Source organism: Oncorhynchus keta, chromosome 15 (genome assembly GCF_023373465.1).
Source record: "Oncorhynchus keta strain PuntledgeMale-10-30-2019 chromosome 15, Oket_V2, whole genome shotgun sequence".
NCBI classification, from domain to species: Eukaryota; Metazoa; Chordata; class Actinopteri; order Salmoniformes; family Salmonidae; genus Oncorhynchus; species Oncorhynchus keta.
In genome coordinates, this window is record NC_068435.1 from 16,815,956 (window position 1) to 16,885,729 (window position 69,774).

General features: G+C 41.8%; 6 protein-coding genes across 24 annotated transcripts; 3 read left to right on the forward strand and 3 right to left on the reverse strand.

Moving 5' to 3' along the window:
- Positions 1-1,584: 1,584 nt before the first annotated feature.
- LOC118394520 (AP-2 complex subunit mu-A) lies at positions 1,585-13,332 on the forward strand. Its single transcript, XM_035787760.2, has 12 exons — positions 1,585-1,786; positions 2,646-2,767; positions 9,132-9,397; positions 9,497-9,579; positions 9,732-9,737; positions 9,863-9,998; positions 10,291-10,435; positions 11,354-11,479; positions 11,667-11,802; positions 12,013-12,110; positions 12,233-12,344; positions 12,462-13,332. Exons 2-12 carry the CDS (start codon positions 2,694-2,696, stop codon positions 12,594-12,596), a joined length of 1,317 nt encoding a protein of 438 aa, XP_035643653.1. The 5' UTR covers positions 1,585-1,786; positions 2,646-2,693; the 3' UTR covers positions 12,597-13,332.
- Positions 13,333-14,078: 746 nt separating this feature from the next.
- LOC118394518 (choline-phosphate cytidylyltransferase A-like) lies at positions 14,079-20,941 on the reverse strand. Of its 7 annotated transcripts, none has more exons than XM_035787757.2 (10): positions 20,594-20,941; positions 18,659-18,701; positions 17,830-17,950; positions 17,590-17,689; positions 17,285-17,401; positions 16,919-17,070; positions 16,732-16,810; positions 16,507-16,649; positions 15,640-15,828; positions 14,079-15,429 (listed from the first exon to the last, which is right to left on the reverse strand). In XM_035787757.2, exons 3-10 carry the CDS (start codon positions 17,941-17,943, stop codon positions 15,250-15,252), a joined length of 1,074 nt encoding a protein of 357 aa, XP_035643650.1. In that variant the 5' UTR covers positions 17,944-17,950; positions 18,659-18,701; positions 20,594-20,941; the 3' UTR covers positions 14,079-15,249. The 7 variants fall into 7 exon arrangements, with proteins under 7 accessions (XP_035643650.1, XP_035643647.1, XP_035643645.1 ...); XM_035787754.2 differs by having other exon boundaries at positions 18,603-18,701; XM_035787752.2 differs by having other exon boundaries at positions 18,210-18,701.
- Positions 20,942-22,906: 1,965 nt separating this feature from the next.
- On the reverse strand, positions 22,907-26,587 carry LOC118394521 (stress-associated endoplasmic reticulum protein 1). Its single transcript, XM_035787761.2, has 3 exons — positions 26,322-26,587; positions 25,893-25,968; positions 22,907-24,166 (listed from the first exon to the last, which is right to left on the reverse strand). The coding sequence occupies exons 1-3, from the start codon at positions 26,403-26,405 to the stop codon at positions 24,126-24,128; spliced, it is 201 nt and encodes a 66-aa protein (XP_035643654.1). The 5' UTR covers positions 26,406-26,587; the 3' UTR covers positions 22,907-24,125.
- A 1,568-nt stretch (positions 26,588-28,155) lies between these two features.
- On the forward strand, positions 28,156-32,393 carry LOC118394522 (thioredoxin reductase-like selenoprotein T1a). 2 transcript variants are annotated; one of them, XM_035787762.2, is made up of 6 exons: positions 28,181-28,452; positions 29,307-29,417; positions 30,108-30,234; positions 31,499-31,586; positions 31,716-31,882; positions 32,161-32,393. In XM_035787762.2, the coding sequence occupies exons 1-5, from the start codon at positions 28,313-28,315 to the stop codon at positions 31,838-31,840; spliced, it is 591 nt and encodes a 196-aa protein (XP_035643655.1). In that variant the 5' UTR covers positions 28,181-28,312; the 3' UTR covers positions 31,841-31,882; positions 32,161-32,393. The 2 variants fall into 2 exon arrangements, with proteins under 2 accessions (XP_035643656.1, XP_035643655.1); XM_035787763.2 differs by lacking the exon at positions 32,161-32,393 and having other exon boundaries at positions 28,156-28,452; positions 31,673-31,818.
- A 7,406-nt stretch (positions 32,394-39,799) lies between these two features.
- Positions 39,800-52,650, reverse strand: LOC118394523 (glutamate-rich protein 6). 8 transcript variants are annotated; one of them, XM_035787768.2, is made up of 12 exons: positions 52,257-52,650; positions 50,346-50,484; positions 50,073-50,131; positions 49,851-49,979; positions 47,273-47,359; positions 46,892-47,049; positions 46,496-46,563; positions 46,139-46,305; positions 43,848-43,930; positions 43,599-43,751; positions 43,279-43,501; positions 39,800-42,230 (listed from the first exon to the last, which is right to left on the reverse strand). In XM_035787768.2, the coding sequence occupies exons 2-12, from the start codon at positions 50,476-50,478 to the stop codon at positions 41,964-41,966; spliced, it is 1,527 nt and encodes a 508-aa protein (XP_035643661.1). In that variant the 5' UTR covers positions 50,479-50,484; positions 52,257-52,650; the 3' UTR covers positions 39,800-41,963. The 8 variants fall into 8 exon arrangements, with proteins under 8 accessions (XP_035643661.1, XP_035643663.1, XP_035643659.1 ...); XM_035787770.2 differs by having other exon boundaries at positions 50,373-50,484; positions 52,257-52,649; XM_035787766.2 differs by lacking the exon at positions 52,257-52,650 and adding an exon at positions 51,033-51,143 and having other exon boundaries at positions 46,892-47,031.
- Positions 52,651-59,937: 7,287 nt separating this feature from the next.
- On the forward strand, positions 59,938-66,061 carry LOC118394525 (class I histocompatibility antigen, F10 alpha chain-like). Of its 5 annotated transcripts, none has more exons than XM_035787774.2 (8): positions 59,938-60,096; positions 60,750-61,007; positions 61,136-61,429; positions 61,655-61,945; positions 62,169-62,291; positions 62,552-62,617; positions 64,033-64,062; positions 65,178-66,061. In XM_035787774.2, the coding sequence occupies exons 1-8, from the start codon at positions 60,018-60,020 to the stop codon at positions 65,207-65,209; spliced, it is 1,173 nt and encodes a 390-aa protein (XP_035643667.1). In that variant the 5' UTR covers positions 59,938-60,017; the 3' UTR covers positions 65,210-66,061. The 5 variants fall into 5 exon arrangements, with proteins under 5 accessions (XP_035643667.1, XP_035643668.1, XP_052319468.1 ...); XM_035787775.2 differs by having other exon boundaries at positions 62,564-62,617; XM_052463508.1 differs by lacking the exon at positions 65,178-66,061 and adding an exon at positions 64,324-65,165.
- Positions 66,062-69,774: the final 3,713 nt, after the last annotated feature.

Consider the following 69,774-nt stretch of genomic DNA (forward strand, 5'->3'; position numbering starts at 1 on the left):
TCCAGATCAGGAATACTACATTTGTACCTTTGTTCCCTGCACAGTGTGTTTACCTGTTGCTGCTGACCAAGATGACCAATGAAGAGGAATGAAAGGCAGACTCCAAGTTAGGCTGAAAAGACGGCATACACAACCTCTTCCTGGTATCCTGATGGTTAATGTCCAGTTGCTGGAAAATAAACTTTGAACTCAGAGCGAGGCTTCAATCGTGGAGGGACATCAGGGAGTGCTGTGTGTGTTTTTACAGAAACATGGCTTATGGATGATACAGTCTACTCAGCTATTCAACCAGACAGCTATCCCATTTTCCAAATGGATCGAACGGCGGCTTCTGGTAACAGTAAGCAGGGAGGGTTATGTTTCCTCCTTAACAATTGCCCCCTATATATAGCCTCATTATTCTTATTCTTGTTGTTACTTTTTATTATTACTTTTTACTTTTTATTTTTATCCTTACTTTTTATTTTATTCTAGTTGGTAAATATTTTCTTCTTTAACTGCACTGATTCTTAAGGGCTTGTAAGTAAGCATTTCACAGTAAAGTCTACACTTGTTGTATTCGGCGCATGTGACAAATAAAGTTTGATTTTATTTGAAAGTAAGAATCTTCTCACCCGGAAGCAGTCTTTTATTGCAGCGTGTGATTTAAACCAAGCACGTTTAAAACACATTTTTCCAAAATTTCACCAACATGTGTCCTGACCATCTACAGTATATTTTTTAGAATCCCATCCTCCCAGGCCATCAGCTTGGTGTAGGATCAATTAGGGTCAAAGTAGTGGAATGGGGTAGGGATTGTTATTTTATGAAATAGTGGTATAGGTGTTGGCTTGTTGGTGGTGCAATTCTTTTCCTTATTCCACTTTCTATTTTCATATCACAAAATGTAACGCGATTGACCACACACTACCTGACTGTAGGTAGGAACACCATGATACCAACAAAGAAGAAGAAGGAGTATCAATGGTCAGCTAGTGGGATGCTGGTACATGAGCAGAATTGAGCAGTCGGAAATCCCGCTCAGTGGTGCGCTGGGGCCTCCACCTCCTTGCCTCCTTGCTCAAAGAAAATAAAATGCCTCTCCAAATTCATTCAATTCATAAAAATCACAATTTAACCAACAGCCATCTATTTGTGTGACTACCTGGACCTACCATTTGGTTTTAAAGTATTGAAACCAAACCATATGACATGAATGAAAAGTACTTTAATAAACATGAAAAGGTGAATGTAATTGTATCTTTATTTAACCAGGCAAGTCAGTTAAGAACAAATTCTTATTTTCAATGACGGCCTAGGAACAGTGGGTTAACTGCCTGTTCAGGGGCTAAAGTAGCTAAATTTGTTGCTAGGTACTGTTTGAAAAAAAAGTTGCCAGGGTAGTCTGAAAAGTTGCTAAATCTAACAACAACATTGCTAAATTGGCATCACTGGTTCGAGAGGCTTTGACAGGTTTTTTAATATTTTTTTATTTTTTTTATTTAACCTTTATTTAACCAGGTAGGAAAGGGGCGTGGGAGGAAAGGGGCGTGGCCCTCAGGGCTCTATTTCTTAGAGGACTCATGAAGTTAGTTTAATGTAACTGGGTCGTGACTGGCCTCACACTCCAGTACAGTTGGTGGCGGTGTACTCACCAAGAAGAAGAAGACGACGCTGGTCAACTGACTTCTAAAGAGGAGAGGAAAGCAGTAGGAGCGTAATTAGTGAGTGTGTGTTGTAGAACTTTTGCTAACGAACCCTGAAATATATCGGAGTAAAAAGGGACGTGGTGTGTGAGAAGACTGAGGTAAGATTGTAGTTATATCGAAGACAAACTAGTCTTAACATATTCAACAGTAAACACAGTCTAGCTAGCTACCGGCGTTTATACCAGAAAGGCGCTAGCTAACGTTCATTTTAGGCTGGCTGGCAGCTAGATAACTATAGTATCTGTCTTGCTAACTCTCCATCCTGTTTATCCCAAACCGAAGGTCAACTATCCACTAAAGTTGTATGTGTAGCTAGCAAGACATGGTGGAGTATACGTTTTCAGTTGTGCGTTAAAGTGAAGGGAGAATATAAACAATTTATGAAATTGTCGAGATGGCGAGCTATCTTTTCCGGTCAGGCCGACATCTTGGTGGGGCAATAAAACAGCGAGTAAACCGCTTAACGTTAGTGGCTTCATGCCATGCACACCGTGTCCGCGAAGTCAAACAACATCCTCCTTTCGTGGAAGGGAAATTATCTTGCTAATCCAGCTATATGTGTGTCCAGCTAAGTAAAAGCATGTGTTGGCACGGGAAACTGTCTCGCCTTCTGTTACCGTACCTGGTCACAGCTAGAATTCCAGGAATGTCTTTCATTTAATGCATATTATTCGTACGCCTCATTATATTATAAACTACAGCAAATGATTAACGTTAATACGTTCTGTCCCCCACCGCAATGGGCATAATAAAGACATTCTGTATTCTTCAATCCAATACCAGCAACCCTCCATATGAACTTGAAACCACTCCCATACTATTCATAGGTTATTCATAGGGAATTTTGCAAAACATTAAGACTAACTAAAATGGCCCTCATTATCATATCTAAGCTACTACTGCATGTAACAGGAATTTGACTTGGTGAAATGTCATCACCCATTCACTCTTCGTTAGGTGGGTGTTGTTTTCACCATGGCCAGTTTGGACTAAGGAGCAGCCACGATGATTGGAGGACTGTTTATCTACAACCACAAAGGGGAGGTCCTTATCTCTCGTGTCTACCGCGATGACATAGGGTAAGTAAGGTGGTAATTGGTTCTGGGGATTATAGAAGTGGGTTCTGTTATGAGGGGAGAAGGAGATAAGAAATGGTGTCCACCTGGTTGGCCTGAGGTAAGTTAGGGAGACGAATAAGATCACTTTTTTAAAAATTGTACACAAGGTCCAACAGGAATTTGACTTCTACTTTATCCCAACCCCTCTGAAAGACGCACATGCAGGTTGGAGAAGTGGGCTGACACACAGGGACCCGTGGAATAGTTGTTGGGGGGATGGTTAGGTGTCTTGCTCAAGGGCATAACGGCTGGCAATAGAATCTAGGATTTGATAGACCCAACCCCTAGCTTGCCAGCTCACTTCCCGACTGCTCTGCCTTGAAGTGATCACTGAGGTTCAATGTGAACTGATCAGTGTAAGTAATCACACAGCTTTCACCTGTCAAGCCCTGTCTGATCAGGTTTGCTTCAGGGGAGGGATCAGGGAAGGATGCATTTGTATGAGAGGGAGAACACCCTAAAATTTTGGTCGACCAAGAGTCTGTTCTTTCGACCCACCGATTGGTCGAAATTTTAAAAAAGTGTATTTTTCCATGTAGACATCCTGTGTTTTAGTCAAGTAATGTAAACTTACCCCATTCCGTACTAATGTGCGCAACCGCAACATTCACATCCCCCAATTTTGACGTCAGTCGCTACAGTCCCATTCGTTTTCTTTGTTTGAACTAGGTTTCTATTCAAGCGTTGATCGACAGGGTAATGGCTCTATAGAATTGGAGAAATTTAAAACTGACCCTCCGTTACATCTTGACGTGTCATGTCGAAATGTACAGCACACATAAAGCAACTATTTCTGTCTTAAAATCTCTCTCCACCAGGTGTAGCACTTCTCTCATTATTTAAAAACAAGAAATGGACAGTAAGGGGGTAAGGGGGATACCTCGTCACTTTTTTAGTCGTCATTGCATGCGATCATTCTCAAAGCCGCTGTTTACTTCGAAGATCACTGTAGCACTGCCCTAAAAACCCAATTAACATTCGACACAAACTTTCAAATAGGTATGTAATGACACATTATATAAAATCTTTAGTGTTTTATTTACATTTTAGAGGTGATACGTTGGACCGATCGAGTGGGGAAAAAAGCAATTTTCCCACAACTGTCCTTCTCACTGTCACGCATTACATTTACATTTACATTTAAGTCATTTAGCAGACGCTCTTATCCAGAGCGACTTACAAATTGGTGCATACACCTTATGACATCCAGTGGAACAGCCACTTTACAATAGTGCATCTAAATCTTTTTAGGGGGGGGGTGAGAAGGATTACTTACCCTATCCTAGGTATTCCTTGAAGAGGTGGGGTTTCAGGTGTCTCCGGAAGGTGGTGATTGACTCCGCTGGCGTCGTGAGGGAGTTTGTTCCACCATTGGGGGGCCAGAGCAGCGAACAGTTTTGACTGGGCTGAGCGGGAACTGTACTTCCTCAGTGGTAGGGAGGCGAGCAGGCATTAGTTTCGCTTCCCCACACGCCATTTTTAAAAAGACCCGACGGGTCATTGCCTGCTTGAATTATGCGGAAATGGGCAGCGTTTAGGTCATGTAATTGATTCTGTTGGAAAGGGGAGCAATTGTGCTTTACAATGGTATTGACATTACAGTTGATCTGGAAGTATTATGTTTTTGGGGCGCTAAAATAAGGGCAATTGTACAGACCAAGGCGATGTACGAGTTTACGTTATAGTGTATTCAACGTATTCAGTCCCCTTCACGGTTTTCTCATTTTGTCACGTTATAGCATTATTCTAGAATTGATCAAATTGCTTTTCCCCTCATCTATACACAATACCCCATAATGACAAAGCAAAAACAGGTTTAGATTTTTTCTCCAAATGTAATTAAAATAAAAAATCTATTTACATGAGTATTCAGACCCTTTCCTATGGGACTCAAAATTGAGCTCAAGTGAATCCTGTTTTCGTTGATCATCCTTCAGATGTTTCTACAACTTGATTGGAGACCACCTGTGGTAAATTAAATTGATTGGACATGATTTGGAAAGGCACACACCTCTCTATAAGTTCCCACAGTTGACAGTGCATGTCAGCAAAAACCAAGCCGTGAGGTCAAAGGAATTGTCCGTGGAGCTCCGAGACAGTATTGTCGAGGCACAGATCTGGGGAAGGGTACCAAAACATTTCTGCAGCATTGAAGGTCCCCAAGAACAGTGGTCTTCATAATTCTTAAATGGAAGAAGTTTGGAACCACCAATACTCCTAGAGCTGGCCTACTGGAACAATCGGGAGAGAAGGGCCTTGGTCAGGGAGATGACCAAGAGCCCCATGGTCACTTTGACACAGCTCCAGAGTTCCTCTGTGGAGATGATGTCCTTCTGGAAGGTTCTCCCATCTCTGCAGCACTCCACCAATCAGGCCTTTATGGTAGAGTGGCCAGACGGAAGCCACTCCTCAGTAAAAGGCACATGACAGTCTGCTTGGAGTTTGCCAAAAGGCATCTAAGGACTCAATCTTGTTTCTCATGGTCTATCTGGTCTGATGAAATCAAGATTGAACTTTTTGGCCTGAATGCCAAGTGTCATGTCTGGAGGAAACCTGGCACCATCCCTATGGTGAAGCATGGTGGTGGCAGCATCATGCTGTGGGGACTGGGAGAATAGTCCAAACCGAGGGGAAAGATAAAAAGAGCAAAGTACAGAGATCCTTGATGAAAACCTGCTCCAACGCGCTTTGAACCTTCGCCCCAGGCTGAGGATCTTTCTCCGAATGTCCTTGAGCTGCCCAACCAGAGCCTGGACTTGAACCCGATCGAACATCTCTGGAGAAACCTGAAAATAGCTGTGCAGAGACGCTCCCCATCCAACCTGACAGGGCTTGAGAGGGTCTGCAGAGAAGAATGGGAGAAACTCCCAAAATACAGGTGTGCCAAGCTTGTAGCGTCATACCTGAGAAGACTAAGCTGTAATCGCTGCCAAAAGTGCTTCAACAAAGTACTGAGTAAGGGTCAGAAATACTTATGTAAATGTGAGAGATCCATCTTTTTTTTTTTTTTGTGCCGGGCTCAAACTTACCGCGCGGTCTGTGTTGCTTAAGCTGCAAACTTAATTACAGCTATTTCTGATTGATAAGTTCTGTTACTGAAATCCCTCATGTTTTTTTGGAAAAACATTCCCTATTCCCTCAAGCCTGTCTCTCTACAAAATACATGTATGCATCGTGTGCACGTGACCAATAGGGCCTGACCTATAGCATATCATAATCACGTCAATAAATAGCTTACAACAAACTCTGAACGTTCGTTCATTCGTGAATGCAATTTCCGAAATGGAACGGTTTATATATTGTTTAAGCAATTTTTTTAAAAATAACTAAAATGCTTGATTGCATTTCAAATCACGAATGACTCGTATGCTGTGTGACGATTTATTGATACAGTAGCCTATAAGTATTGAAATATAGGCCTAAGTAAGTTACGGTATTAAGACAAAACAGAATGTACTCTTATGCCTACAGCTTGACCGTGGTAATACAAGACTACTATGCTAAGCCTACTAATGATAATGACGTTACCTATTATTATAATGATCATAATATTAACAATAAGGAGATCAAGAAAAAGGAGCATACTTAAATGATATTTATAGTAATGTAATTATTCTGACTATTTGGAACAATGTAAACAACACTAAATATATGATAAATAATACCAGAAGCTGTTCTAATGAAAATAAGTAACGCTTTTATAGCAAAGATTAAAAACCACTACATTTGTGTAATTGTTTACTTGACATGTCGTTGTGTGAGGCTTCGTGCTCACGGATTCAGTAGGCTATTAAACACACAAACAGGCAACAGAAGCAGGATCTTGCTTATTTCTGTAGATATACATGGATGATTTGTAATGCCAGGCACATTTAACAGTTAGGCTATTGATTATAGACATTAGTTGGGGTTTCCTCACTTTTCTTAGTCAATAAGCCTGTTTTCTGATCTCCTCATTCTGCTGCTGCCTCCACTGCACTGTTCTCAACACCAATATACTGGTTAACTTTGCTATTATGCACATAGCAACATGGTCTAGGAAAAGATGCCAATTCAACAGCGCATTGATGTGTTTCAGAACCACGGAGAGCAACCGCTATCCAACGCGGGAGAAAGAGCATTTGTTATAAAATATTATTTGTATTATTGTTGCACCATTGTTCTTATGTAATATAACTATATACAATTTCCTTAGACTAATGTACTGTGCCATCCCCATGGCCTCCACAATGGATTGGTACTCAGACGCCAATCAGAGGTGAATTTTACACCATGATATTTAGAAGGAAACATTTTTTTGCTACTGCTCGACTACAGAAATCTGTCGACCAACAGACTATTGACCAAAAAATCGACCAGTCAACTAAATGGGGTCAGCCTAATAAATAAATATATAATTGTAATTACTTATGTTAACTTTGGTCTTAAAACAAGTGTTTGTTCTGTTCCTCCAAATGGTGTGTACATGGAGTGTGTACATTTTTTTTACAGGCATCACCTCAATGCACTGTGTATCAATCATTCTAGCTCTTTGTCAAACCTAACCTCTAATTTGCAAGATCATAGCTGCTTTCATTAGTTTCATGTCCTTCCTCTTTATCTAGTGGTTAGGAAAGTGAGGTGGAAGGCAGTTTTTACATGTAGAGGAATTAGTGTAAACCGGTTATTAGAAGTACAGTCGAGCCTTGTAAGCCTTTTTTTAACATGGGCGTAATTGTCTTTTTTGAAATTGAGTACAATGTTTTTACTACTGAGATATTGGACCAGCATTACAAATATCTTGTGGAAGTTATATAAATATTGCGTTGGGAATGTTTTATCGTAACCTTGGTTGTCAGTTGAAAATTTAGAAAAACATACTCTAAATTGACTCTTTGATAAACAAAACAACTCATCCAACAGGAAGAGTTCAACAGATGGGTCCACTGATTTTCGCACCCACCAAAGAAAATAACTGTGCTAATACCCGACTATCATCTTGTGGATAATCACTATTGTATCAGGTCTCAGACATTGCAACCTCTCTGGAGTAGCAAATGCTCAACCAACTATCTAACCACACCACTACAGCTCGGCTTGATGCAGAATCAATACATTCAACTGCCAAGATTTTCCAGAGGAGACTCAACACGTTCAAGCTGCTTAAGATTTTAAGACAAGTTTTAAATTCAACCACTATTGGTGGTAAAAGTAGTTCATTTAACACATTGAAACTGCATTTGGTTGCCGACTACAGTGTTCCTCTACCATGGATGGTATTTCAACACAATGTTACTCGCTCTATGCACAAAAATGTATTTGTGTGCATTTTGTCTCTCTCTCCTTTACATCATCCCTCATCTCTTTATCCGTTTGCCATTTTCCTCCATATCGCCGTCTTTGCCACTGTAGGAATAGGTAAGCAATGCACCAGCCTATCGAGCATGTCCCCTGACCCATGGTAACCAATTCCTGACTCCCAATGCATGACCTCTGACCTACAGCAACTACCTGATGACACTTTCACCTGACATATCAGTGACCAAAGAAAACAAAGTTAATTATTGCAACCAACTAATGCCTCACTGATTTTTATACACCTATTAGCAACAGGTGTGGCTGAAACAGCCAAATACACTAAAGAAGGGGTGTCCACATACTTTTGTGTGTGTATATATGTCTCCCCTGCTTAATGGACATTACCTTCTGAAAAAACAGCAGGACAGACTCTGTTAAATGAGCAAGTATAGTACCAGTGCACCTTCCATCTTTACCTCCATCTGTCTTAACTAGTGCAGTCCTGACTCTGCGGAGTCCGTAATCTGAAATTGGTTCCAGAGATCCATATTTCTGGGAACTATTTCCCTGGATCGGCTCTGGTTCCAAATAGAGGTATGATTAACTACTAGGCAGTAGCTTTGTGGTCAATATAATTTTCACTACTGTCAAGCTCACAGAAGTTGTAGACCCGTCACCTAAGGATCTATTCCAGAATATTGCACATCACTGATTGAGAATCGACAGTCTTGTCTGGACATGCTGCCTCATCTGTAGTAAGAACTGTAGTGATTTATACATCTTGGATGTCAAGTAGGTCTGAAAAGGGAATGTATGGAAGGTAGTGTAGGTGACTAGTGTGTGACTATCCCTCTGAAAGCTTAGAGACTGGTAATTTATACACATTACTTTAGACTACTTATGTATATGCGTATTAACCAAGAGCGTGATATGAGTTTGCTTTTGTTGTAATCAATTGCAGATGGAGGAACATCCTCTTCCACATTTGCTCATTACTCCTGACATGAAAGTAATCCGTATCTTGCTCTCTCTACCTCCTTTTTTTCAGGCGCAACGCGGTGGACGCATTCCGTGTGAATGTGATCCATGCCCGGCAGCAGGTGCGCTCTCCTGTGACCAACATTGCACGTACCAGCTTCTTCCATGTCAAGCGCTCCAACATCTGGCTGGCGGCGGTCACCAAGCAGAATGTCAACGCCGCCATGGTGTTCGAGTTCCTCTACAAGATGTGCGACGTCATGGCCGCCTACTTTGGCAAGGTCAGCGAAGAGAACATCAAGAACAACTTTGTGCTGATCTACGAGCTGCTCGACGGTAACTGTCACTTCGTACAGTCATGCCATTCGTATCTTCTTTACTCTCTCTTACCCTTCATCATTTATTCATGGTTTGGTTTCTTTGTTTTGTGTGCAGAGATCCTGGACTTTGGGTATCCCCAGAACTCTGAGACTGGAGCACTAAAGACCTTCATCACCCAGCAGGGCATCAAGGGCCAGGTGAGGATGAGAAGTATCCCCTTGTCATTGCTGATGACCTCTGCAATGGGCTCTGTAGCAGAACTTGTGTGCCGTCTGTTTTCCAACTGTTTTCTAAAGGTTTCTCCTATTGTTTCTTCTTTCTCTGGGGTTGTGGACACTGCCGGATGCAGCATCAGGTAATGATGAGCCTCATTTGGTTTGGGCTGTTGATTTCAGTTCTATTTGGTACATTGGGCCTGGTTTCAACTATACGCTGTTTTTTCCCACTTCATATCATGTTGATCTCCCTCTCTTTTTACAGACAAAGGAAGAGCAGTCTCAGATCACTAGTCAGGTGACTGGGCAGATTGGTTGGCGTCGCGAAGGCATCAAGTATCGACGCAATGAGCTCTTCTTAGATGTGCTGGAGAGTGTCAACCTGCTTATGTCGCCTCAAGGTGAATGTTGGTCATAACACTTGAACGTAAACGACCTAAACAGGTGTTGAATATGCTAAGAGCAAAAATAACTAGGGGAAGTATAGGAGTAATGTTTCAATGGGAGAATCACAATGACATAGTGCTCGCGTCCTCTCTCCTCGCCGCCTCCTCAAAACCCATGGAATGAGAGAGCCAGAGGTCCCTCCCCTCTGAGCTTCTCTTCCAATGGTTTTTGAGGAGAGAGGACACAAGGAGTATGCGATTGAGAAAAGGCCCTAATGATTGAACCTTTCACTTTTATCTCCTCCAGGTCAGGTCCTGAGTGCCCACGTGTCCGGCCGTGTGGTAATGAAGAGCTATCTCAGTGGAATGCCGGAGTGCAAATTTGGCATGAATGACAAAATTGTCATTGATAAGGCGGGTAAAGGCGGTGTCACTGATGAGGTGGGAAAGAGGTGAGTAAGAGGTTTTTTTGGGATGGACCCAGGGTTGGGGTTTATTCCTTTTCAATTTGGGAAGTAAACTGAAATTCCAATTGCAAATTTCATGAGGAGAATTGGAATTTCATTTTAGTTCCTGTTCTGAATTGAAAAGCATTTGACCCCAACTCTGGGCAGAGCTTGTCATTAAAGGGCTAGAGTTTAATACAAGAGACTTGTGCTGCAGAATCAGATAATGTATTTCTCAATTGATTTTAAACTTGGTGTTGATTCTGACTTATTCTTCTGTGTAGGAAATAGGAATGCGATCTTTATCAGACCAACTGTCAGTCCCTGGACTAAGACCTCTATATAGAGCTTGTGTTGAGACTTACCATTTTTTCCATTCGATACATCTTTCTTTCCCTCTCTTGTTCTGTACCTCAGTGATTTAGGGGGAGGAGGAAGGTACTGTATTGATATCTGGCCTTACTCCCATACCTCCCTGCTGTCTTGTCTATGGTGTCATTAATGGTGACTGCTTTACTAAGCATTTGAGGAAGCTCCCAACATTTACTGTATTAATCGAATAGTGTGACTGCTAATTGATGAGAATCTAACTAGCCTCCTCAAATCTTTAGTGGACTTCCCAATGGTTGTGTATTTCTTAGTCATCAGTGAGTGTTAGCTTTATTACCCACCTGCTTGACCCTTAACCCTGACCCAGTCTTTGACAGGGATGGAGATTAGCATCCACTGGGTTGCTGTGGTATCCCTTTTTGTGTGTCTTTATGTGTTGTGTGTTTGGGTGGTGGTGGTGATGTGTTAGGAAGTGGGGAATGTAGAGTAGTGTGTTTTTTAAATGGCTGGTTTGTGTGTTTTAGTTTTTAATGTCTGTATAAACAGGTGTGTATGGTGTATAGACAGTCAACCCTTCTCCCTCTGCTCCTGTAGTACCAGTGGTAAGCAGTCCATAGCCATCGACGACTGTACGTTCAACCAGTGTGTGCGTCTCAGTAAGTTTGACTCGGAGCGCAGCATCAGCTTCATCCCCCCGGATGGAGAGTATGAGCTCATGAGGTAAGTATGTCACAGGCTAAACTTCAAACCTATATTACCCTGTAAACGCACATGTTTTGTAAGTCATCCCGCTTTCTGTGTGCATTTATATGTGCCCAATGATTGTGCCCCTCCATCTTTGGACGTCTTTGTACTGTTGCCCCCTGCGTGTGTCTGCTTTGACATGAGTTTGGTGTGGTTTTACCAGGTACCGTACCACTAAAGACATCATCCTACCTTTCCGAGTCATTCCGCTGGTCAGGGAGGTGGGCCGCACCAAACTGGAGGTCAAAGTGGTCATCAAGTCCAACTTCAAACCCTCGCTACTGGCCCAGAAAATTGAGGTAGCTATTCAGCCTTTTGTCTTTTTACATTGTGGTTAGTAAGCTTGGGGTAAACCTGTTCTTCTTTTGAATTTATATTATGTTTTGTCTCCTAAACCTTGTATTTTCTTGGTCTGTGAATTTCACCTATTGTTATTCTATAAAGTTCAGGTTTAGACTGCTGTATGAGAATTTGTTTATCATGTTATGACTTGTTTTCTGTTGCTTCAGGTGCGCATTCCCACGCCGCTCAACACAAGCGGTGTCCAGGTGATCTGCATGAAAGGCAAGGCCAAGTACAAGGCCAGCGAGAACGCCATCGTATGGAAGTTAGTGTTATTTCAACCCTCTGTTTCTCCCCATCACAGTACCAAAGATCACACTCTTATTTTGTATCTCCTTCCTTGATTGTGAATGTCTCTTTCTGATGTTGTGTGTTTCCTGCATGTAGGATCAAGCGCATGGCTGGGATGAAGGAATCTCAGATCAGTGCTGAAATCGAGCTGCTGCCCACCAACGATAAGAAGAAGTGGGCCCGTCCTCCCATCTCCATGAACTTTGAGGTAAGGTTGCAGTCACACTCACCCTCTCAGCAGTAATGACAAATTTAGCATTTTAGCATACAGTATTAATATGCAGTTGTGTAGAACTTGTAACCTGGATGTCTTTGTACCCCTCAGGTTCCATTTGCCCCCTCCGGGCTGAAGGTGCGTTACTTGAAGGTGTTTGAGTCCAAGCTGAATTACAGTGATCATGATGTTGTCAAATGGGTGCGCTACATTGGCCGAAGCGGCATCTACGAGACTCGATGTTAGAGCGCGAGCTGAGGCATACCTAGCATTCTCCCTCCACACTTTACATATTTTCTTATGTCCCTCTCTCTTCCCTCCATCTCTCTTCCCTTTATTCCGCAATGTTAGGGATGAATGTAAAAAAACTGGCATAACATAGATACTGTATATGCAAAATGTGAACCATAGTATGGCATCTCTTACTATGGTTAAAGGTAGACTCAACGATATGATGTAGAAAGTAAACAGCATAGTGGGTCATTTTCTGCAGCAACTAAGAGCGTTGAAGCTCAACTTCTCTGCTAAGTGTTGCATCTTGCTCATTTCAATAGCCAGTGCTGCTCATGGCAACATTTCGATGAGTCTACCTTCAACTTGCAAACAATCTGCCCCTGTATAGAAAGAATACAAATAACGTGAACTGGTGGGGTTGAAGGGTCCATAATGTGGTGGAAGGTCCGGGTTGAGTGTTACTGTCCAGGTCTTTGAAGCGTCCATTTGTTATCCACCCTTTTTCTAAATGGTCTTTTGAGTCCAACATCCTCTCTTACCTGTGACATGCATCTAGTGAGCTTATTGATAATTGGCTGTTTGTAAATGGTAGTTTGTTTCTTTGGGTGGAATACAACCTGAGCACTAGTGGCTTGGTGCTGACCTGCCTTTTCAGAGCCCGTGATGAGGTCGCCCCACCCCCCCGGTGGTCACATTGCCTTGTTTGTAAAACCTGGTGACTGTCCAGTAAAATCCCATCATGTAACCAGCTCTGCCTGTCATTGTCTTTTTCTAAACTGGGTGGTTTGAGCCCTGAATGCTGATTGTCTGACAGCTGAAGTATATCAGACCGTATACCACGGATGTTAAACTATTTACTGCTCTAATTACATTGGTAAACAGTTTATAATAGCAATAAGGCACGTTGTGGTATATATGGCCAATATACCACAAACCCTTGTGCCTTATTGCAATTTACATGAACACGTGCTAGTAAAGGATAGGTTGTGTTCCAGGCAGACTACATTCTAGTCTTTGCATCCAACCAATGCTTGTGTGCCATGTCATTAAATTGCTATATGTGGTTTCTAATATGACCGACACCTAGGTGTTGTAAAATCTGCAGTGTAGTCATACTGGAACGCAGCCAATGGGGAATTTGATTAAGCTGGCCCAAGTTTGTACCGGGTGAGAAGTGATTGAACAAAACTAATGCAAAGCCGGCACTGAACAAAGTGACCTAGGATAGCTGAATGGTTTCTCTTTAACTCATATGTGCTGTGTCTGCCTTGCCAAGTAAAACTAGTTTTGAAAATGTGAGAATGCATTATGGAAAAGATGTTTCAGAACAATGCACCTGGTGTTGATTGGGCTGTGACCCTTGTCAAATCGATCTCCAAAAACATGAAGGATAGGTCCAGCTAGTGCACTGAGCAGGGTTCTGATTTAATGTGTGGCTGGTCTGGTGTGTAGTAACTGCTATTACAATAAGCATTGAGTTTCACAATCAAGCAGGAGGATCCAACTCATTTTTTTTAAATAAATTTTACATGGTTGTGGGTAACTTTTTAAAAATGCCATTTATGTTCTACTGGTTTCTCTTAGCCCTACAAATTCAACGCAAACAATGTTCTTGTTTCCATGTATATAGACAAGTCTTGACACCAAGTGATCTATAGCCCATGCCCCTAATGAGAAGCAATTTTAATGGACTGATTCTTAAATCTAATACTATGCTTAAAATAATCCCATATTTCAGCTAGCCTACTGTATATAGGGAATACATTTTTTTAAATCCTGCTTTGCCACCATGGAGAGACTAAGCCCAGTAAGGGATGGGCTAACAGCCAAAAACAAGCAATGCCCAACTACAGGAGGGAGAGATGGGACACAATTGTATTCCCCAGTCGTTTTTAAAATGAAGTCTTGTTATTGGGCACATTGTCAAACCCCAAAAAACAGGAACCTCCTGAAATAAGTTCCTTTGAGCCCTACTGAACAAGATCTAGTTCTGGAGTTCAAACGCTGGGCACTTCTTTAAAATCCACTGTCCAAAGACTGACCAAAAAAAACAACTAAGCATTATTACAATGTGCAAAAACAGTCAAGCTGAATCCAGGTCAGTCCATGGATGGAGGACATTGACATGCCTACACAACTAGTAGTTTACACACATGCACAATAACACTTCGAGGGGAGAGCAAGGGACTGATGGTTCCTACATTGCAAAGACTCAGCTCAGAAGGAATTCAACAGTGCACCAAACACCCCTCAACACAATAGGGGGGACACTCAAATTCCCCACTAAACTCAAGGTTAACAAGATAAAATCACCTTGCTAAGATTAACATCTTGAGTAGGAAGCGTGCATCAGAGAAATTGATAATGTGAAATTAAAATTTAAGTGACATGAAGGGTAATGGTTACTGACTGAATAAAATTAAGAGATGTGACTGCTACACTGCATCAACCCTCCTTGGACTGACAGTAGTACAGTCCATAAGAAATGGACACCAATTGAAAAAGGGAGTGGAAAAATTAAATGGGTAGAGCAAATGAAGTGAGAGACAATGCTATACATATATAAGTGGACATACTGATTTGTTTGGAGGGGTTGAATGCTGATATTGTTGACGGACCGAGGGGCGGGATTAACAGACCAAGATAAAAATAAATAAAGTGAGCCTTAATCTTCATCAGACTCATCATCCTCGCTGATGTGGTATCCCCGTGCTGCGCTGTGGTGGGATGGAGGGGAAGGTGAAGCCTTGTTTAAGAAGGGCGAGGGGGAACGCTCACGGGTGGGGCTGCTGCTGGGGCTGATGGCCTGCAGCATGCGCCCTTTGCCCTCCTTCAACATGTGCTTCTAGAGAGAGAGAGAGGCAGCATCTCAGTCTAGATTCCAAGTTAATTTGTTGCTCTTAGGCTACAAAACAAATCCACGTTGATCTACAGCACGACATCTTCCATTGAACGCTTCACTATATTATTCCTCAGAGCAGTAAATTAGGATTGCCACAAAAGACACCATTCTCATCCACATTAAAATACACACACAAAACAAAAAAGGTCTCACCAGTGCTCCCTCAGGGCCGAACATCTGCAGAAAGTTGCCAATGAACTCCCGGGACTTCTCCTCCCACTTCTGGATGAGGTCAATGCTCTTGTTCTCCACCTTCTGCACAAACTCTTTACTCTTCTCCTCCACATCTTTCACCTTCCTCTTCACCTTGTCCACACGTTCCTGCAGGTGGTACTTCTTCTCCTGAAAGACAGGGACACAGTGTCATACCAGTGCAGTGTCATAATGCCAGACCTTGGCAAGTGAGGCTGCACTAAACTAGTAAACAAATCATGTTTCCTAGCAGCTTTTATTCAAATACAACTAGTACTACAATAATTCTGATTCCACTGTCTTCCATGACAAATATACCTTTCACCCCTTTTTCTCCCCAATTTTATAGTATCCAATTGTCCCATCGATGCAACTCCCCTACGGACTCGGGAGAGGCGAAGGTCGTGAGCCATGTGTCCTCCGAAACACGACCCTGACAAGTCGCACTGCTTCTTGACACACTGCTCGCCTAACCCGGAAGCCCGGCGCACCGACGTGTCAGAGGAAACACCGTCCAGCTGACGATTGAAGTAAGCCCGCCACAAGGAGTCGCTAGAATGCGATTGGACAAGGAAATCCCGGCCGGTAAAACCCTCCCCTAACCCTGACGATGCTGGGCCAATTGTGCGCTGCCTCATGGGTCTCCCGGTCATGGGCTGGCTGTAACACAGCCTGGCATTGAACCGGGTCTGTAGTTACACCTTAAGCACTGCAATGACAAATAGACCAATAGCTACCTCTCACAACTACTGCTCCTTAGGACTCAAAAGTCATCAACCAAATATCATCATTACTACTAATAATAATGATAGTAACATGAAGTGTTACATTGATGAAGCTGACGTTGAGCTCCTTGGCCGTGTAGCCGCGTTGCAGGTTGCGTCTCACGTACACATCATAGTCGCGGACGATGCGCGTGATGATGTCCGAGGTGGAGATTCCCTCCGTCCGCTGGGTAGGCGCAAACATGCCTGTAGGCACAAAGGGCCAAAAGGTGAGAGATGTCCCAGGACATTCATAATGGACATTCCTACTGGTTGTTATGGTACCCACCCGCCTCCTTGATGTGCTTGTAAACGTCGTCCTGGCCTGCTGATGTATATGGGATGTCGTCATGAGCAACAAAGTCGATCTGGTGGGGTGAGGGGGGTGAACGAGAGAAGGAATACATTATACACCGCACAGACAAAATACACCCTGAACGCACAACATCCCCCCCCCCATCCTTCCTCTCTCTCACTCTGTGCTTGGAGAGGAACTCGGGCGTAAGCGTCCAGGGCGCGTTCCTGACAACCTCGTCCACGTAGCGACAGTGGCTGACTGCGTCGTAGCGCTCGTCCTCGTTCATCACCGTGAACCCCTTGAACTTGTGTGTCAGGTCGTCACTACACACTGAGACGAGAGGAAAAGAAGCATGGCGGTTCAGGGGAAGTGAGTAAACTTGAATTAGTTCTAGCACTTTACATAGAGGGTGCTTGGCGTTATGCCTCAGAAAAAAACATTTCCTCTGAAGAACCAAATAAATGGACAGACAGTAAACAAGCAAGAGGGCACTCAAGGCATGTTGAGCGAGGAAAGATTGACACAACCAGAGTGAGACACTCACCGCCCACAATAAGGTGTGTGTTTGGAAAGAGGCCCTTGGCCTGCATGAGGGCCCGGGCATGGCCTGAGTGGAACACATCAAAGATGCCATCTGCATACACCCGAACTGGCCTATCAACTGTGGGAGAGAGGGACATGATGGTGATGACAGCCAATCACAGTTCACGTCATTAACAGGTCACGTCAATAGAGAAACATTCCTTATAGTTTCAGAACTGTTCATGTCTTTTGAATGGTACTGCTTGCTACAGTTTGAGAGTGATTGAGATGCGTTTCTGAGTGTGTGTTGATGTGTGTGCGACTCACATGGAGTTCCCCTCTTGGCCTCGTCCATACTGACTCGCAGGTATGGAGTGTCCTCAGCCGACTCCAGCTCATCAGCATAGGGGGCGGGATCTTTTAAACCCTAGTGTACGAATACACATTATTACCATGACAAGGGTTTCCTTCATAAGAATCATGACTCATTATCTTATCTTAACCAACACACATCAACTCCCTGTAAATGAAGTCTGCTCACACACATAAAGCCTCTTCCTCACTCACCACGGTGGATCTTGGGACTTTCCCTGGCCGTTCTACCTCCTCTGTCTCTCCATTAGACCCATCTCTCCTCCTCTTCCTGGATAGGCTGGACCGGCTTGAGCTGTGGGCCTCCATCCCGGGGCTGAAATGTTACACACACACAGTAACAGCCATCATCTTGCTTAAAGAGAAAAAGCAATATGCACTATTCCAAAAAATAGAATTTGCTGTCTGCATGGACAAAAACAACATTCACGTGTAGCGGGATGTGCAAACAAGGAGTCTTATTGCAGCTACTGAAGGTTATACTTTTGTAAGAAATAAGCCTGTCAAAATAAAGGAAACCCCAACATGAAATGTCTTAAATAGGGCTTTGAGCCACCAGATCAGCTTCAATGCACCTTGGCATAGATTCTACAAGTGTCAGGAACTCTATTGGAGGGATGTGACACCATTCTTCCATGAGACATTCCATCAGTTGTTTTGTTGTTGGTGGTGGAAAACGCTGTCTCAGGTGCCGCTCCAGAATCTCCCATAAGTGTTCAATTGGTTTTAAATCTGGTGACTTGAAACACACACCCTTTAACCACCCTGTTTCAAAGTCACCGATCTCTTTTCTTCTAGCCATGGTAGTCAAAATAATGGGCAACTGGGTATTTATATACATGACCCTAAGCATGATGGGATGTTTCTTGTTTAATTAACTCAAGAACCACACCTGTGTGGTAGCACCTGCTTCCAATATACTTTGTATCCCTCATTAACTCAAGTGTTTCCTTTATTTTGGCAGTTACCTGTCTGTCATAGATCAGTCTCTCCCCAATGAGTCTACATTGAATGCAATTCACACCAATTCCATTATCCACCACAAGGCGGCGTCCATCCACTGGGCACTACAAGGAGGTAGAAAGGTCGAGTGGTGTGTTTCTGCGTCTGCCGGCAGGGTCGAATGGTGCGGTTACATAATAACCCAGGCATGTTCTCGGTGAACACGTTCACTGGCCTTTCAATCACCCACACTTTGAAGTCGACACTAATACCGTACAGGTTTCATGTGCGGACTGATGTTGAAATAATAAATATGCACATTTTTCAGGAAATAATTTAATTTAAGATATGTATTTTTTTGCCTCGTCTAATTCCGGACATGCCTTTGCACTAACAAAATCAGTGACAGGTAAAACATTTAAAAAACTCACTCCACTTTTTAGGGTAGTCGAGTGTTAAAGTCCGTTTGACGGCTGTAATATTCTCTAGTCAAAAAGTACTACTGGATTAGTACTGGTTATGTAAAGGGGGGCGCTTGTTGCGCAACAAACTCGGCCTTTCTTGGACTGTTTCAGAGATTCACATGTCATGTCTGAAATTGGTTGCGATAAAGAGAAGACCAAGGACGACACATGCGATTAAAGTGATAGGCTTCTTGAAATGTAAACTGTTGCCAAACTGAAACAGTTAAAACACAACGTTACCATAACTATTTACCCGTGTGTATGTTCCATATGGGACCTGTTAGCGACTTTAGACTACAAAAAAATATTCCATTCCAGTCTACATCATCTAACAACGTGACTGTGTGGGCTTGTATTACTATCTTCCCGGGTACCGAAAATCCCCAAAAGGATAGAAAAACAAGGAAAAGTCTCCCTCATTGGGACAGTTCCCACTTCCCCACGAGGACAGGGGTTAGGTTTAGGATTAAAATTATGGTTAGGGGATAGTGATACGAGTTCGTTGTTATTGAATTTATTTAATTAAATTTTTTTTTAAATTAATTTAATTTAAATAAATTTTAGGTCCACACACGGATAGTAAAACGTATGGTGGGTGTATGTATCACCAACGTTGTCACTCACTCACGGGCTTCCTGTGTCGAGTAAAGGCGTCCGCATGCTTACTATCCAAAACAGTTTAGTTTGTGCATATATTATGATGACACTTTGTGACGTTATGGTCTTCGGCAAGGTTTTTTTTCCGGTTGTTCATGCACACAAAATATTTTCTCGAGACGAACCTTCGACCTTCACTTGAAAGTACCTATACTTGAATAACGAGAAAAAAAGCAGCAATATTACTATTTACCCATCTTGAGTCACTGTGTAGCCACTCTCAAAATAGTCAGAATGAATCTAAGATAACTCAAGAAATCATTAAGTTTGACGTTTTTGCCAAGGAGATCTGTCTCGCAATTTTACATCAAACGGGGATTTTTGGTGCAGTATTTCATAGGTGAAAACATTTGCATGAAAATGAGTCATCTCTTGTTGACTGACAACAATCACCAATAAAGGAGCATAGACTCAAAAAAGTGTGTGCACGACCAGCCAAAAAAAACCTAGCCGAAGACCAAAACGCCACAATATGTTTTCGTTATATATGCTTAAATGTACCAAACTGTTTGGATGCAAGTATGCCAATGGATGCCTTTACACTGGAAGCCTGTCCGACCTTGTACAGCTGTAAGCAAACGGGGCGTATCTGCTGGCTACAATCTACAGCAATCGATTGTCATCTGATAGTAGAGAGAAAGGCGGAGGTAGGGGTTATCACACGTAGCTAGCTTCGTTTAGTGACCTCGAAGTGCAGATGTCCAGTCTTAATAACAAGCTGTCTTACATATATTAGCTTGACATATATTAGCTTGACTATCTCTGAGAATCCAACAAAGTACGTAGCTAGCTAGGTAGCCAGTTGTACCAGGTATAACTATGGGAAAGCAATCTGATCACACTATTGCTAGCTAGCTAGCTAAAAATATTTACTGTAATATGATTCACGAACTTACCGTTGTGCCTGGCCTGGGTTTTGCAGTGTAGAAGTAGCTAACGTTACTGTTGTAAACTAGCTCATAGGCAGTGTTCTAGGAAAATCTTACTGACTGTGAAGTTGGTGCGCTTTCTGCTGCTAACTAGCTAGCTGTTGGCTACATGTAATAACTAGCTAGTATAACAATTTACCGACTCCCAACAAGCAGGTAACGTTAGTCCAATGTCACGAACTGTGTCAGCAGCTCGATATGTAGAGGGGAAGAGCAGACGGATTATCAACACAGTACTTCTGCAGTCCTCGGATTGACAGGTTTACTCAAAGACATTACAGTATGTGGTTTACTCCACATAGGAACTACAACAACCAGAACATCTTTCCAGGAAATTACGTTATTTTTTAATGGATGGCCTGACGTTTCCGGTGAATTTTCCGCTGAAATCTCTGAAGTCGGAGAACGGTATTATTCTGCCACCGTGAGGCAACTAACTATTCAGGCAAATTACTTTTTAGGAAACTACAATTTGATGTATGTATGCATGCCAGTGGAGGCTCCTGAGGGGAGGATGTCTCATAATTTCTGGAACGAAATGCTATGACTGGAATGCAGTGAATGGAATCAAACATCCAAACCATGCGTTTGATACTAGTCCAGCTATTATTTTTGAGCCATCCTCCCCTCAGCAGCCTCCACTGATGTGTGTGTGTGTGTACATACAGTTGAAGTCGGAAGTTTACATACACTTAGGTTGGAGCCATTAAAACTCGTCTTTCAACCACTCCATACATTTCTTGTTAACAAACTATAGTTTGGCAAGTCGGTTACGACATCTACTTTGTGCATGACACAAGTAATTTTTCCAACAATTATTTACAGACAGAATTTTTCACTTATAATTCACCGTATCCCAATCCCATTGGGTCAGAAGATTACATTCACTAAATTGACTGTGACTTTAAACAGCTTAGAAAATGAAGGCCTACCTTCAAACTCAGTGCCTCTTTGCTTGACATCATGGGCAAATCAAAAGAAATCAGCCAAGACCTCAGAATTTTTTTGTAGACCTCCACAAGTCTGGTTCATCCTTGGGGACAATTTCCAAACGCCTGAAGGTACCACGTTCATCTGTACAAACAATTGTACGCAAGTATAAACACCATGGGACCACGCAGCTGTCATACCGCTCAGGAAGGAGACGCTTCTGTCTCCTAGAGATTAACATACTTTGGTGCGCAAAGTGCAAATCAATCCCAGAACAACAGCAAAGGACCTTGTGAAGATGCTGGAGGAAACAGGTACAAAAGTATCTATATCCACAGTAAAACGAGTCCTATATCGACATAACCTGAAAGGCTGCTCAGCAAAGAAGAAGCCACTGCTCCAAAACCGCCATAAAAAAGCCAGACTACAGTTTGCAACTGCACATGGGGACAAAGATCGTACTTTTTGGAGAAATGTCCTCTGGTCTGATGAAACAAAATAGAACTGTTTGGTCATAATGACCAAAGTTATGTTTGGAGGAAAAATGGGGATGCTTGCATGCCGAAGAACACCATCCCAACCGTGAAGCACGGGGGTGGCAGCATCATGTTGTGGGGGTGCTTTGCTGCAGGAGGGACTGGTGCACTTCACAAAATAGATGGCATCATGAGGTAGGAAAATTGTGTGGATATATTGAAGCAACATCTCAAGACATCAGTCAGGAAGTTAAAGCTTGGTCGCAAATGGGTCTTCCAAATGGACAATGACACCAAGCATACTTCCAAAGTTGTGGCAAAATGACTTAAGGACATCAATGTCAAGGTATTGGAGTGGCCATCACAAAGCCCTGACCTCAATCCCATAGAACATTTGTGGGCAGAACTGAAAAAGCGTGTGAGAGCAAGGAGGCCTACACACCTGACTCAGTTATACCAGCTCTGTCAAGAGGAATGGGTCAAAATTCACCCAATTTATTGTGGGAAGCATGTGGAAGGCTACCTGAAACGTTTGACCCAAGTTAATCAATTGAAAGGCAATGCTACCAAATACTAATCGAATGTATGTAAACTTCTGACACACTGTGAATGTGATGAAAGAAATTAAAGCTGAAATAAATCAGTCTCTCTACTATTATTCTGACATTTCACATTCTTAAAATAAAGTGGTGATCCTAACTGACCTAAAACAGAATTTTTACTGGGATTAAATGTCAGGAATTGTGAAAAACTGAGTTTAAATGTATTTGGCTAAATTGTATGTAAACTTTCGACTTCAACTGTACATGCAAATATGTTAGTATTTATTCTGGGTGATGATTGGCATCTTACATAAGAAAAGCACAAAATAATGTACCAATTATCATATTTTATTAATTTCGCTCTTACATTGCCAGCATACTTTATGCACAGTAAAATAACCAGGTTGACATTTTCATCCAGCCCTTAATATTTACTTCTAAACACTGGTTTAGTGAAGATAATTACATTTTATCCAGTAATCTTGAGCCTTGAACTGTTTCCGTAAACATGAGGACAGGACGTCAGATCAACTACCAAAGCTTGAAGATGTCCTTATCTTACTGATCCATATTCAACTGACTGTGGATCAGTTGACAATCCCAAAGCCGCAAGAATAGGCAGGGCCAATCAATAGATACAAAATATTTAAAAAGTAGATGACTAGACCACAAAAAACAATAGGACTGCTTATCATTACGTACCACTAATTTCTACCAAAACCATATAGAGTTTGCCCAACTTCTTAAACCAACGCCATGTTAGCGGCTTTGAGCATTCCATTTGTATGACAAGTATTTTAATTATAGACATTCAGGAACTGTTTGATTATAAGGTGTCATGTAAATGCATCATAATGCCATAACTTCAATGTCCTAACTTTCTAAATACATGGCTCTGGTTTCTACCATTTAGTTGTTCTTTTGGCATGAGAATTATATCCAGGTTCAAATCTTGTGCTAAGATTTGGGTTGCTGAATTTCTTTCTAGTCTGACCAAGGCATTTGGCCATTCTACCAAACAGAAAACATGTTCAAAGTAAAACAACATTTCTTTCAATACACTAAATTAAAGTAGAAATTGTAGTTCATATTACACACTGAAATTACAACAAAGTGGTGGCAAATAAGACTTCTAGAAAGGACCACCAAAAACAGAGCTCACAATTCCACAAGATGGCCGACTTGCCTGAGATTGACAGAGCACATCACCTTATTATTTCAGAAACCCCACTATTGGAATGCAGCTTGATGGCTTTTTGTTGTGTGCTGAAAATGGTTAACCTCTATCATTTAAGGCACAAGGTAGGAATGACTTGACAGAGCTTGCCAAACGCAACCAGAGACAAATAACAAAGGTCAAACAAAATAATACAAATTAAGAACAGAAAGTCACAAAGTGCAAGACAGTGGCTCATCGTCCTTGGCCTAGCTGTGTGCAACTTAAGAAGACTGAGAATGTTGAGTGAAGGATAATGGGACGTCATCGAGCTGAGAGAGGTGGTACTTGGTTGGGCGGATACTGAGTGGAATGAACGGGGTGGACATTTCATCCTACATGCCCATCCGAATGCTCTGAATGATCTGGAAGATAGCTGTGGAGAGAGAATTCAAATGTCAAGAAAACAAATCTACACTGGAGTTCATTGACAAGGAATTTAGCTGAGTCAAAGAACCCCTCAGATGACGCTAGAAAACCCTGACCCAAAGTGAAGGTTTTTATTCACTTACAACAGCAGTCGTCATTGAAGCTCGGAACACTGTTGGGAACTTACCAGTATGTACTGCTGGAATAGTTTACCTTTTCTCATTTCTTTTAACTTGCCAGTGTGACTATATCCCTCCTTTCCTGCAAAGTATTAATTTATGTTTCCAAGGTGACTAATGTAATTGCTCTATTATGTTCTGCTGGAATCTCTGAAAGTGTTGCCAAACCCACTGACTACTAAAAGCCTGGACTGGGACAAATAGAGAGAGGGGAGGACAAGGGAGTAAAAGCCAAAATGTCAAATCAGACCACACAGAAACAGTACAAACATTCTGTCTGACCCAGGATAAATGACGAAAACAGACTCCCAACAGTTAGCAGGCGGAGTTCTTCGAACACTTATCAAAACTGGTCTTTCCCTAATATTAGCTGAGAGAGGCAACAAGCGCATTGATATTGCCTGTCAAAAAGCAAATATTGACAAAAAGATAGGTGTGCAGAGGCTGACAACCCTATGGCTGTGAGGAGATATAGTGGTCCTTCGTAGCTCAGTTGGTAGAGCATGGTGCTTGTAACGCCAGGGTAATGGATTCGATTCCAGAGACCACCCATACGTAAAATATATGCATGGATGACTGTAAGTCACTTTGGATAAAAGCGTCTGCTATATGGCATATATTAAAGAGCCTAACAAACCCCTAAAGGAGACCATTGCTTGGTTTGAATACGGTATGAAGGTCCTGCCTACTTCCTGGATCATGTCCCACACTGTTTTTCAATGGCCTTATTATAGCATCATGAAACCGTGACCATTTAAGATACTGTATATGTACAATTCTATTAGTATTTGTGGATTAATTTAATTCTACCCAATGCCTTTGAACATTTTAAATTACACAAAAATAAAATGTCATTGAAAAACCTCAATGAAAGGCATCAGGTAAATGTAAATGATTCCACAAATATGAATATAATCTTACATAGGAATTTGATGATATAGTCTTGAAGGCCATTAAAAAACTGAGTGGTCCATGATCCAGGAAGTAGGCGGGACAGTCATACTGTAGACGTGGGTGTATACTAGGAACCAAACAGAACCAAACAAGGAGGGACCTACCTGAATTTGTCCAATAGAAACACATTTTTGTTGCAAAAGATTTTCTGTTTGCTACAGTTTGGACTAATGATTACACCCCTGGTCTACTTCAAAGTAGACTGTTTGTGAGATAAGGTTATGAGATATGTTTTTTATTTCAACGTTATATTCAGCACCATAACAAGTCGTACAAGACATCACACCTGTGGGAATGTGAACACCTGCACACATTTGAGAGAGAAAACATGCTCATTTCAGATATGAAGAAAGAAGCAATGGGAGGACAATTTGCCCCAGCAGTACGATTTCACGTTCCAAATCTACACTTTTAGACGTCAAAGGTATAGATAGGTAAGCAATTTGGTTTCATCTGGCCTTATGACAAGCTCGGCAAAATGTTGGCTACACCTTTCCAATCCTTTCAGATCAACAAAAGTGTCTGGGATAAAGTATGGATCAATTTCAGAGTTCTGCTCATCATCACTGGGAAATTAGTAAAATAGTCAACAGAACTCACCTGATCCACACACAACAAAGATGAAGAGGGCCAACAGCCATGGTCCCACAGCCACCTTATCATCTTGAGGGTTTCTCTGTGAAACCAAATACAGTACACGTCATGCTACTGTACTAACATGGCAACGGTAAAACATGTATCATTCTCAAACCGGTAATCAGAAACATACAGCTGTTTAAATAGAATGTAAACAACTTTGTATGATGTTACATTTCATGGATACTATCGCAACAGCTGACTAAAGATTGAAAGCTTGAGCTGGGCAACTTGGCAATTTGCATATACTACGGGCAAAGCGTGAATGTTGACAAAAACTAAACAAAAACAACTAGCAAACAATCAGAAAATTAAGCATTTGCTAGTTACTCATTTTAAGTAACATATTGCTTAACCCGTTTGCAAATCAAAATAAAATGGTTCAAATGTTACCGTAGATTTGGCTACGTTGCCTCTTTGCGTGATATTCTTGCTGTGTTTTTCGTTGGCCATACGAATCCTCTGTTTGGCGACCATCTTCCAAATAAGTAGGTTATGAATTATTTTACAAAAATGTGGAATGTTAGTTATATTGTTAATCTGGCTCACTTGTATGCAGCTGGCACTCGTCTACTCTACAGTACAAAATGTTTCAAAAGGGAGAATAAAAGCAGGGCAAATGTCTACGTATGCAAAGTCTTAAGCCCGCCCACACAGGAAGACCGCATTTCGAACGTGCAATGTATATTTGCTATATCTTTCCGCCGCTCACTGTGTGGCGATATAGTTCTTCCCACTTGGATCATTACAAACGATCGCTTACCATATTATTGCATTTGCTAGTGTAGTTTCACAATTATAGTGCTTCAGCTCTTTCGACTTTGATATATGTAGTAAATGCAAACCTAATGCACTTGACTTCGATGGCTGCATTGACAGAGAGAGACATGTTCATTTCAAATCCATTTCAGTAGTTTTTTTAATTCATTTCAGTAGTGTCTTAATTTTTGTATATGGGAACATGTTTGGGTAACAATGGTTACCCAAACAAACAATGGTCAGAATGTACTCAAGCGGCAGAGTCGATATTCGCGTTTATAAACCCAGGGTCGTTACAGTACTAATATTTCCAATCCACAGTTAGATGACAGGCAAGGCACTGCACTTGGTTGTGTGCTGTAAGATAATTCAATATTACAATTTACATATTTTTTGTTGTTGATAATTCAATTGTACAGGTAAACGGTCAACTACTCATTGAACGCTCGTTGCGCATCAATTTTAAAGTGTTTGTTCTTGTGATGCGGTCTTTAATGATGACGTGTATCTATTTACCTATGCCAAAGAGTTTTATAACTAAACCAAGATAGACCACAGCTTGTCATTTCAATTGGCTGCAAATAAGTCATAGGGGCAGAACACGCAAAAGCTAGCGAGATCCCATTGGCGTGTGCTAATATATTTCCGTTAAGGAACGCCTACTCTGAGTAAACAACGGCATTTAAAAAAAAACTTTTGCAAATGGTAAAGTATACAACATTCTAAACAGGCTTTCTCTGTTTGAGCAACGCTCTTTTTTATTTAACCTTTATTTAACTAGGCATGTCAGTTAAGAAAAAAATATTATTTAAAAATAAGGTCTACCCCCTAACCTGGACGACGCTGGACCAATTGTGCGCCGCCCTATGGGACTCCCGATCACGACCGGTTGTGATACAGCCCGTGATCGAACCAGGGTCTATAGTTTTTTTTTTTTTTTTCACCTTTATTTAACCAGGTAGGCTAGTTGAGAACAAGTTCTCATTTGCAACTGCGACCTGGCCAAGATAAAGCATAGCAGTGTGAACAGACAACACAGAGTTACACATGGAGTAAACAATTAACAAGTCAATAACACAGTAGAAAAAAAGGGGGAGTCTATATACAATGTGTGCAAAAGGCATGAGGAGGTAGGCGAATAATTACAATTTTGCAGATTAACACTGGAGTGATAAATGATCAGATGGTCATGTACAGGTAGAGATATTGGTGTGCAAAAGAGCAGAAAAGTAAATAAATAAAAACAGTGTGGGGATGAGGTAGGTGAAAATGGGTGAAGCCTCGAGCACCGAGATGCAGTGCCTTAGACCGCTGCGACACTCAGGAGCCTTAAAATTGGCTAGTTAACGTGTTTTTTGTAAGTGCTTAATTTTTCACTGAACTGTGACGTTTCACTTAACTCAATTTCTCGGGCAATATGCTGCGTTCATACTAGTCGGAACTCTGACATGTCTGACTTGCTAACTGGTTGCAGTTATATTACGTGCCGCGTTCAATCAGTTAGCAGGTCGGAAATGTAAGTATTTCCGAATTCCGTCTAGAACGTGAACCTGGCAATTGTTTCACAAAGCAGATTGGGGGACGGGAGCACCGGACTGATGCAGTAGTGAAGAAATCGTAGCAGAATGGCGGAGAGGTGGCTACCTTTTTCGATCATATTTCTAGGAGTTCTCTCCTTGTATTGTGCTGCGTCGGCTGATAACAGCGGCATTAAGAAGATGAAGATGCAATTTGCAACAGGGCCACTTCTTAAATTCCAAATCTGGTAAAGGAGTACAATACATTTTGAGTAGACCTCTGTTGTTCAGTTAGCATTAGCTACTTGCCTGTGTGTGTCTAAACCGAATTTGCATTTCCTGTCTCGGAACAAGAATCGTTATAATTTCCATGTAATCGAATTGACTGTCAAACTGGTGTAGCGTCCCATATTTTTGTTCAAAACATTATCTAACCTATTTTTCTTGAATTAATTATTTAGCTAGGAGTAACGAGCTAACGAATTAGCTACGGCAGTGCAAAACTACTGTAGTTAGCTAGTTACCTAATAGGATTTAATTTACTAATTCTGCTCAGGAAGTTGGGTGGGTGCAGTCAAATAACCTTATTCAGCGCAGTATTTTTGGTTAGCTAACAACATCCACATGTTTATGTAGCTAAATGACAACCGTGTTTTGTCTGTTGTTAATTAATCATCTGTAGGTGAGAGTTTGAAAAAAAAAAACATCTAGTTAGTTACTCCCACTGTCAAATCGTTAATCCTGTGATTTGCATACCCTTGTAGGCAATAACTGTTGGATTCATTTATACCATATCAAGAGCATGGTATTAACTCAAACCAAGGGAGATTTGTGTTTGGAATGTGAAATGGTTATGTTCAGTAGTTTAATGATGCATTTGTGCAATAGAGTAACCGTGTGCCATACAATGTCACCACATGCTTTACTGGCAACACACCAGTATTAGCATGGAAGTCGCAACAACCAATCAAAGATGACTTTAGTTTGTGTATATGTTTGGTTGTGACCAAGTGTATCTAGCCTTGCCTCTGAGGACTGTGTGTTATTCTGAGTGCCCCACTGTCTGTTCCCCTGACTCTGGCCCTGTTTGACTCTCTCTCAGCATCTCCTGAGGGTACAAGAAGGTGTTTGAGGAGTACATGCAGGTCTTGTACCAGCGGTACCCAGACATCCGCATTGAGGGAGAGAACTACCTTCCTCTACCCCTCTACCGGTAAATTACACTCAATGATGTATATAAACCCTGGATTGCTGATGTTATGTATTGGCCATTGAGAGGCTTTGAAGCCATCGGTCGGCCATATTGGCACTCCCCAGTAGGAGCAGTCCTCCATAGGAATTAATGGAATTCTATAGTATTTCAGTTCAATGTTTCAAGAACAAAATTACATGTATTTACATATTTGTGTTGTTGTGGGGACCATTACATTAGTCATCTCAAAAAATTCTACTTTAATTGACATGTTTTTACCTTTTATTTTTATGTTTAGCTTACAATGTAATAATGCATAATGTCATTACAATATGCATTGAGTTGTCTATAATAATGTAGACATTAATACATTAATTTCTATAGGAGTGCTAAGATGGAGGTACAGTGGCTTCAACACAGCGCTCCCTATCAGACATCTAGTGTATATCAAAAGAACTGGTTACACTGTGTGCCACCATACCATGGAAACACTTGACACTTAAATTTGAAGCGTATTGCAATGTATTCTTCCATGTGTGGTTGTTAACAACAAATTGACCCTCAGGTCTTCATCTGTTCTGGGCCTAAGGGCTAACACACTACATACTGCCGGGTGCAAAACCCTTTTCTTTGTTGACGATTTACACCTTGATATCTGCCACTGTGTTCTACCCTCTCTCTGGAAGTTGACATCTTGTTTGCTGTCCTCAGACATGTTGCTTCCTTCCTGTCCATGTTCAAGCTGGCACTGATCGGACTGATCATCATCGGCAAGGACCCTTTTGCACTCTGCCGTATGCAAGCCCCAGGCATCTGGGTCTGGGGACAGGAGAATAAGGTGAGACTCTCTTAGGTAAAAAAATACTACATGACACTTGGTGTTAGCATCACAGGCATACCGTATGTTATTGTATAACAATACTCTGCAGTTTAAGTATAGCCATGTTGATATGTGTTTATTTAACTAATTTCTTAAGAGATACATTGAAAATGTAAGAGTAGTCATAGGCAAGTCACTACTGAGTAGTGACTACTGAGAGATACACACACACTCTCATACCTTACCCATGGGAGTTCATAACAACTGTTTGTTGTTTTACCTGGCTATGAACCTGGATCTCCACGGTAACATGAGCCAGTGGCGCTGAAGTAGAGTGCACGCAGTATTGAAATCCCATCCATATATACAGTGAGCTCCAACAGTAGAGCGAGAAAGTTAGACGCACAAATATCCTCCCCCCAAGACATGCTAACCTCTCACCAGGGGTGGGGGGGGGGTTGTGATATTTATGATCAACATTCTCACTAATTATTCATGATTCATTCAGGATTATCTGTAATCATGGCAGCATCCACATTAATGGAGAAGTGTTTTGAAAACATTCTATTCTTATTTACAATTAAATTTACTCCAAAATGACATTTCTATTGGGCACAAAATAATCTGAAACACAACCAAAACAAACAGCAAATGCATCCAACACGTTTATAGAATAACAATCTTGATGTAATCATTGCGTTCTAGGAATATGGGATGAAAATAATAACCTTTTTACTACTTTAATACATAAGTGAATTTTACCCAATACTTTTGGTACCCTAAAATGGGGGGTTCACCTGATATGGATGAAAATACCCTCAAATGAAAGCTTTAACCTCATTGTCATTATACCATTTCAAATCCAAAGTGCTGGAGTACAGAGCCGAAACAACAGTCCCAATAGTTTTGGTGCTTACAATATATGCAAAACACACTGTGGGCAAATAAGAATGTACTTGGGTTATGTAAGCAGTAACACGGGAGCACTATATTACTCTTGTGTGTTCCTCTGCCTACCCCTACAACATGTTGCTGTTTTATCCTTGAGCTGGGGTACACAGGCTATGGAACAATTTGAGATTGTTATCTATACTTATATACATGTTACATACAAACTTTCTAACTCAAATTGACAACCAGTGAACTTTGCCCCAGTAATCTCAAATCCTGATGTGGAGACATCATTTATCTACGTGTCATGTTAGACACCAGAGAAGATGTAATCCATGGCAAAACACTCATCGATTGGTGTTGATATTGAGTTTCTGTTTGTCTCTTTCAGATTTATGCCTGCATGATGGTGTTCTTCTTCAGCAACATGATTGAAAACCAGTGTATGTCAACAGGAGCGTTTGAAATCACGTTAAACGGTAAGGCTCACTTTGCCACATTACTTGTTTGCATGAGTATTCACAAATCCTCCACGGACCTTTCATCATTGTAAAACATCACACAGAAAAGAGTGCGGAGAGTTGATGTCTTTGTACCTACCTGGGCAGATGTGCCAGTGTGGTCCAAGCTGGAGTCAGGTCACCTGCCCTCCATGCAGCAGCTGGTCCAGATCCTGGAGAATGAGATGAAGATGAATGTACCCATGGACACACTCCCCCACCACCGCTCCTAACCCTGTCTCATCCCCCCCGGATGGAGCCATAGACCCCTCCACGTACGGAACCCTCCTCCACGTCTTCTATCCACCTCAGTCTGCACAGTGGAAAGAACCACCATCTCTCACACACACACACACACAATATCTCAGACTTATTTACAATGTGGTATGGTGTTTGTGCGCTTAAATGTTCTATTCACTTGACCATAGTTGTCAGTTTAGGAATACTGAACCTACTCAACCTTCCATCAAAAGTTAGGGCGTCATTTTTTGACAGAACTTCAAGGACTTTTGGATGCGCTTGATGTACTCACTTTTGTCTCTTTCCTCTGCAGGTTTGAGGTGGGTTTCTCAATGGACTGTGAGGTGATGTTAATGAAGGTCTGCGCTGAAGGCAGGAAGACTGCTAGCTCAGACTGGATGTCCCCATTGCTCCTCACCACGCCCCTTTGACGCCCACCCCTCATGCTGGCTTGGGATCTATGGCAACCGCAACAGCCATTTTCTTGTACTATTACTACTGCAGATCATTCATCTTGTTGCAATAAACATTCCGTTTGGTCTCTTATGCTCACATAGATCCATTTAAGCGCAACAATATTGATGTGAATGGTCAGATATTAGAGATTAATATAGATTTACCCCCCCCCCCCTCCTCCTTCCAGATCACAGGTCTTTAATTAGCCACACATCGATCCATGTGAGTTAGGCATGACCATAGGCAGCGTGTCCATAAGGCCAAAATGATATAGCCTAATTAGCCTTTTCCTGTCTATACAAAAATAAATAAAATCATTTCAAATGGGCTACTAAAGTATGATTTGCCCATAGAGGGTCATAAGCATTGCCTGCAGTCGGAAGGAAAGGCAGCACACGGCATACACCAAATGCATGATTGTTTAGTTGTGACTGTCATTGAAAAGCAAAGGCCCAGCCAGGCATTTCACAATGTTTCAAAATACAACCGAAGAAAACCTAGTTTGAGAAGTAAACCTTTATTGCTGTCAGGAGAAAACAATGAAAAGACTAATCTGACTATAACAATTATCAACTTGATTGAGCTAGTGGACATCTTGACAGTGGCGTGAGTAAAATAAAACGTTTAAGAGTTCATTTCCTCCAATTCTACACATTTTGCTGTGGGGCAGAGAGGAAGATTAGCTGTTTTACAATTATTCCAATCAAAAAATATATATATTTTTGCCATAGGGAGGAGAGAAATGCTTGCAGTTTAATATATGAATGAGACTAACAAAACAACAGTGGCTGGTAATTTGACCATAACAAGTTGACCGCTAAATTAATTTAGCAATCCCCCCCAAAAATGCTGATGTAAAACCAAATTTCGAAATTGCTCCTTGTGCATTCTACTATTCCGAGGGCCGCCAGTTGCCCTGTCCGAAGCCTACTGTACGCTATACATGCTCAGCATTACATCCAACAGGTATTGAGTTATATTATTAGCCTAAATTATGACAATACAATCTACTCATCACATTACGAATAGTAGGCTTGCATAAGTGCAAATGCGATGATGCATGGAATGCTTTATTATGAAGGTGCATTTTTATGTTGAAAATTTGCTTGCCCAAACTTAACTCACACGCCTCATAGTCATGACGTTTTGCTATTGAGCCATTATTTATATTATAACCATTGTTAGTGAACTACACGGAAAACATTTTACATCATCTGATCATGAGCATTTGAATAACATTTAAAATAGCATTTCAGAATGATTGTAATTTGTATATTTCTTTGCATAGCTGGAAGTGTAGCTAAGAAGATTAATCATTTGTCTGTCTAATGGTGAAAGAGTTGGGTGAGCTCGGACAAGGTCAACTGGTTTCGGTTGTTGGTATGACAATAAGTAAATTATTTTCTAAAGTGACTAGGCGGATGAGGTCAAGAGAAAAACCACACCAGCTGTTTTTCAAAGGTTACGTGCACAGATAAATCCAGGAAGGGATACATTTTTGTAAGAAACAGGATCACAGTTTCATCCTAAAGTTATTTGTAAATGCAGGAGACCGAAGACTTCGCAGATGTAAAGTGTATTGGAAATGTATTGATTTAGAATTTGCACCCTTCAGTACTTATGGAGGACTACAATGGATATAAATTATATTCAAGGTACACAATATAAACTACCGTTCAAAAGTTTGGGGTCACTTAGAAGTGTCCTTGTTTTTGAGAGAAAAGCACATTTTTTGTCCATTAAAATAACATGAAATTGATCAGAAACACAATGTTGACATTTTTAATGTTGTAAATGATTATTATATATTCCATTATATTATATTCCATATGTTCCATTAAAAATCAGCTGTTTCCAGCTACAACAGTCATTTACAACATTAACCATGTCTACACTGTATTTCTGATCAATTTTATGTTATTTTAATGGAAAAAAAGGTGCTTTTCTTTCAATAACAAGGACATTTCTAAGTGACCCCAAACTTTGGAACGGTAGTGTATGAAAGTATATACAAACTTTTTTGACTCATCTCATACACTGTAACTACTGTGTATCTTTCCTGTTGTCTAGTCACTTTATTCCTAGTTATATGTACATACACTATATATACAAAAGTATGTGGAAAACCCTTCAAATTAGTGGATCGGCTATTTCAGCCAAACCCGTTACTGACAAGTGTATAAAATATAGCACACCGCCATGCAATCTCCACAGACAAACATTGGCAGTAGAATGGCCTTACTGAAGAGCTCAGTGACTTTCAACGTGGCACCATCATAGGATGCCAACTTTCCAACAAGTCAGTTTAGAATGACATTGTAGATGATTCTGTGCTTCCAACTTTGTGGCAACAGTTTGGGGAAGTCCTTTTCCTGTTTCAGCATGACAATGTCCCCGTGCATGAAGCGAGTTCCATACAGAAGTGGTTTGTTGAGATCGGTGTGGAAGAAATTGACTGGCCTGCACAGAGCCCTCACCTCAACCACATTGAACACCGTTGCAATGAATTGGAATGCAGACTGCGAGCCAGGCCTAATCGCCCAACATCGGTGCCCGACCTCACCAAATGCTCTGAATGGAAGCAAGTCTCCAAAGCATTGTTTTAACATCTAGTAGAAAGCCTTCCCAGAAGAGTGGAGGCTGTTATAGCAGAAAAGGGGGGACCAACTCCATATTAATGTCCATGATTTTGGAATGAGATATTCAATGAGCAGGTGTCCCCATACGTGAGGATAATGTATCAACATCCAGACAGACCCAGGGCTCTCTGGTTTTAGTCCCTCAGCCATCTCTAACGACTCCTCCTTCTGCTCTAGCTCAAAAGTTCTGAGCATTTCCTATATCAAATACAATTATTCTAATCTTACAATAAAGCATGAAATGAATGATTTCTAATCTAATGCAGTACTTTGCAAGGCCTGTTTGTGGAACAGCCTACTCTTAACACACCATTGGCAATGTTCCAATACCATCTAATAAACTGATTTCCTAGCTAATCACTGACAGTTGAAATGGCTGGAATAATCTTTGCAGTAACACTTTCAGTTCCGGCCCCTGGATTCTTTCTGACCATGTGATTTGACCAGGAAAAACTCTGGGTTCTAGGCAGCAGTAATTGTACTCTATCACAAGGACTTAGAGTTCTTCAGGATGCGTCTTTGACCCGCTCAAATTAAACGAGCGTCGGTGAACCGATGGGGATTTTATCTCGAAGTCCTGGCCCATGTCCTGTAGTGTACACCCGGCTTTATGCGGAGACGTCAGGAGTCAATTCCGAGAAATGCGTGGAAAGCCACACTTAACAAATCCCTTTAATGAGAGAATTCCGTTAGAGTGTTCCACAACTGAAGCTTCTGTACTGTTCAGCTATTAACAATGTAAATAGTCTAAACGAAATAACTAAGTGTGTTGCATGGTAAGATGCCCCTTCCCATCATTCTTCTTCACACCAAAAGCTATCAAATACTGAAAAAATGTATGAATGCAACATGCAATAATTTCAAAGATTTTACAGAGTTACACTTCATATAAGGAAATCAGTCAACTGAAATAAATTCATTAGGACCTAATCTATAGATTTCGCACGACTGGGAATACATATCTGTTGGTCAGATACCTTAAAGAAAAATCAGGATCAGAAAACCAGTCAGTATCTGGTGTGACCACCATTAGCCTCATGCAGTGCGACACATCTCCTTCATATAGAGTTGATCAGGCTGTTGATTGTGGCCTGTGGAATGTTCTGCGAAGTGGTGGATATTGGCGGGAACTGGAACACACGGCCATACACGTCAATCCAGAGCATCCCAAACATACTCATTGGGTGACACTTCTGGTGAGTATGAAGGCAATGGAAGAATTGGGACATTTTCAGCTTCCAGGAATTGTGTACATGGGGCCGTGCATTATCATGCTGAAACATGAGGTGATGAGGGCAGATGAATGGCATGAAAATGGGCCTCAGGATCTCGCCACGGTATCTCTGTGCATTCAAATTACCATTGATAAAAAGCACTTTTTTTTGTCCATAGCTTATGCCTGCCTAACCATAACCCCACCATGGGGCACTCTGTTCACAATGTTGACATCAGCAAATCGCATGACCACAAGACCGGTTGGACATACTGCCAAATTATCTAAAATGACGTCGAAGCCAGCTTATGGTAAAGACATTTACATTAAATTATCTGGCAACAGCTCAGGTGGACATTCCTGCAGTCAGCATGCCAATTGCACACTCCCTCGAAACTGCGGCATTGTGTTGTGTATGAAAAATTCACATTTGAGTATTTTTATTCTCCCCAGCACAAGGTGCACCTGTGTAATGATTATTCTGTTTAATCGGCTTCTTTACAGTGCATTTGAAAAGTATTCAGACCCCTTCACTTTTTCCACATTTTGTTACGTTACAGCCTTATTCTAAAATGGATTTTCTATTCTTCTCATCAATCTACATATAATACCCCATAATGACAAAGCAAAAACAGGTTTTTAGACATTTTTGCAACAAAAAATATATATAATAAAACTGAAATAGCACATTTACATAAGTATTCAGACCCTTTACTAAGTACTTTGTTGAAGCACCTTTGGCAGCGATTACAGGCTCGAGTCTTCTTGGGTATGACGCTACAAGCTTGCCACACCTGCATTTGGGTTTCTCCCTTTCTTCTCTGTAGATCCTCTCAAGCTCTGTCAGGTTGGATGGGGACCATCTCTGCACATCTATTTTCAGCTCTCTCCATAGATGTACGATCGGGTTCAAGTCTGGGCTTTGGCTGGGCCACTCAAGGACATTTAGAGACTTGTCCCGAAGCCACTCCTGCGTTGTCTTGGCTGTGTGCTTAGGGTCGTTGTCCTGTTGGAAGGTGAACCTTTGCCCTAGTCTGAGGACCTGAGTGCTCTGTAGCAGGTTTTCATCAAGGATCTCTCTGTACTTTTCTCCATTCATCTTTCCCTCAATCCTGACTGGTCTCCCAGTCCCTGCCACTGAAAACATTTCCACAGCTCGATGATGCCACCACCATGCTTCACCGTAGGGATGGTCCCAGGTTTCCTACAGACGTGACGCTCTGCATTCAGGCCATTCTACCATTAAGGCCTGATTGGTGGAGTGCTGCAGAGATGGTTGCCCACAGAGAAACTCTGGAGCTCTGTCATAATGACCTTTGGGTTCATGGTCACCTCCCTGACCAAGGCGCTTCTCCCCCGATTGCCCAGCTCTAAGAAGAGTCTTGGTGCTTACTGTGTTCTTCGGGACCTTCAATGCCGCAGAAATGTTTCAGTGTCCTTCCCCAGATCTGTGCCTCAACACAATCCTGTCTCGGAACTCTACATACAATTCCTTCGACCTCATGGCTTGGTTTTCGCTCCTTATATAGACAGGTGTGTGCCTGTCCAAATCATGTCCAATCAATTGAATTTACCACAGGTGGACTCCAATCAAGTTGTAGAAACATTTCAAGGATGATCAATGGGAACAGGATGCACCTAAACTCAATTGAGTCTCAGCAAATGGTCTGAATACTTATGTAAATAAAGTATTTCAGATTTTTGTCATTATGGGGTATTGTGTTATAGATTGATGAGGGAAAATTGTCATTTTATCCATGTTAGAATAAGGCTGTAACGGAACAAAATGTGTTAAAAGTCAAGAGGTGTGAATACTTTCCGAATGTACTGTATATGCCACACCTGTCAGGTGGATGGATTATCTTGGCAAGCGAGAAATGTTTACTAACCAGGTTGTAAGTAAATTTGTGCACATCATTTGAGAGAAATAAGCTTTTACAGTACTATGAAAAAGTTTTAGGCAGGTGTGAAAAAATGCTGTAAAGTAAGAATTCTTTCAAAAATAAACATGTTAATAGTTTATATTTATCAATTAACAAAATGCAAAGTGAATGAACAGAATAGAAATCTACATCAAATCAACCCTTTGCCTTCAAAACAGCGTCAATTCTTCAGTTTAAGGAACTCGGCAGGTAGGTTGGCCTTAACATCTTGGAGAATTAACCACAGTTTTTATGTGGATTTAGGCGGCCTCAGGTGCTTCTCTCTCTTCATGTAATCCCAGACAGACTCAATGATGTTGAGATCAGGGCTCTGTGGGGCCATACCATCACTTCCAGGACTCCTTGTTCTTCTTTACGCTGAAGATACAGCGAAAGTCATTAAGAACTGTTTGGGGTCGTTGTCATGCTGCAGAATACATTTTGTGCCAATCAGATGCCTCCCTGATGGTATTGCACAATGGATAATTATCTGCCTGTACTTCTCAGCATTGAGGAGACCATTAATTCTGACCAAATTCCCAACTCCATTTGCAGAAATGGAGCCTCGAACTTGCAAGGAACCTCCACTATGCTTCACTGTTGCCTGCAGACACTCATTCATGTACTGCTCTCCAGCGAACAAACTGCCTTCTGCTACAGCCAAATATTTCACATTTTGACTCATCAGTCCAGAGCACCTGCTGCCATTTTTCTGCACCCCAGTTCCTGTGTTTTTCGTGCATAGGTGACTCGCTTGGCCTTGTTTCCACATGGGAGTTATGGCTTTTTGGCCGTAAGTCTTCCATGAAGGCTACTTTTGACCAGACTTCTCCGGACAGTAGATGGGTGTACCACGGTCCTACTGTTTTCTGCCAATTCTGAGCTGATGGCACTGCTGGACATTTTCAGATTGTGAAGAGAAGTAAGCATGATGTGTCTCATCTGCTGCTGTAAGTTTCCTTGGCCGACCACTGCTTCTACGGTCCTCAACGTTGCACGTTTCTTTGTGCTTCTTCAAAAGAGCTTGGACAGCACATCTGTGTCTTGTTGCTGTGCTAAGTCTTGCCATGGTGTATGACTTTTGACAGTAAACTGTCTTCAGCAACCTCACCTTGTTAGCGGAGTTTGGCTGTTCCTCACCCAGTTTTATTCCTCCTACGCAGCTGTTTCAGTTAATGATTGTGTTTCAACCTACATATTGAATTGAAGATCATTAGCACCTGTTTGGCATAATTGTTTAATCCTACACCTGACAATAAGCCTACAAAAACCCTGACTTTGTGCAAGTGAACCTAGAAGAATTGATGCTGTTTTGAAGGCAAAGGGTGGTCACACCAAATATGGATGAGATTTTCTTCTTCTGTTCACTCACTTTATATTTATCAATGAACTAAATGCAATCTATTAACGTGTTCATTTTTGAAAGCATTGTTACCTTACAGCATTCTTTCACACCTGCCTAAAACTGTTGCACAGTAGTGTATATCAGCTCATGGAACATGGGACCAACACTTTACATGTTGGGTTTATATTTGTATTCAGTGTACCACCATTTCTTGACATGCCATTTAATAGGAGTATATTGCTGCCTAAAGAATATTGCTATGATAACAGTCTAAAATGCTACCTAGACTCGTAAAGAGAAGCATGTCTACAAGAGCATATTTTCTAATTAGGTTAAATGATTAAGGGGTTTAGCAAGAACTTAAGCAGAGTCTCATCTGGACGGGAACAGTTCTGGTTGAGACTCTTAATGCAGAGACCGTCCCATCTTGGATTACACCAGACTCTTTAATCCACAGTGAAAGACATAGTACAACCCACTATCCCCGCTAGTGTTACAACCACAGGAGGTTGGTGACACCTTAATTGGGGAGAACGGGCTTGCGGTAATGGCTGGAGCAGAATGGTATCAAATACATGAAACACGTGGTTTGCATATGTTTGATGGCATTCCATTTGCGCCGTTCCAGCCATTATTATGAGCCATCCTTACAACGATTAACACATAGCACAATTCAAGACTACTTTACTATTGACCCTGCTCATAGGTGTTTATCACAGGAAGCTGCTGAGGGGAGGATGGCTCATAACGATGCACAAGCCACAAGCCAGTCCTCTCCAATTAAGGTTCCACCAACCTGTGTTTATTGTATGTAGCTACAAATAACATTATTTGATGTAGTACATTTGATACACACTCATGAATCTAGAAGAAAAAAAATCATAAAATATCTATTTAAAGTCAGAAATTAATATTGAAATTAAGTTCAGTTATTGTGATACTTGAGTAGTTTCACATAACTCATTTCATGTTTAAAATTAAATCAGACTTCTCACAATTACACATTGCAGAGGTCTAAAAAGTATCAGACAACTGTAATAAAAAGTTAATATTACAGTCAATATTACACAGTAGGCACAGTCTCATGGCACTATGATGTCACAATGAGCTGAGTGTTCACTGCATGTGACATGATGCAAGTGGTGCTGTGTGAGGGCATAATGAGCTGATCGTTTAATAAGGACCATGGGGGTGTTGTGTGATGTCATAATGGGATGGAAGTTTGTACAAGTACAGTGCCTTCAGAAAGTATTCACACCCTAGACTTTTTCCAAGTTTTTGTTGTGTTACAGGCGGGATTTAAAATGGATTAACTTGAGATTTGTTACTGGCCTATACACAATACCCCATAATATCAAAGTGGAATTATGTATTTGATACACATTTATCATTAATTAAAAATGAAAAGCTGAAATGTCTTGAGTCAATAAGTATTCAACCCCTTTGTTATGGCAAGTCTAAATAAGTTAGGGTGTGAAAATTTGCTAAACAAGTCACATAAGTTGCATGGATTCACTGCAATAGTGTTTAACATGATTTTTGAATGACTACCTCTTCTCTAGACCCCACACAGAATTATCTGTAAGGTTCCTCAGTCAAGCAGTGAATTTCAAACACAAATTTAACCACAAAAACCAGGGAGGTTATACCTATTGGCTGATAAATCATTTTAAAAAAGCAGACATTGAATATCACATTGAGTATGGTGAAATTATTAATTACACTTTGGATGGCGTATCAATACACAGTCACCACAAAGATGCAGGTGTCCTTAACTCAGTTGACGGAAAGGAAGGAAACCGCTCAAGGATTTCAGGATGAGGCCAATGGTGACTTTAAAACAGTTACAGAGTTGAAAGGCTGTGATGGGAGAAAACAGAGGATGGATCAACAACATTGAAGATATTGCACAACACTAACCTAAAAACGACAGAATGAAAGAGGAAGACTGTACAGATTACAAATATTACAAAACATGCATCCTGTTTGCAATAAGGCACTAAAAAGTTGGCAAAGAATATTAACTTCATATCCTGAATACAAAGCATTGTGTTTGGGGCAAAGCCAACACAACACATCACTAAGTACCACTCTTCATATTTTCAAGCATGTTGGTGGCTGCATCATGTTATGAGTATGCTTGTCATCGGCAAGGACTTGGGAGTTGTTTAGGGTAAAAAGAAACAAAATAGAGCTAAGCACATGGGAAATCGTAGCGGAAAACCTGGTTAAGTCTGCATCCCAACAAACACTGGGAGACAAATTATTTTTTTTTATACAAATGTTAGAATTTCTCTTCCACTTTGACAGAGTATTTTGTGAAATAGTTGACAATTTCATTTTTTATCCCACCGTGTAACAACAAAATGTGGAAAAAGTCGAGGGTTGTGAAAGCTTTCGGAAGGCACTGTAGGCTGTGATGTAAGTCAAATCCATATAATTAGGAATTCATTTAATAGGATCACTATTGTCAAATCTGTGTGGTGTCATAATGAGCTGAAATGTTCAATGTTTCCACATAATGATGCTTTGGTATAGAGATCACAGGCAATCCTGGAGACACCTGTGGACAAAGGCCCTCTCACGCTCCTCAAGCTGAAGAGAGCAACTGAAGGCCAGTAACCTTTTGGCCAGAGAGAGGAAGCTAGGAGCTAGTCCAGCCCTCAGAGGCCTTGGGTTGGAGGGGCAGCGCAGGCAGTGGTGGAGATGCCTAATGACCTGATGGACCCTTATCCGTCCAGCCAATAGAATACACTCCTCCTTGGATATGGATGGACCTGGAGCCTGAATCATCCCCAGAGCCACTGGCTGTTAAGAAAAATAATTTGTAAAAATGATTTTATAAGATTTCTAGTTGAATAATTGGGCAAAATGTTGATTTCCGCTTAAATAGACCTTTCTGGTGCAAAATATTATGAAAAATCATTTTTCCCCTATTCAACAAAAGTAGGGCAATAGCACTTGACATGACTGACATGCTTTTAAATATAGTAATAATCTAATTATAAATTACTTAAGATTTCACATAACTGTAAATTAAATACGGTCTGTACAATATTGGCACAATTTCATATAACCAAATACATTTTATAACTAACCCAAGATAAACCACAGTGGGAGCAAATTAATCATAGTGAGCAGAACAAGAACGGTGGGCAGAGCCAAGCATGATCTAGAGAGAGATCCCATTGGCGCATTCTAGCATGTATTTGCATATTTCCATTAGAGAACGCCTACTCTGAAGTGCGCTTGTGGAATTACGCAATTCGCCCTTGCAGTCCTTCACACAATTTTAAAAAAAACTTTGGCAAAGGGTAAAGTCTGCAAAACTGTTACTAACAGATTCTATTTTTTGGAACAGAAAACTGAATTGAGATCAACATTTTCATCAATGATAACAATTGCATAATGTTGGACAAAATCCATCTCGCTCCATCTTCTCCCATTGCCGGCCACTGGGCTTCCTCTCATCACCATATTTGGTGGTGAGTGGAAATTCCAACCGGATGCTTCAAACTTTTACATTCAGTGAAAAATCTGTCTGTTTGTTTTATCTTTGACATAACTGCCAACAGATCAGTTTCTCCTAAATGTCCACTGAGCGATGCAGACACACCATTCAAATGTTTGTTGACTCATTACAACTTCAGCTTTAAGGACTCAGTGATTTCCTCCATCCGTGACGAAGAGAAAGTGATCCTAGTTCAATTCTAATAAATGATTTAGTATTTTTTAGTGTTGAGAGCTAAATCTGGCTGAAAATATCACAGCGAGATGAAACTAGTATTGTTACATCCACTATATTCCACAGTATAGGACTGAGTACATTTGTCAGTGTGAGTTGGCGTATGCTTACCTGCAAACAGGCCCCCACACTGAACTTGGCCTGTTGGCCAGCAGATAGGAAGGACACAAACATGTGTTCCTGTCCCAGGACCCTCACCCCCAGGCTGCGGTTTAAAGATAGGAAGAGCGGCCGCAGGGGGGTGGGCGTCTGGCTGTGGCCTCTCCATCTCCACCTTCTGATCCTGGCCCCTGCATCATTCAGACACTGACCTCCTGACGCGTCCAAGCTCAGCCTGGGACAGACACTGAAGTTACGGACAAGACATTTTCCTGAATAAGTACACATTTTTTATTACAAATTACTAATCACAGCGAGTGTCCCCGTCTTACCAGACAGTACCGTTGCCATGGTAACATGTGGCCCTGCCATCAGATTGAAATAGGGCTCTGATTGGCTGCCCAAGGGAGTGGTCATCATGTACAATACATACCCTTTCTCTTCCATCAGAGATTATGACCAGGGCCAAGAAGCCAGAGGGATAGCTGTTTGGCATAATGATAAGGATGGACAACACAAAATTACATGATCATATAGTTAAAATCTCCAACAATGAGTTTACTTATGTTGTGAAAGGATACAAAACCTGGGCAGAACCATCTGGGAAGACTGTGAGAAACTTGCTACCACAGGCATAATACTTCTCCAGAAATTGTGCCCCATCCTGCCAACACAAGCCATATACAAAACGCATTGATCAGTTAAGATAACCTGTATTCAGAAGTATTTTCAGATGTGACCACCAGTGGCGTATAGTCATTGATGCCAAGGGAAGCCTTGCTTCCCCAAAATATTTGACCATAATTTTCAGTCAATTCGCAGGTGGCTGAATCTCACCAGAGAAATCAGTGTGAAGGAAACAGCACCCCCTCTGTCTTAGTATGGGTAACCATGTATCTAATGCTGTCTGGACCTAAAGAGTGTAACATGTTGCCATTTGATTGATTGATGCCAACTAGCATTTGGCCTCCCTCGATAAAAAAACAAATAATTAGCCATTGAGCTGAGCTCAACTGTGGGTTGTCCTGGTGTATATTATTATTGTAACAAAATGCCCGCAAGGGAGGGCAGTTTGGATTTGGCTTCAGACCAATCAAATCACTTCCTTTCCAAATGTAATTTTCAGAAAAAGTGTCAGTTTCTGGTCTGCTAGAGTGTTTATGTCCTGCAGTAGGTAGCTTGCTAAATCAGCCCTTTCCTAAGCCATGGATGGAGATGGGGATTTGGACTTGTGGTTTTGACTTAATTCTCTGTACAGGCCAATGATTTTGACGGTGATTCTGATCTAACCATAAATGAATATGTTGTGCCACTGGACTGAGACGATTGAAGCTCAAAATGTAGCATAGCTACCTAGCTAAATTAACTAGCTAACTTAGTGGTTCATTGTTGCCCATGCAAGGACATCAGGCTAGCAAACATTTTAGCTAGGTAGCCTATAACAACGAAACCTAAAAGTGCACTGTATGACAGAGCCATAGACCGTTTTGACAACATGAAAGAGAGGAGGATCAGGGTATTGGCATTCAACTAGTCTACGAGTAGGGTGAGTCAACATGTTTTGTTTTACTTGCGCGAGCATGGACACACACACACATCAGTACAATGGACAGCCAGATGATATTTAGAAACATTGGACTAAATTGTTTTTGGTATCTTAATTTTTAAAAATGGTATGTATTAAACACACCATATATAGCCTTATTGATTTGATGGTCTTTAAATGTTTGGTGCTGGAATAGCGGAGGCAATGTCTGTTGTCTTTGTGCTGATTGCGGTAACCCTGTAGTTCTCAATCAGTAGTTGTTTAGTAAACTGTCAAACATTAAACTTGCTTGACCATGCTTGAAGTGATAACTGTGTGTTTGTGTTAGGGGTCGTTCCTGTTTCCTTGTCAATCATTGGTTCATTGGTGAAATTAGCATTATGACAATATCTTTAATTAAATAATTCAAAAACATTTAATGCAATTGCATACAGAAGTTGACAATCAGGAACATAGCACGCATGTTTACATGTAACTTCTGTATCAAAGAAAAGGTCCCATGTTATTTTATCAAAACCGAAGTCCAGCCTTTAGTGATGTCACTACTACGTCAGTACCTTTTACTCCTAAGACCAAAACCATGCCTACAAAGCTATATAAACAAGGCGTTTAGTGTTATCTAAAAGCTTAGCAGTAAATGTCCACGCCCCAAAGTTGATTTTTAGTGGAATGTCTGACTAGTCTTCTCCTTCACTCCCCTGCAGACTTCTGTCTCAGTCACACATTTCTCAAATGTGTCTCTTTATAAGAGAGAGAACTAGAAAACAACTGTGGAACAATTCTAAACCTTTATAATGAATATATATATATATATATATATATATATCGTTAATCTGTAGTCTAGGACCATATAAATATGAGGAGAAAGGGGTCTTATAACCCCTCCCCTTAATACAACATAAGCATAATCAATTATTCTAATACATCAAACATTTGTATAGCCCCAATCATGACCCCTAGGTGAACTTCTAACATGTGCATCATTTGCTTTGTGGACTTCACCGGACAGATGTTGCTCTCTGGTTTTGTGATTAAACAAACATACGCCGCTGTGTGACTTGTCTTTTTGTTGTCACGGCCTTATTGTATATCGCGGTAGCGTATGAACGAAAGGGTTATAGAGCAAACACAATTATCACAACAGAGGTTGTAATATGGCTTTTTTTACTGGCTTGGCTTCCTCCACATGCACCTCTACTGGTGACCACATGATGGCACTGTCCTCATGCAAACCTGTACACCAGAATCTCTCACTTGTCTTGCTGCCTCATCCATCATGTTGTGAGGTTCAAAGTCAATGTAATAAAGGTTAAAAATAATTTGTACCTGATGCGGAGAAATGCCAAACTCAAATGACTCATGGTCATAAAGGGTGTCTCCATTTTCTTTTTCCAGGTCCTCCTCAATCCCAGGATGTTGTGTAACAGTCCACTGTCCCTCTTTGGCTGTACAGGTGGACAGCTGGTAGCTGATGGTCCTAGAGAAGGGTGTGTCTATGAAACAGGACAGCAGGTCAATGACATTAAAACTACATCAGTTCAAAGTTAATGGAAATATATGGCTTTTAAAATATATATATATATATAAAAATGAACATCCTGAATGAACTTAAAGTGATTAATTGACCATTTCCACAGAAAACAGACTCATATTTAAATGTGTTATAAACTGTTGTGTACTCACAGGTATCTGCAGATCGGAGGGTTGACTGTGTGTCCTGGTAGAGTCGCTCTCGCTCTTGCTCCTGCTTTCTGAGGAGGAAGAGGTGGAGTTTGCTAGTGATGTGCTAGATTTCCGTCCTAAATTCAAACTCCACCCATCCAGCACACAAGGCAAGCTCAATCAAGCACACCTGATTATGCTTATGGGATTGCAGACTATTCTTCTCAATCCCAACGCGTGGAGAACAATAAAGAGTCAGACACTAAGAAACTAATAGCATATGATCCATTAGTAAGGAAAACCAATGATCCAATCATGTTCAGGCAGCAAGCTGCCTTAGTGTCACCTGTTTCCTAGACAGAGAATAAGATGCAAATTTGACCCTTATTTTGACCTTTCATCCATGACCCCTCATACCTGTGCTCCGCTCTGTCCCGGGCCTGCAGCTCCTCTCTGGTTGGCTGATTGTTAGGTGGGAGTGTTGCGTCATCCTCCTGATCAGGTCTCTGCAGGGCAAGCAACCTTTCATGGGCCAGCATGTCACACAGCTGCTGGTACTGGGCACAGCAGAAGATCTGTGTGTGTGAGGGCATGTGCATGAGATAGATCATGAAAGAGAGAAAGAGTAGGGTAGGGTGTATGCATACAGAGTGTGATGAGGGGTATATGGAGTGTGGGGAGGGGCATATCATAAAAATCATGTGTCATGCTTTGTTCACACTAATATTCCCCACCCCCTCTTTAGGTGATGCTTGTTGCAGGGCGTTTCATTTGACCGTCCATGACATTCAGCCTTACCCCAGGGTCCTCTGCAAATGTTGGTCCAAGTGGAGGCCTTGCTTTCTCTCCACAGTACTCACACATCACTGGAGAGTCCACGAGAGGCTGGGGCAGGACAACAGAGGTGTGATCAAAGATGATCACACAATGGATCACTTACAATAATACAGAGTTATACACAGTCTCCAAAAATGTCTCAGTTGTGCTATTCTAGAATAAAGATAAACACCTATTTAGGCGAGGTGCTGGCTAGCGGAGTAAATTTGAAAATAAAAGAGCCGCACACTAGGAGCTCAGATGCAAAAATGTCATTACCAACGTTTCAACAGCCAAGCTGTCTTCATCAGGGTATAATCACAAACACTGCGGGATGACTCGTTTATATAGTGTCAAAAGACACAGGTGTCTGTAATCATGGCCAAGAGTGGCCTAATATCATTGGTTAATTATCAAATATTAAAATGTCATACAAAGAACAGCATACAAACAACAAATGGACAGCATACGATCATAGATTAATTTGACTACACAAGCTTACAAACAATTTTAATTTATTTAACCTTTATTTAACCAGGTAGGCAAGTTGAGAACAAGTTCTCATTTACAATTGCGACCTGGCCAAGATAAAGCAAAGCAGTTCGACAGATACAACGACACAGAGTTACATATGGAGTAAAACAAACATAGTCAATAATACAGTATAAACAAGTCTATATACAATGTGAGCAAATTAGGTGAGAAGGGAGGTAAAGGCAAAAAGGCCATGGTGGCAAAGTAAATACAGTATAGCAAGTAAAACACTGGAATGGTAGTTTTGCAATGGAAGAATGTGCAAAGTAGAAATAAAAATAATGGGGTGCAAAGGAGCAAAATAAATACATTAATTAAATACAGTTGGGAAAGAGGTAGTTGTTTGGGCTAAATTATAGGTGGGCTATGTACAGGTGCAGTAATCTGTAAGATGCTCTGACAGTTGGTGCTTAAAGCTAGTGAGGGAGATAAGTGTTTCCAGTTTCAGAGATTTTTGTAGTTCGTTCCAGTCATTGGCAGCAGAGAACTGGAAGGAGAGGCGGCCAAAGAAAGAATTGGTTTTGGGGGTGACTAGAGAGATATACCTGCTGGAGCGTGTGCTACAGGTGGGAGATGCTATGGTGACCAGCGAGCTGAGATAAGGGGTTACGTTACCTAGCAGGGTCTTGTAGATGACATGGAGCCAGTGGGTTTGGCGACGAGTATGAAGCGAGGGCCAGCCAACGAGAGCGATACAGGTCGCAATGGTGGGTAGTATATGGGGCTTTGGTGACAAAACGGATTGCACTGTGATAGACTGCATCCAATTTGTTGAGTAGGGTATTGGAGGCTATTTTGTAAATGACATCGCCAAAGTCGAGGATTGGTAGGATGGTCAGTTTTACAAGGGTATGTTTGGCAGCATGAGTGAAGGATGCTTTGTTGTGAAATAGGAAGCCAATTCTAGATTTAACTTAGGATTTCCAATTACAATGGCAAAGTCACAATAATCACAAGAATGGCTTCAGATCAAAGTCTACGTTGAGACCGAAGGGAACTCTGATTTACCACCAAGATATACCTGAACATCGTCTATTTGCGCCCCTACTGGATGGAAATTACAAGTGTAATGGCTGTGCTCAATGCAATGGCACTTATAAATGTAGATCCTTCAAACACCCACAAACAGAGAAATCGATCCCAATCAAAGGTGTTATTACGTGCTCCACTAAGGCAGTTATTTATCTTATAACTTGTCCTTGTGGAAAAAAATGTGGGTAAAACAAAGCGCGAATTAAAAGTACGAATCTCAGAGCATCGTAGCACCATTAGGTGCAAAAACTTTACTTACCCAGTTGCGGCCCACTTCTTGGAGGCAGGCCACTCGATTTCGTCTCTGCGTTATATTGGCATCGAACATGTCACCCTCCCTAGGAGAGGGGGTGACCTTGATAATTTATTGTCAAAACGAGAGGCTGCCTGGATCTAACTTAAAGACCCTTGCTCCCTTCGGTCTCAACGTAGACTTTGCTCTATAGCCATTCTTGTGACTTTGCCATTGTAATTGTTCGTAAGCTTGTGTAATCAAATTAATCGTATGCTATCCATTTGTTGTTTGTATGCTGTTCTTTGTATGACATTTTAATATTTGATAATTAACCAATGATATTAGGCCACTCTTGGCCATGATTACAGACACCTGTGTCTTTTGACACTACATAAACGAGTCATCCCGCAGTGTTTGTGATTATACCCTGATGAAGACAGCTTGGCTGTTGAAACGTTGGTAATGACATTTTTGCATCTGAGCTGCTAAAGTGTGCGGCTCTCTTTTATTTTCAGTTGTGCTATTCACAATTTCTATTGCATATGGGTTGCACATTATATTCATAACATCACAATGCCAGTTCTATCCCTGAGTGGAAAACATCTTCCGAGATAGAAGTGCTGGGTTTGAGGGGCGATACTTTGACCTCTCATATTCTGATCATTAGTACCTGGCTGACACATGGAACTAATAAAGTGGACTATGAAGAGATTACAGAGACTAGGGTGTGGTAGCAGACAGGTGGGTAAGGTGTTGTACCTCTGGGAGGATGTTCCTTGGGTTTGGTGCTTGGTCCTGGGACTCCCTCTTATATCTAAGAACTCCCAGAAAACCAGAAGTGGGAGTTGGTGGACAATCAAAAGACTGTACATATTCATCTTGCAGCCCCTATAGAGAGAACACATAGGGACAGAAAATAAGTAGTCAGGGAGAGAAGGAGAAAAATAACAAGACCTGTCTTAAATTGTACATTTCTCTTACATGGTCATCCATGAGCAAAAAGACTTCATTGGGTTCCTGCTCTAACCTAGAAGACTCATCTGAAAAATAGACAAATAGTCAACATAACTAATTCAGTATGACATGACACATCATTCATACACAGTGTAAATATGTTGCCATTTATTTCATTTTTTACTAAATTGTGTGGTCTTCTTACGACTTCGGTCTCAATTAGTGACATTGATCTCATGCATCCTGCTATAATCTCACCCACTCAATTGATCAAAGTTAAAACTAAGCCCAGAACTTTACATCGAAGGATATCAAAAACTGTTCCACCCGTCTCTGTGTCTCGCACTTGCTTCTTTCCCTCACTGGGCAGAGTAGTGACATCACCGTCCATATGCCAGCCTTGATTTGGGGCACCTGCAACTTCAGCCTCCATTATTTCCTTTTCAGAAAAAGACAGAGGTCACAGAGGTAGACATTTACACACACACACACACGCCTAAACAAATTCATACACTCACCACAGTGTTGTGCTTGTTCAGACAGCATGTAGCTAAACTTGCTGATGTTGTCAGTAACCGTGGAGATGAAATGGTTGCGTGGGGCTTTCTGAACCTAATATCTAACCATATTGCCTGGCATTATACATTCCAAAATAAGAGACAGCAATAGCATGTTTAGTCCTAGCAGGTGGGTGGGTAAAAGTTAAGGGTATTATTGTTGTAATGTCATTTATGAAAGTTTAATCAGGAAGGCTTGTTTGAATGCTCATTTAACTTCAAGCAGCACAGCATAATTCACTCTTTCCTATTATACAGGACATAGTGGGAAGGAATAGAAACGCATCAGCAGCATAGCTTCTCGTTCTGCTCCTCTTCCTGTTAGCCATGTGCGCACGCTTGCTGTTTAAACTATGTGCTCATTTTTGCAATTATCACTTCTCTCTCAACCAATGGGTATAAACCTTGGGATGTGTTTATGTCAACTTACCCATGTTCTCTCACTTGCTGTGACAACCATCCACCATCAGCTATATTACCCTAAGGCCCGTCATCGAAACTTCTTTCCCTCTAGCGGGGGTTTTATGCCAGCTGCCCAGCAAAATGCTGTCATTAGCATCTGATGAGGCCATACCCCAAACTATTCAATACAATTCCATATCGCATTCTGTCTCTTATTCATTCCGTTAAACCTGTACTCGATTGAATTGTGATTTATTTGTTCTGTATAGTACCTTTATAATCTAACATTATTTTGCTGGGTTGGCCCTGTCCGGGTGATACCGTCAGACAGGGTGGTGCCACAGTGTCCCCTGACCCACCAGTCTCAGCCTCCAGTGTCTATGCTGCAATTGTCTATGTGCCTGGGGGCTAGGGTCAGTCTTATATCTGTTGTAATTCTCCGGTCTTATCTGGGGTCCTGTGTGGATTCAAGTATGCTCTCTCCCTCTCTGAGTACCTGAGCCCTAGGATCATGCCTCTCGACTACCTGACTTGATGACTGGCTGTCCCCAGTCATGCTGCTGCAGTTTCAACTGTTCTGCCTGAGGCTATGGAATCCTGACCTCTTCACCGGACATGCTACCTTGTCCCGGACTTGCTGTTTTCGACTCTCTCTACCGCACCTGCTGTGTCGAACTCTGAATACTCAGCTATGAAAAACCAACTGACATTTACTTCGGAGGTACTGACCGGTTGCAACCACTGATTATTATTTGACCCTGCTGGTCATCTATGAACCTTTGAACATTTTGAAGAACAATCTGGCCTTAATCTCCACCCGGCACAGCCAGAAGAGGACTGGCCACCCCTCAGAGCTTGGTTCCTCTCCAGGTTTCTTCCTAGGTGCCTGCCTGTCTAGGGAGTTTTTCCTAGCCACCGTGCTTCTACATCTGCATTGCTTGCTGTTTGGGGTTTTAGACGGTTTCTGTACAGCACTTTGACATCTGCTGATGTAAAAAGAACTTTATAAATACATTTGATTAATTGATTTGTGGGAAAAGTAGCCTTCCTGCATTTAGCTTCAGGTGTAGAAACGTTATCAAAACATTGTGTTTACTTGATAGCGACCTACACAAATATCTAGCTAGAACAAAGTGTTAATAAGAAATTCATTAAAATCAATAAACAAATGTTGTACAGTAGGCATCTACAGAGGGAGCTAAGAGTTGTGTTATGTGTAAAACAACTTAAATTGTTTTCAGAGTAGGCTTACCAATTTTTGTGTCCAATTAACCAGTTGACTGTCGCACAGTTTTGATTAGATGGTATACAGCAGTGGTAGGTTACCCTGTTCCTGGAGTGCTGCAGGTACAGGATTTTGTTCCAACTTGGCACCATGACCAACTGAGCTAATTGATCAGTTCAGTGATTGCCTAAATTCAACACACCTGATCTTTCAGATCGGCTCAATTAAAAACATGAAGTGCCTGTGGCACTCCAGGACCAAGATTGCCTACCCCTGGTATAAAACTACGGGCAGAATTTACTTTTCATAGCAGGTTAGGATAATTAACATAGCAGGTTAGGATAATTGGGTTAAGCTTAGGAAAAGGGTTGGGGTTAGCTAAAATGCAAAAATTCTCCCTGACGTGGCTTGAACGTGCAACTTTTTTAAAACCACCAGCTGTATACCATCTAGCCACAACCCGCACCCTGTTACACCCTAATTCATTTCAGTGTAATTGTACGCGATTTAGATAACGCGTTATCCATGCATGCCAGCTGTGCCAAGGCAATTAATTAAGAAAACAGGTGAGAATGATTGTCCCAGCGGAATTCAATTGGCCAGAGAACGACTACACTATGTCAACTACAGAGTCCACCACAGCCACCGAGACTATCCCTCCCACTGCTAACGCAACAGCCACGAAACCCCAGGGGTGCGTTCAGTTTGCTTGAACGTTTGCTACGTTGCGAAACGGTTTGTACTGAACGACACGTTTCCCCAAAACTTTCTTGTATGTTCTTGAACAGACTGAAGTACGTAGGTTTGCTCCATTCTGTAGGTGTGCCGGGGTGTGGCTTGAAGCAATGAGTGACATATTTAAAGGGCAGGGGTGCACGAACCACAACCCAGATTAAGATTCTGGTTCAGGATAAAAATGGCGAGCAAAGTTGGTGAAGACGAATGTTCTGAATGAACAGCAGTATTATTGAAAACTGGAACAGAAAGGAAACGGACGGATACGTGTATAAATGATAATGAATCGCTTCATGTTGGGATGCGTTTGTTGAGTAAGGATGCATATGTTGGAATCCCATTTGAGGTGTTAAATGGTGAAGTACGTGCTGGGAAAAGTGGAATCTGTCAGAGTGACAGAGTGGTCTTATTTTGATGAATTGTATTTCTGAAGAACAGAGGAAGATTGCAGTGAGTCTTAAAAGAATCCGGACAACAGGAGTATTATATTTTGAACTTGGGAGTAGAGCACTGTTAGTGGAATTCTAAATTCCTCTGTATTATTTCCCAATCAGAATGAAGTACTCTGTCAATGCATTCTATGGGATCGTAAAACCCATATTATTATTATTATTATTATAATTATTATTATTATTATTATTATTATAGGAATGGATAGAGCCCCAGTCTTAAATTCAGGTAGCAGCGTTTATTACAAGAGAGTACTGACCAAAAATACAAAGAACCTTACATTATAACAGAGACAACATAAAATGACATCATCAGTTTCCCACACCCTTTCCGATCCACACAATAGTGCAGTGTCTTCAGTTCTGGAGATCTTCTTCTACTCCCCTCATAAAACAAACATTCCAATCTGTCTAAAAGACATCTTCTCCTCCACTACTGGAACATCAAAGACCATTCTTATCTGTCAGAAAAGATCCCTTTCCCACAAGGTACAGATAATTAATTTGTTTTACTTACATTTTCAGTAACAGCTTAACCAAGAACCCATACATTTCATACCATAACATAATAGTATTAAAATAACTGGTTCTAATCTAATGTATGCATAATTAATCATTTCAACTATAATTTCCTCCAACAAGCACCCATCAAAGGAGTCATCTCAGGGGTGACAATAGATGTTCAGGTTCAATAGCTGAAGGGAATTCCTGGTGGGGTTGGTGCCTGGCGTCTGACCTGTTGGGTGAATGGATGAATGAAGCTTGGTTGTGTAAGATATGCCGTAAGAGCTTTCGTCCCCAAACCATTGCAGTGTAAAAATTGTAAAGGATTTGGCCATGTTTCAAGTGTGTGCAGACGGACAGAGTATATTGAAGAATGATGTGTAGAAGGACGATGGTGTTGCAATTGTGGTGGGGATCATGTTCCCGAGTTCCTGGAGAGCCCTTTAAGGGTGAAGGGGATTGAGGTGGCAAAAGTTAGTGGTCAAGCAAATCTTCTATGCGGAAGCGATAGTGATTCTAGTGAAGATATGGTTGTAGACGCACCAGAGTACAGTAAATGTTTGCTGCCAGTCAAAATATACACTGTGTGTTAAAAATTGTGATTTTGTAACATTCATTGCTACAGTTATGAACTGTAGGGCACAAGTCTAAGAAACTGGACTTTATTGTGGCTGCGGCAGAAAAGTTTTTGGGACTTAAGGATTTTACATCTGAAGACTTGCAAGGCGTACTGGCTTCAGAAAACCCACCCTCCTAGGTTCACCTTGAGCCTGTGTAGTGATCAGATCTGTTTTATTTATTTTTAACAGAAAAGTTCTTTGATTTAGTTTATTTCTTATGTTTTGCGGCAGGGGGTTGTATTTTGTTACATTTTGGGGAATTCTGTTTCCTTCCCGCACAGTAGGTGGCGGGATGCACATTAAATTATGCAAAAGCCAATATATCATTAAAAAAAAGAGCCCACAACCCAACCCCGTTTTATTTCAACTAATTGTTCAGTACAGCACCGCTTCTGCTTAACTGAATTCTTCAACTACGTTTTTTCATACTGGACGTAGGCAAGGATCCAGTCTACCTACATGAGATCATGCATTCCTACTTCATGCACCAACATCTTCACCATCATTATCCTTTTCCATATCCTCCTCCAGCCCTGACCAACACTCTCTCTAAGACCACGATGCCAACTACAGAGACCACAATGCCAACTACAGAGACCACGATGCCAACTACAGAGACCACGATGCCAACTACAGAGACCACGATGCCAACTACAGAGACCACGATGCCAACTACAGAGACCACAATGCCAACTACAGAGACCACGATGCCAACTACAGAGACCACGATGCCAACTACAGAGACCACGATGCCAACTACAGAGACCACGATGCCAACTACAGAGACCACAATGCCAACTACAGAGACCACGATGCCAACTACAGAGACCACGATGCCAACTACAGTGACTACGATGCCAACTACAGAGTCTCTAACGATTCCCAAACCAACAACCATGAAGCCACAAGATCCTGTCTATCCCACAGGGTACTATCCACAGCCTCCATATTAATACACTAGTCCAGTTTGCCACAATTATCCTCACTACCATTATCCCCATCTTCCCCCTGCCTCAGAGGTCCATTCTAAGATATACCATAATGCAGTTTTCTAGTATTTGTATGGTGCACTGGCAAATCAATTTAATGGTCCATGTTCATACAATGCCTCCAATGTCAAGAAAAGCTGAGTCTGAATGCAACACGAGGTCAATCTTTTTTGGGGCTCCTGTTTGTTTTGAGTAATTGGTCAAGACCACGTGGGCTGAAAGTCATGGACATGACAATGACTTTTTTTATTCTCAGAAACTCATATAGGGCCAGGCTTTTAAAAAAATGTTTTTTTTCATGAAAGAGGAATTCTGACAATGGTAGTGTGGAACAATGGAATTAAAAATAAGTGTTTATAATTGAAGAGGAGGAGAGCATGTCAGACAAGGATTTGTTTCTTGTTGGGATGTGATTATTATCATTTATCTTTTGATGGGGATGTTAACTGGAGTCCCAGATGTATTTAGTGCCAGTTCTTTGACCCGCATTGTGAAAGGAAGAAAGTTTGTCGGTTCTATGTTTAAAAAAAAATGATAAGCACTTTCCTACGCATGTGAAGTTGGGTTATATGAGGTGAGTACTACGCAGTAATCATCGGGATCATGACCCAGACTTTGTGTAGTGACCTATAAGGGTAAAGGAGGTTGAGGTGGCAAAAGTTAGGGCAGTCCATCGGCTCTCCTACGCGTAGGCAATCAAAAGAATTGAGAGAGGAAGTGAAGTTGAATGAATGGTAGTGGATGCACAAATGTCCAGAGTTAATAGGCCTACTTGTCAGCCAAGAGATCCAGACATGCTGTATGCAAAGAAAGTGGATTTTGTGGCGTTCATTGCAACTGCAATAAACTGTACGGCTCAGGTAAAAAGAAAATCAAAGAAATTGGACATCATTGTGGCTGCCGCAGGAACGTATCTGGGAATTCACAGCGGAAGATGTGCAAGGGTTATTGGAAGATGTGCTGCCCTCCCGGGCTCCTGAGCTTAATTAGCAAATGGTATCAGACATTGATTATTGATTTTAACAGATGAATCAAGGAGCATGTTGATGAGTGATTTTCGGGTAGTCAATATGAGTATTCCAATATCGACATTTTAGTATTTTGCGATCTTTTATTTTCATCCCACACAGTTGGTGGCTACAGTACTTATTTTTGCGTGTAGTTCGACATAAAACCGAAATAATAATTATTCTCATCAGCAGTCTATGCTTTAGGCTGATGATTGGGTGAATTATCAACAAATATTTAACTTATTTTTGGTCGTTTATCAACATTTATATGGGAATAATAGGTTTTTTTTTAAATGGGAGCTGGGGAGCTACAGCTCATTGAGGTAACCTTGAATGCCAACATGTACTGTGACATACTGAAGCAGAGCATGATCCCCTCCCTTCGGAGACTGGGTCGCAGGGCAGTATTCCAACATGATAACGACCGCAAACACACCTCCAAGACGACCACTGCCTTGCTAAAGAAGCTGAGGGTAAAGGTGATGGACTGGCCAAGCATGTCTCCAGACCTAAACCCTATTGAGCATCTGTGGGGCATCCTCAAACGGAAGGTGGAGGAGTACACGGTCTCTAACATCCATCAGCTCCATGATGTCGTCATGGAGGAGTGGAAGAGGACTCCAGTGGCAACCTGTGAAGCTCTGGTGAACTCCATGCCCAAGAGGGTTAAGGCAGTGCTGGAAAATGATGGTGGCCACACAAAATATTGACACTTTGGGCCCAATTTGGACATTTTCACTTAGGGGTGGACTCACTTTTGTTGCCAGCGGTTTAGACATTAATGGCTGTGTGTTGAGTTATTTTGAGGGGACAGCAAATTTACACTGTTATACAAGCTGTACACTCACTACTTTACATTGTAGCAAAGTGTCATTTCTTCAGTGTTGTCACATGAAAAGATATACTCAAATATTTACAAAAATGTGAGGGGTGTACTCACTTTTGTGATATACTGTAAATACATGTAAAAACGTAGCCTAAATGCTGAGAATATGGTTTATGCAAGCACCAACATCTCTCTCAAAAAATGTGACAATCCCAAAATGCGCACATTCATTCAACATATGTAAAGAACTTAGGCTCAGTCTGGTAAAAAACAACAGCTGAAAACATCATAATAACGGACAAATCCACTGGAACACAATACCAATTTGTCCTTCATATTTTATAGGAGAGCTGGGTGAAGATGTTAAAGTTGTTCTGGCTGATACAGTGTATTTACAGGCAGTGAACTATTCAACAGTGTCAGAATATCATTCCGAGTGCCTGAGCTTTTACGTGCGCTTTTTGGAGGCTGAGAATCGTCTCTCCAAATATTGCCGTCTTAATACTTCTTATGGCTGCAGGGGCAGTATTGAGTAGCTTGGATGAAAGGTGCCCAGAGTAAACGGCCTGCTCCTCAGTCCCAGTTGCTAATATATGCATATTATTATTAGTATTGGATAGAAAACACTCTATAGTTTCTAAAAAGGTTTGAATGATGTCTGTGAGTATAACAGAACTCATATGGCAGGCAAAAACCTGAGAAGAAATCCAAACAGTAAGTGGGAAATTGAGGTTGGTTGATATTCAATCCAGCCCCTATTGAATACACAGTGGGATATGGATAAAGTTGCACTTCCTAGGGCTTCCACTAGATGTCAACCGTTTTTAGAAACTTGAATGAGGCTTCTACTGTGTTGTGGAACCGGATGGGAGCTGTTTGAGTCAGTGGTCTGGCAGAGAGCCAGGTCCTGGTCAGGCGCATTTCACATGATTAGCAACCTGCGTTCCATGGCTTCTCTACAGACAGGAATTCTCTGGTTGGAACTTTATTGAAGATTTATGATAACAACATCCTATAGATTGATTCTATACTTAGTTTGACAAGTTTCTTCGACCTGTAATATAACTTTTTGAAGTTTTCGTCCGACATTCGGATGGACCTGCACGAGCGTTTGGATTTGTGTACTAAACGCGCTAACAAAAGTAGCTACTTGGACATAAATAATGGACATTATCGAACAAATCAAGCATTTATTGTGGAACTAGGATTCCTGGGAGTGCATTGCATTGATGAATATCGTCAAAGGTAAGGGAATATTTATAATGTGATTTCTGATTTCTGTTGACTCCAACATGGCGGATAATTTTATTTATTTTCTGAGCGCCGTCTCAGATTATTGTATGGTTTGCCTTTTCCGTAAATTTAAAAAAAAAATCTGACACAGCGGTTGCATTAAGTAGAGGTATATCTATATTTCCATGTCTAACAATTGTATTTATCGACATTTATAATAAGTATTTGTGTAAAATGATGTGGCTCTCTGCAATATCACCGGATGTTTTTGGAACTAGTGAACGTAACGCGCCAATGTATACTGAGATTTTTACAAATATAAATATGAACTTTATCAAACAAACCCCCCTAAAAGATTTAGATGCACTATTGTAAAGTGGCTGTTCCACTGGATGTCATAAGGTGAATGCACCAATTTGTAAGTCGCTCTGGATAAGAGCGTCTGCTAAATGACTTAAATGTAAATGTAAATCTAAATGTAAATGTATTGTGTAACATGAGGTCATCTGATGAAGATTATCAAAGGTTAGTGATTCATTTTATCTCTGATGGTGCCTTTTGTGACTCCTCTCTGGCTAGAAAAATGGCAGAATTTTTCTGTGAGTTGGTGGTAACTTAATATAATCATTTGTGGTGCTTTCGCTGTAAAGCCTATTTGAAATTGGACACTGTGGTAGGATTAACAACAAGATTACCTTTAAAACGGTATAAAATACATGTATGTTTGAGGAATTTTAATTATGAGATTTCTGTTGTTTTGAATTTGCCGCCCTGCACTTTCACTGGCTGTTGTCATATCGATCCTGTTAACGGGATTGCAGCCCTAAGATTAAGAGTTGGATTAGTTGTTGGGTTGATATTTCTATAGAAAATGTACATTCTGAAAATAGTCTACATTACCTCTCTACATTTACTGATATGAAAATGTCCATCATACCCATATGTTAAGAACAGACAACGAATATGTTGTGAAATATTGTTTTGGGGGATTGACATTGTCTCGTTATGTAGCCACAGGAAGATACTGTTTTGCAATATCCTCCACAACCTTCTAATGTAGAAGCATTATTCCGAGACAGCGTCATGTTTTTTTATGGTTTATGGCTGTCTTTCCGTTTATAAAACATAATAATTTAAAACCTTGCTTACATTTGTATAGATCATGCATCTCTGTTAAATTCGGCCCGCAACCCGCCAGTTGAGGAACCCTCGTCTCGACTGGCTATTCCTTTGTGATAAATAAACTATCATAAGGATATTCACCTACCAACAAGTGACTGTAATATTATTTGACAAGTAATTGGCTCAAACTCACAGGAAAAAATATATTTTGGGAGGGGCAATGACAATTGCAGCGAAGCTCCTAATCGCTAGGACGATGAATGAGTTTAATGCCAGAATCTACCATCAGTAGCCCTCAAAATGATGAACCCTATCCGATATGTATTTATTGGACTGCTTCTTTGTTCGTTTATTTCGCAAAATGATGTAGGACCTACGGGTAAGTTATCATTTGAAAAATCGTTTTTGAAAGTGAAAGCAAGTAATGGGGCTGTTCTGCTAGTCTAAAATTTTAACAAAACATTTTAAACTTATGTTCGTTGTATTATAGTTCAAATAAGGAATAGGGTACATAATATCTTAAACATAAAATTACATATTGAATAGATTCTATATATATGTACTCTACTAAAAAGCTAGAAAAATACTAGTTATACATGTCATTCAGGCTATAAAACAATGGCAACTTAACTCATTTCAGTTTGAATGACAGATCAATAACACATATTTCTATATGAATTTGGTCGGATTGCCCAAAAAAGTTACATATTGTCGCTTTAAGCAAAACATCCATGCCCCTGTAAAAACGATTTTATTTCACGCATATACTCTCACGTTTATATCCACGGATTCTCTAAATGTTTAGAATTAAAAGAGTGCATTTACTGTATGTCTTATGACCGATTTTAAAAAGCATTGCTTTTATAGTCTTGCATTCATAAATGTATTTCTGATATGGCCATATCCTGTTAATGTAAATATGACTTAGGCCTACATGTAGCATATTCTATCATTTTGTTGTTTAAATAAAATATGCAGTTTAAGGTCATCAGAAGTTCTAACAGTTTTTCTCTTAACATCACCTGCTCACAGTCAAACATGTACTTGAGTACATGTACACAAGCTTCAATTCCTCCCACTATGAAGTCGCTGGGTTGTTGGATGGAGAACTGGTGGACTTCTACAGCAGTGCCCTCAAGTCCACTGTACCTAAAAAAAGCTGGAATGAAGAAAATACAAGCTTTGGATATAAAGACTGGCAAGAAATTCTTTCAGCTCGACAGGAAGTTAATAGGTATTTTTTATCCAGTGGTGTAGATCTGAGGAGGCACTTTGTAAAACATCCCTTAAGTGAGTTGCATTTATTATGTCATAGTTGACTATCTTTGCTTTGTCAGCGTTGTTTTAGTTCAGTTTTAGTTCAGTTTTAGTTCAGTACACTATATGAGTGTTAATCCTTTTTATCTTTGTCGTATTAGCTGGTGATATTGTGCAGATGAAGCTTGGTTGTACTGTGGATATAACCATCATTGAAAGAAAAAAAACAGAGAAAGCCGTTGGCTTTGCTGAGTTTGCCTATGATGGAAACACAGTGCTGTTCCTCAGTGATAACTCAAGTATGTGGATCCCAAAAGATGTATATGCTCATGATATTCATGATATCGTACACAAATGGAACACGCAAAGCATGAAAGACCACTTGACCAACTTTGTGAATGTGGACTGTCCAGTGGCACTTGATCGTTTCCGATTATTAGAGCGCACAAACTCATGTGAGTGTTACTATTGGTTGCACTGTGGTTTTACAAATGTCAAATTTGATTAGCTGTTCCAGATCTTTCACACAGTTTTACTGGCATGTAAATCCCCACCCGTATGGAACACATTCTTATTACTTCTCCCAATTTCAATCAGTGTCTTTTATCACCTATTTTTCCAGGTCTCATATTTATGTTCTGGAAGTAACAACGTATTCCTATGTCTCTACAATGTTGTAGCTGCTCCAAAGGTCTACACTGTCCCTGGTGGCTCTTTAAAACCTGGGTTGATCAACCTGACTTGTTTAATTACCGGATCCTATCCAAAGTCGTCACCCATTGAGCTGAACCTGTTTAGGGACAACATCCTCCTAACAGAGATGGAGGGTGTCCATTCCTCAGGAGTCAGACCTAACGAAGACCACACCTACCAGCTGAGGAAGACGGTGAGGATCGACACCGCCGAGTCTGTCGTTTATCGATGTGATGTCAATCATAAAAGCTTCCCTAAACCCCGGAATTACACTTGGGGTAAAATTCTTTCTTCAATTCAATGTCTTCAAAGCATGGACACATTGATGTTTGTGAGCAATTAAAATGGTCTCTTTAAGGTCAGAATTTGTATATGTAGAATGTTTATATGTTGGAAAAATGAATGTGGACACCATTAAAGGATTATTGCACTTCGTACACTTGTATAACAACTATGCAGAAAGAAATGGAATGACTACTGTGTGCTCTTGTGTGCTTACAGAGGTGAAAAAACAAGATATTCGAATTTACATTGGACTATGCATATTGTTGCTTTTCCCACTGGGGACTGTTGTACTGTTTTTCAAAAACAGATGGAGATCTGAGCCTAATAGATATTTGGCTGGTGAGTAAAGTCTATTAAACCAAATGAATGTCAGCCCAACTTAAACAGAGACAAGGGTGCTCAACAAATGAATACAGTGCATTATATTAACCAAGGTACTAACCATGCTGGTTAATGACTTATTCTCTTTATTTAGACTCATATTTTGTTAGAAGTGTTAAAACACTGGCTTGATCAGAGCCATACAGACTCTTCTCCATGTGGAACCAAACATTGTATGATACTGTACGTAGAACATAGGTTCTAGATTAATGTGAAAGGATTTCCCCCAGCTAATCCTGGAGAGAATGCTGCCCTGGGAGTTCAGGATGGAGGGAGTTTGATTGGTGAGTTTCATTCTCAGGATTGGTCTTTTCCAGGACCTCTGTTTTTATATTTGATGCTGGTGCATCAAATTCAAATTCTTAAAAATAGAGCTAAATAAAGCCAGAATAATAATATACATGTTGAACATAGCTATAGCCATAAGTAATGTGTGTTTCACTCACTGTTCATTTTGTCAAGGTCCTGACGTCAGCGTACAGTATACTACAACGGGGCTCTTGGACGCATTACGCAAACGTGACGTTTGCGTCTAAACAACAAATTGCTTTATTAAGCGCTAACATACTGACCACACCGCAAAATAAATGTGCACGCATGTTATTCAATCATTGCATCCACACTGCTCACGCGTGTCTGCGTAGCGTCTACGTAACGTCTGCGTGCGGAGCCAGGCGCTAAAATAGAACTTGGTTCTATTTGTGACGCTTAACACGCTGCAAGTCCCGCCTCTCCCATCTCCTCATTGGTTTTTAGGAGCATATACCCACGTGGGTGATTGAAAGTTGAACTGAGGTACACACTCCAGTCCAGTTGGTGGTGGTAATGCACCTTAAAGTTGGTTGCCAACTGCCATATCAAGAAGAAGAAAAAGCCTGAAGGAGGAGAGGTTACTAGAAACAAACTCGGTTTACCCTTTTATCTGTGGTTTAATTGTCAGAGTAGAGGGCCTTGTGCATTTCAGGTAAAATAACAACCCAATGCTTGTATCCCAGGACAAATGAACTAGCTAGCTAAATTGCCATAAATGTTCCATGCAGGGCCTCCCTGGTGGCGCAGTGGTTAAGGGCGCTGTACTGCAGCGCCAGCTGTGCCACCAGAGACTCTGGGTTCGTGCCCAGGCTCTGTCGTAACCTGCCGCAACTGGGAGGTCTGTGGGGCGACGCACAATTGGCCTAGCATCGTTAGGGAGGGGTTAGCTGGTAGGGATATCCTTGTCTCATCGCGGGCCAGGCGCAGTTCGCGCTAACCAAGGTGCATGGTGTTTCCTCTGACACATTGGTGCGGCTGGCTTCTGGGTTGGATGCGTGCTGTGTTAAGAAGCAGTGCGGCTTGGTTGGGAGGATGCATGACTTTCAACCTTTGTCTCTCCCGAGCCCGTACGGGAGTTGTAGCGATGAGACAAGATAGTAGTTACTAAACAATTGGATACCACGAAATTGGAGTAATATAAATAAATGTTTCATGCTTTTTCGACCTGTCCCCAAATTAATATAGTTGGTTCAGAGTTTGTTTTGATATTTCTACCTACTGATCACGTCTGGTGTGGTTGGACAAAATCAACATCAAAAATCAACATGCAACAATGGCGTTCTAGTCAGCATGTTAAGCCCATGATTTTCCTTCAGTACAGTACACTATACTACTATAATACTATACTACTACTAATATTGATTTCTGCCTTTGCTTGTCATTTTAGATGAAGCCTATGGAAGTCGTGGAAGCTCTGGTGAGTATTACAGCACTAGCAAGGTTTCCATCCACTTGTCGAAAGATTTAGGTGAATTATCTTTTACTTGAATAAAAAAGATATGTGCATTTTACCCTCGGAGGTGTGTTTCCATCAAACTGTCTTGTTGTAGATAAAAATGCAGTGGGTAATGATGCACTGCACATATAAAGAACTTTGCATCATGTCTTTCCATATCCCAAATAAAACAAAGTTCAATGTGTTTCCATTGCATTATATCCTTGTCTCATCGCACACTAGGAACTCCTGTGGTGGGCCGGGCGCAGTGCACGCTGAACAGGTCGCCAGGTGTACGGTGTTTCCTCCGACACATTGGTGCGGCTGGCTTCCGGGTTGGATGTGCATTGTGTCAAGAAGCAGGTTGGGTTATGTTTCGGAGGACGCATGGCTCTCGACCTTCGCCTCTCCAGAGTCCGTACGGGAGTTGCAGCGATGAGACAAGATTGTAACTACTACCAATTGGATACCACGAAATTGGGAGAGAAAAAAAATCATTTTTATTTATCAATTAGCAGCCAAGCACCGACTATCATGTCAGCATGGGACAAAGATCTACATTAGAAAACACTTTTCATGCAAAGATGTGCTGTATTTAATTATGCCTCACTATGTTCCCATCCAACAGCATTGCCTACAAATAATAATTATTGATATTTAACCTATTGGAAATTACCATTAAGATCACCGCCGTGCACTTTCACCATCCTGTGAAGTTCATCTTAATTAATTTCATCTGTAGCCTAATTTAACCCTTCATGCTTTTCCAAGTCATAGTGGGAGGACCACAACATAGCGTGACTGCAAATATATAGTGACAATTGCTGTTTTCCATCAGGGCCGTCTTGAACTTTTTATCTGACAGGTTCTTTACTTGCATATAAATGGTTGGATGGGAACATAGTGAGGCATAATTAAATACAGCACATCTTTGCATGAAAAGTGTTTTCTAATGTAGATGTTTTTCCCATTCTGCCAATCATAATAGTTACAAATATAAATTAATAATCAACAAACATTTTTTATTGACTGACAGGCCTAGTTCTTATATTAGTACTATAGTAGCCCACTAACAAATCTTTCTTCCATTCTCTCAGATTCAGACCTGTCACAGATTCAAATAACCTAATTGGAATTCAACACAGACCCAGCTGACAACTAGTACAGGGTCTTAAGTAGGTACTTTGAAACACTCTTATCCGATTGTCAATTTCCAAGCGTTTTACGTGCCAACTGAAGAAAACCCAGAGTTTATAATTATGCATTACCTCTGCCTGGGATCAAGTTACCAAAGGTAACTGACTACAAGAGGAGACACTCAACACTAACATGGACTGACACACCATACAGTAAAGAATACTGAGGAAATGAAGGGCTTGTTAGAGACATTTCCATGTGTCCTGATCGTTGTCTGGCTGTTATCACAGAGCTCATTACTAAGATGGTGATAGATATTTGACTATGTATTTGTAATGTTTCTGTAAAGCAGGCTAGTTACGTCCTGTGTGCCTCAGTTGTTAGAGCATGACACTTGCAACGCCAGGGTTGTGGGTTCTATTCCCATGAGGGAGCATTATGAAGTATGAAAATATATGCACTTTCTTCTGTAAACTGCTCTTATTTTGTAAATGTACTCGGATGTCACGACTTCCGCCGAAGTTGGCTCCCCTGCCTGTTCGGGCGGTGCTCGGCGGTCGTCGTCACCGTCCTACTAGCCACTACCGATCCCTTTTTCGTTTGTCTGTTGGTTTTGTCTTATTAGTTTCACCTGTGTGTATTTTAGTTTAATTAACGCCCTTATATGTAGTAGGTTGTCCCGCCCTTATTTTGTGCGGGATTGTTTTTGTATTCATGTCATTTGGTGTCCTCGAGGTCGAAATTAGGGATTTGGTGGAGGATTTAGCGGGGATGGGACGTTGTCTCCCGCTACCTCCTTCACCAAAGAAGAAAGGGATGAAGAGGGGGAGCTTGGCAGGAAGTGAGAGGGAGGGGGTGTGGAGGGGGCTAAGAGAGTGGCGGGGGTAATTCGTCCTCCCGGTTTGCCTCAGCCCCTTGCATTTTAGTGGATGACTCCAGTGAGGGGTCGGTGGGCTGTTTGCTAGAGGGATCCCAACTCCTGTTTGAGGAGATGGGGTCCCCTACATGCAGCCCCGAGGCAAACAGGGAGGGGGGGATGGTGGGTGGGGAAGGGAGGACCCAACACACTGCCTGGGTCATGGGTTGGGATGGAGGACGGGGGGGCGTCAGGAGAGGAGAGGACGTCCCCGCCGGTGGAGATGAACCAGGGGAGCATCGGGTGAGTCTCCTGTTTTTTCTTTGGTTTTTGGGGGTTTTATTTGTTGTTAATAATTCAATGAATAGTTCTGTTTCTTTTTTTTAGTCTAAATGTTAGGGGTTAAGGAATAATGTTAAAAGGAGGGCGGTTTTTTGTTATTTAGAGGGTGTGGGGTTTGATTTCTGTTTTTTACAGGAGGTTCACCTGAGGGATGGTGGGGATGTGTGTAGATTTAAGAGGGAGTGGGATAAGGGGGAATCTTTTTGGGGCATAGGAGGGTGCACTCAACAGGAGTAGGGATTTTGTGTGGGCATAGAGAGGTTAAAATAGAGAACACTTTTGTAATAATGCAGGGTAGAGTTTTGGGGATAGATGTTAAGTTCAGAGAAGCTAGATATAGGTTAATTGGGGTGTATGGGCCACAGGTGGCGGCAGACAGGAGGGAGATGGTGGACTGTCTGGCGCCCCTGTGTGTTACAAACAGGCACTTGGTGATAGGAGGAGACTTTAATATAGATTTAGGGGTGGGCGGTGATAGCAGTGCAGGTGCCATCTCTGGGCTAATGGCTTGCCATGGTCTGGTTGATGGTGGCCTGCACACTACTCCGGCAATGGTCGGTCCTACATGGCGCAAGTCCAGGGGGTTGCGCGGAGGCTCGACTACATTTTTGTATCCAGGTCTTTGGGTCAGTTGTCTGGGCGGCTGTTGCCTGTTTTCTTCACGGATCACGACGGGGTGTTCCTGCAGGTGGGGTTGCCAGTCTGCCTCTTCGGTAGGGGGTACTGGAAGTTAGATCGGGATATACTGGAGGAGCAGGCTTTCGTTGACGCATTTTTTTGTTTCTTTCGGAGGCTTGACGGCCTCCGGTCCATGTGCGAGGGGGTGTTAGAGTGGTGGGATTTAGTTAAGGGGAGGATAAGGGCTTTTATAATAGGATATTGTAGAAGGAAAAAAAGGGAGGAAAGGAGGGAGGTGGATCGTATCCAAAGGTTAATTGAACTCGAGTACGAGGCAGGCAACCTCGGCGGGTCGATTGACTGGGAGAGATTCGCAGCCCTAAAGGCGCAGCTCAGGGAGCTTTCCTGGAGCGTGTGCATAGTGGCTTTCTAGAACATAATGAGACTTGTTCCGCTATGTTCTTTAAGTCGGTTAGGGCCAGGCAGAGTAGGAAGGTAATGCATGGAGTTAGGGAAGAAAATGGTAGTATAGTAAGTAAACCAGAGGAAATGGTCAGGGTGACAACTGATCATTTCCAAGGTTTATTTAAGGAAAGGGAAATAGATGTAGAGCAGGGAAACGTGTTTTTAGAACACTTGTCCCGGCGGTTGCCAGAGGACATTAGAGACGTGATGGAGGCCCAGATCTCACTAGAAGAGGTTGAGAGCGCTCTTAGGAGGATGGGAAAAGGGAAGGTGCCTGGGATGGATGGGCTGCCGGCTGAGTTTTACCTCAAGTTTTGGGGTATACTTGGACCAGTGGTTCTCGAAGTCTTGAAGGCCATCCTTGAGACGGGGTCCCGGGGGATCAATGGCTGTTGGTGTGCTGTCACTTCTTTATAAGAAGGGGGAAGCAACTGACCTTGGCAACTGGCGGCCATTGACCATGCTGTGCGTAGATTACAAGATTCTTGCAAAGGTTTTAGCAGACCGGTTGCGCACAGCCCTTCCCTACGTCGTCCACGAGGATCAGACGTGCGGGGTAGAGGGCCGCTCTATAAGATGGAACCTACAGTTGATCAGGGATTCCATCGCTTGGGTTGAAGATAGAGGGCTGCCTTTAATGGTAGCAGCGCTAGATCAGGCGAAAGCTTTTGATCGCGTGAATAGATCTTTTCTATTCAGGGTGTTAGGTAGATTAGGATTTGGGGAGAAGTTTATAGGATGGATCCGTACTTTATATGTCGGAGCGGGGTGTCGAGTTAGTGTAAATAGTCACTTAGGTGACGTTTTTGACCTCTCGTCTGGGGTCAGGCAGGGATGCCCACTCTCGCCTCTCCTCTTCGTTCTGTACATGGAGCCTCTGGGGGCTGCCATTAGGGCAGACACAGGGGTGGAAGGCTTGTTGATCCCTGGAAGTGGTGGGCTGCGTGTTAAGATGACGCAGTACGCCGACAACACTTCCTTGCTGTTGTGCAAGGACTCGTGCCTGACAAGGTCCCTTGCCATCTTTGGGGATTTCACCCGAGCGTCGGGAGCAGTTCTGAACCATGCAAAGTCTTCCGTCAAGTTTTTCGGAAGATGGCGCGGTAGAACGGATGTGCCTGGGGAGTTATCTCTCTGTGAAGGGGCCCTGAGGATTCTCGGGGTTCATTTTGAGACCTCCGGCTCAGCGACGCTAAACTGGAACATGCGTATCGCAGTGGTACAGAGGAAGCTAGCAATGTGGAAGGCTAGGTATTTGTCTTTTATGGGCAAAGTCCTGGTCCTAAAGGTGGATGTGTTGCCGTCTCTTTTGTATTTGGCGTACATCTACCCATTGCCGGCTTGTCTGAGGAGGCCTCTAGTGAGGCTTGTGTTTCAGTTTATGTGGAGTGGCAGGTGCGAGTGGGTCGCCAGGGCACGCATGATCTGTCCCATCGGGGAGGGAGGTAGGGGGGTACCACATTTCCCCCTCAAGCTGGACTCAATTTTTGTTTCTTTCTTGTTAGCGGAGCTTGCTCAGCCAGTGATACACCCGTCCGGTTACCTCCTGCGGGTGTTCTTCTCGTATCAGGCGAGAAGCGTAATGGTGTGGTCTAACGCGGGTCCTCGGGCGGAACAGCTGCCGTGGCACTTTGGTCATGCGGCCAAGTGGCTGCGTGCGCACCCCGAGGTTGAAGTTGCCCGAGTAGGTTTAGACCACAGGCACCTGTACGAGGAGGTCAGACAGGCAGAGAGTCCTGCGCCCGTAGCGGGCATCTCGTCAGTGGTCTGGGAGGGAGTGCAGGCGCGGGGCCTGGACAACGGGCTCAAGGACCTGAATTGGTTGAGCCTTCATAAGCGTTTGCCGGTACTTTCCATCTTGTACCGGTATAGTTTGGTGCAATCCCCCATTGTCCAAGATCCTCTTGTGGCAGGGAGGAGACTGTGCGCCATGCCTTCTGGGACTGTGCCTTTGCCAGACTAGTCTGGGCTAGGGCACGGGTGATGCTAGGTGTGGTTAGGAGTGATTTTGTTTTGACATAGGCTAGAGAGAGGCGTAGGGAGAGCAAAGGGAACGGATAGGGACAGGTTTCTGCTCTGGCTTCTCATGAGTCTCTTTAAAAAGGGACTGTGGGAAGCCAGGAAGAATTTAGTCAAGACAGGGGAGATTGGGGGTGGAAGGGATAGTGAGAAGGGTGGAAGGTGATTTGAGGGGAGGATGAAGAGGGAGGAGAGGAAGTGGAGGAAGCATGCGGCACGGGAGAGGTGGAAAGGGGGTTTAGGGCTGGGAGTGTTAG

What these genes read in the sequence shown, in the direction of transcription:
- LOC118394520 (XM_035787760.2), top strand. Translation starts at nt 2,694, where the DNA reads ATGATTGGAGGACTGTTTATCTACAACCACAAAGGGGAGGTCCTTATC. An exon ending in GTCTACCGCGATGACATAGG is followed by an intron (nt 2,768 to 9,131) that starts GTAAGTAAGGTG and finishes CCTTTTTTTCAG; the next exon opens with GCGCAACGCGGTGGACGCAT. An exon ending in TACTGGCCCAGAAAATTGAG is followed by an intron (nt 11,803 to 12,012) that starts GTAGCTATTCAG and finishes CTGTTGCTTCAG; the next exon opens with GTGCGCATTCCCACGCCGCT.
- LOC118394518 (XM_035787752.2), bottom strand. Translation starts at nt 18,487, where the DNA reads ATGCTTAGGGTCATGTATATAAATACCCAGTTGCCCATTATTTTGACT. An exon ending in AGTTCCTCTCCAAGCACAGA is followed by an intron (nt 16,811 to 16,918) that starts GTGAGAGAGAGG and finishes TCACCCCACCAG; the next exon opens with ATCGACTTTGTTGCTCATGA. An exon ending in CAAGCACATCAAGGAGGCGG is followed by an intron (nt 16,650 to 16,731) that starts GTGGGTACCATA and finishes TTGTGCCTACAG; the next exon opens with GCATGTTTGCGCCTACCCAG.
- LOC118394521 (XM_035787761.2), bottom strand. Translation starts at nt 26,405, where the DNA reads ATGGTCGCCAAACAGAGGATTCGTATGGCCAACGAAAAACACAGCAAG. An exon ending in GCAACGTAGCCAAATCTACG is followed by an intron (nt 25,969 to 26,321) that starts GTAACATTTGAA and finishes TTGGTTTCACAG; the next exon opens with AGAAACCCTCAAGATGATAA. An exon ending in CTTTGTTGTGTGTGGATCAG is followed by an intron (nt 24,167 to 25,892) that starts GTGAGTTCTGTT and finishes CTCTCTCCACAG; the next exon opens with CTATCTTCCAGATCATTCAG.
- LOC118394523 (XM_035787765.2), bottom strand. Translation starts at nt 51,062, where the DNA reads ATGGTTGTCACAGCAAGTGAGAGAACATGG. An exon ending in TTTTGCTCATGGATGACCAT is followed by an intron (nt 49,980 to 50,072) that starts GTAAGAGAAATG and finishes TTCTCTCTATAG; the next exon opens with GGGCTGCAAGATGAATATGT. An exon ending in CGGGACAGAGCGGAGCACAG is followed by an intron (nt 46,564 to 46,891) that starts GTATGAGGGGTC and finishes CTTCCTCCTCAG; the next exon opens with AAAGCAGGAGCAAGAGCGAG.
- LOC118394525 (XM_052463508.1), top strand. Translation starts at nt 60,018, where the DNA reads ATGATGAACCCTATCCGATATGTATTTATTGGACTGCTTCTTTGTTCG. An exon ending in CTTTGTAAAACATCCCTTAA is followed by an intron (nt 61,008 to 61,135) that starts GTGAGTTGCATT and finishes TTGTCGTATTAG; the next exon opens with CTGGTGATATTGTGCAGATG. An exon ending in TGGAAGTCGTGGAAGCTCTG is followed by an intron (nt 64,063 to 64,323) that starts GTGAGTATTACA and finishes ATCGCACACTAG; the next exon opens with GAACTCCTGTGGTGGGCCGG.